Here is a 51,212-nt window from a genome sequence, read left to right as displayed (position 1 = left end):
ATCCAAGAGGCTTGGTGGTGGAGCACTTAAAAGGACAGAGCAGAGACTTCCCTACACATACGAAATAGGTTGGACAGCTATTTGTGGGCTTGATGGTTTATCGGGGGAACCAGACCCCAATATTTCAACGTAGGTTCTTTCTATTTTCCCTAAGTGCTGGCCGGTCTGAGAAATAAAGAGAAAGAGTACAAAAAGAGGAATTTTACAGCTGGGCCTCCGGGGGTAACGTCACATATCAGTAGGTCCTTTATGTCCCCTGAGCTGCAAAACCAGCAAGTTTTTATTAGGGATTTTAAAAGGGGAGGGGGTGTGAGAACAAGGAGTAGGTCACAAAGGTCAGATGCTTCAAAGATCACAAGGTAAATGCAAAATTAGAATTATTGATGAGGGTCTATCTCCCACTGTGCACATACTGTCTTGATAAACATCTTAACAGAAAACAGGGTTCGAGAGCAGAGAACCAGTCTAACCAAAATTTACCAGGCTGGAATTTCCCAATCCTAGTAAGCCTGAGGGTACTACAGGAGACCAGGGAATATTTCAGTCCTTTTCTCAACCGCATAAGACAGACACTCCCAGAGGGGCCATTTATAGACCTCCTCAGGAATGCATTCCTTCCCCAAGGTATTCCTTGCTGGGAAAAGAATTCAGCGATGTCTCTCGTACTTGCACATTCGCTTATATGCTCTCTGCAAGAAGAAAAATATGGCTCTATTCTGCCTGACCCTGCATGCAGTCAGACCTTTTGGTTATCTTCCCTTGTTCCCTGAAAATTGCTGTTATTCTGTTCTTTTTCAAAGTGCACTGATTTCGTACTGTTCAAACACACGTTTTACAATCTATTTGTACAATAGTGGCCCTGAGGTGACGTACATTCTCAGCTTACGAATATAATGGGATTAAGAGATTAAAGTAAAGACAGACATAAGAACTTATAAGAGTATTATTAGGGAAGTGATAAATGTCCATGAAATCTTCACAATTTATGTTCAGAGATTGCAGTAAAGACAGGCATAAGAAATTATAAAAGTATTAATTTTGGGAACTGATAAATGTCCATGAAATCTTCACAATTTATGTTCTTCTGCCACGGCTCCAGCTGGTGCCTCCGTTCAGGGTACCCGACTTCCTGCAACAATGGTTAACAAATATGAATGTGTAGCAGAATTTAGTTTAAATCTTGATTTATTTTAACATAATCAGAGAGGGGGTTAGAGTTCCCATCCACTTCTAATTATCAGAGGCTCCAGATATTACTGAAATAACCTGACATTTGTGAACGGCCAGATTGGCTCAGGTCAGTTCACAGAAGGAAAGGACACAGATGAGGATGTATCAAGGATATGGTGGGGGAAGCATGAGAAATTTTCAAAATTTCAAGCCACTATGACTTATTCCCACTATGTATGATTAAAGAAGTAAGACACTCAGATTCAGGGAGGATTTCCCACATTTTTCATGTTGCTCGTCTAAATCCCGAATTCCACACTGTCTAGAGATTATGAAATGCTTAATTTCTACCCATTCCCCATCCTACATGCCCACTCTGCCATCACCATCCCAACACCTTAAAAGAATAAAGTATCTGCTAGTCCTCCTGGAATGATTGAGGGTTTGGGCTCAAAGAAAAGCTGAATACCATGTCAGATTTACGGTGAGCCAGATCATTAATCAATCAACTGAGATGACCATTAGTCACCAAAAGTGATGAACATAGATAGTAGGCATGGTACTGGTTGAGAATCTGGAGAGAAATAAATATAAAAATGCTTTACCCTCATTCTGGTACCTCCTTATCATTATTTTGACCTAGCAGTTTTAATTTGCAGTACAAGATGAAAATATTAGGTTATCTTTGAAATTTGAGCTTCTGCTTCCTCCAGAGAGAAACTCATGTATTAAAGAAATGTTGTGATTGGTTTGGGCTTGGGGCCTTTCCATGTGAGACAGACCACATCATGCTCCTTTTAATAAAACAAAAGGACAATAATAGCAGCAGCAGCAACAAAGCCTAGAGTTCACTTCTGAGGTCATCTACTGAGCAGAGTGTTAAGGGCATGGCTTTCTTTAGGCCTAACTGTGAGGTTGGTGGAGGGTTTGCAGGACTGTGAAGCACAGCGAGAAACAAAGCTGGAATCCCTTTCCAATCTGGTCTTTGGAGATAATACAACTGGGCTGGTGACAGGATAGCTTCCTATCTAGTCTGAACATTGAATAGTAATATTTTCATACACATTAAACTCTAAGATAGGTTCATATTCATTATCCCATTGTATTATGCTGCTAATCGGTAAGTGGTAAAGTCATGTGGAAGGAGATAGTCAGCTATTATTTGCATTTGACAAGTTAGTAAACTAAGATCAAGGGCTTAAATGATTTCTTAATAAAATTACCCAGCTAGCTTGATGGGCAATCCAAGCCTGCAGCTAGGATGCTTGGCTTCCAGACCTGTTTTCTATCCACTGGAGCAGTGGTTCTCAAGGTGTCTGTGAGGTGGGGGTTGTGGGGGAGTCAGTAGCAGTAGCAGCATGGCCTGGAAACGTATTAGATTCTGGCACATTCTTATATCTTGTTAGATCCTGGCACATTTAAGAATGCACATTCTTAGATCCCACCCTAGATCTACTGACCCAGAAACTCTGGGTGTGGGGCCCTGTAATCTGTTTTAATCAGTCCTCCCTGGGATACAGGTGCACCTCAAGTTTGAGAGTTATTGCCCTCAGGGGTGCTGTTTTCACTTGCTACAAATTGTTCTCATACCTTTGCATTAAATAAACTCTTGTTAATCTCTCATTTTGTTTCCAGTGCATTTTAACTTTACAAAATTGTCATAAATTCTCTACTTAAGAAACCTTATAACTTAAAGGACCACTCGGAATCTTTAAAATCTTTTCGTTTATTAAACTTCCTGAGCTGACTCATTGCTGATTGGGTATAGAAACTTTAGCTTTTTTTTTTTTTTTTTTTTTTTTTCCACTTGATTTATCTTGGAACTTCCTTGCCCCAGCTAGATTTTATCTCCTTAGGAACTATGGAAAGAAAGCATATCTAAAAATACTTCTTTAAAGTTCTCTGATACCTTCAGTTTGTTAAAATGATAATGTTGTACATAAATAGCTATAAAATATACTATTAAACTTAAAAGATCTGGGGAAGAACTTTTGAACACCCCCACCCTTCAACAGACACATGCACACCCACGCTTACATAAAATACCAGATACAAAGAAGGTGCTAACTCAATATTTATTAAATTTATTAAAGATTCTCTTAGAATCTCAGAGGAAAGCAAATTCTCTGAAGCCTGGCTGCCCAGAAGTACCTTTATTTGAAATCTTTAACAAGATCTTAAAAGAGTAATGACACTACTGTGTCTAATGAAAAAATGAGTATTTGATTCTAACATATTCAACATATGAATTTCATCATATATATTCAATCTGCAATATAAACGAGAGTTTCTATATCTTATTAATTGATTTATTGTTTTATTCATTCAACCATTGTTGAGTGCCCACAATGTGCCAGCCATGCATCTAGGCACTGAGACGAGCATGGTCAATGAGAACATGTGCCTGCCCTCATGGAGCTTACAGTCTACAGGAAAGACAATGAAACAAGTGATTTACAATGAAGTGTGATGAGTGTTGTCACAGGACACACTAGATGCATTAGGAGCACATAGCAAAGTAACAGAATTATGTGGGGCAGAAAGATGACAAGAGTCACACATGGGGCTGGAGGCCTTAGTCCTTGGAGGTCCTATCCAAAGCAAGGCTGACAAAAAAGCTGCCCCAAACTGCACTGACCATGGGAAGGTAAGGCCTGCATGGAGGAGGTGCTGCTGTGGTCTGGCCAATGCCAACAGGCAGGTCACTTCCTTGGCCTTTGGGAAAGGATGGCGATGATGGAGAAGGTCAAGAAGATCATGCCAGCCGTGCCTCCGATCACCATGCCCAGGACGCTGCCGTGCACCTGCATGGCCTGACAGCGCTCCCCCGTGTAGAAGAAAGCGTGTCCAGAGATGCACCTGAGGGAAAAGGACATGAAGGGAGTGTGGGAACTACCCAGGCCTCAGGTGCCTCCTAGCAACACTCATCTCCACAGCAATAAAAACAGCAAACGCTCACTGAGCAGGTCCACATGGTGCCTGGTCCCATTTCAAGTGCTGTATATGAACCAACTAATTTAACTCTGCAACAACCCTTTGAGGTGGAGGCTATTACTTGGCCATTCTCATCATCTTCATCTTACAGGAAGGTTAAATAATTTGCTCAAGGTCACATTGTTAGTAAGCGTTTCACACTTGAAATCTAATCTCAAGAGGTATGCCTCCAGATCCAGGATTCTCAGCCACCAAGGATTCAGGAGGAAGGTCTGAGACACTTAAAGGAATACATTGCCTGACACTGGCTAAGAATACAAGCTACAAAGGAAATTCCCCAGATACAGTCCGACTTAGAGCATCAGTGGTAGCTTGAAAACTTCTAAATAATATCAAATAAAGTGTTGCTATAAGGTAAGTGTACTGTCACTATCTCACAAGGTTGCCCTGAAGTTCACATGAGATAATGAGGACACTGTACTTATCAAGGTATTTGACACAGAGTAAGCACATAATGGCCAGCCCTTAGTTTTGTTTCTTAACGTTGTCTGGTATAAAGATCAACTAACCTCATAACCAAGGCATATAACTGGTAGTGTCTCATCCATACCTTCATAACAATTCCAGCCTTTGTTTCAAACATTCCCACTAGAAGGTCTACTCAGCAGAATTCTAAAGGGCAGAGTGAAACAATCAGAAGTCAGCATTTTCTGGCTGGGCACGGTGGCACACGCCTGTAATACCAGCACTTTGGGAGGCCGGGTGGATCACCTGAGGTCAGGAGTTTGAGACCAGCCTGGCCAAGATGGCGAAACCAGCCTGGCCAAGATGGTCTCGTCTCTACTAAAAATACCAAAAAAAAAAAAAAAAAAAAAAAAAAATAGCCAGACATGGTGGTGGGCACCTGTAATCCCAGCTACTCGGGAGGCTGAGGCAGGAGAATTGCTTGAACCCGGGAGGTGGAAGTTGCAGTGAGCTGAAATCGCGCCATTGCACTCCAGCCTGGGTGACAAGAGCAAAACTCTGTCTCAAAAAAAAAAAAAAAAAAAAGAAAAAAAAAAGAAGAAGTCGGCGTTTTCTTTTACTAATCCTGAATGATTTTACCTTTCAAGGCCTCATCTCTATCCTGAGAATTGACTTCTTAGAAATCAGTGAGTAATAGCAAGTTTATTTCATTTTTTTCTGACCCAGTCACCTCTAAACACAACTTAGTGATATCCCCTAGTGTTACCTTTGAAAAACTTATTCTGCCAACTCTCAGCTGCAGGTTTCTAGGAGAGGAATAGTTTGGCTGAGTAGAGGCTGACATACAAGTGGCAACCCTGGCATCCCTTAGCCTGGGAAGGATGAAGCCTGTTGGGGGCATATAATGGAATCTGGCATCTAAGGGCCTGTCAGGCAAAGATATGCAGACCCATGGCTTTGGAGCCCAGAAACAGATGGGCCTTTCCCAATAAAAGGAACCAGAGGGCTTCTTGGAAGAGCGATTGATTCTATGGGTGGGGCAGGAAAAATAAAAGATAAGCCTAGAGCATGCTATGGTGCCAGAAAGTAACATTGTGTTCATAAAATCTGATGTTGAAAGAGCACAGGAGCCAACCTGGAAGAGCTCCCAAAGGCCAAAGCTGGGACAATAGAAGCAACAAAATAAATCATGAAATTATTGCAACAGAGCCCACTGAATAAAATAAATGTCTATGATTCCTTCGTGATGTAAATAAACAGATGCATAAACGAATTAACGGGGTGAAGGGGTCATTCTTCTTTACAGAAGAATTCTAATTCATGAATGTGAAGGACATAGGAAATCAACATTAGAAGATCTCAGTGGTGAGTATTGCAGCAGGATGTGTCAATAGATGCTGAAATTAGCATGTGAGGATTTGAGGAAAAGCAGGATGTCTCCATGGTCTTGGAATATCTCTCCCAATATACGTATTAATTACAGAGGGAGAAATAGTAACTCTTCAGTGGAGAGGCCTGGTGGACATGCTGTTGGCCAGATAATGAAGGTTGACATCACCAGCAATGACATGTATAGGAATCATGTATCTGTTCACATGATGCAGACAAGAGGCATAGGACATCTTTACTAACCTTGCCACAAATGTGAAACTTCAATCTAATCATGACAGAACAAGATGAACCAAAAAAAAAAAAAAAAATTCCCTGACCAGTAATCTTCGAAAGTGTCAAGGTAATGAAAGACAAGAAAGAACTGAAGAATTGTCCCAAAATGGAGGGGATTAGGAGACAGGAGACATAAAAGCTAAATGTAACGTGAGATCCAGAATTGGATCCTGAAATAGAAAAAGAACATTAGTGGGAAAACTGGGAAGAGCTGAATAAGGCCTGTAATTTATTTACTAGCATTGTACCAATGTTCATTTCTTGGCTATGCTAATTGTACTACGGTTTGTGTAATATGCTAACATTAGGGAAAGCTGGGTGAATGGTATAGAGAAAGCCTCTGTAGTATTTTCGCATTGTATCTGTAAGTCTAAAATTATTTCAAAATAAAAGCTACAAAAAGAAAAAATAAGGAGACTAAAAAGAACTCAGAAGAAATGTAAATTTTGGGGGCAGGCAGAATAGCTCCTACATCTGCTACTGTTCAAATGGAACTGTTGTTTCTGTCATCACATACCTCCTTTTGTGAAACAGTTTTTAGGGTTTTATGCAAGCAAACATGATAAAAAGAACTATTAAATATAGCAAACTGTGCTGCCAGACAGACCTAGATGCAAGTCCCAGCTTCAGCATTTTCTATCTGGGTACATTTTAGATAAATTGCTTAATCTTTCTAAGCTTCAACTTCTTGATACACTAAATGGGGATAAGGAGAGCCCTTATGTCACAGGTGGCAGTGAGAATGAATTTAGATCATGCGTGTAAGATGCTCAGGAGACTACATGATGCATAACAAGGGGTCAGAAATATCAGGTGTTCTTACTACTATTATTGAAAATATAATTGTAATAATAGTACAGTGTAAATGACAGACTATAGAACTAACAATCATTAGGAACTAATAATAACATCTGTAGTCAGTAAAGATTTAAGCTGGGTCTTGAGACCCACTCTCACGGAGTAGAAAGTCCCTAGGCTAGAAGCCATCTTGGGTGTTGTTAGAGTTAGAAATTCCAACAACATCCAAGATGCTGTCGACAATACCCCAGAGAAGGAAAAGAGGTGAAAGTCAAGAGACAAGGTGACCTGGGACGCCTCTGTCCTGGCAGCATAAGCCCATGAATCCAGGGCACACCTTTGTCGAGTCAAAGCAAACCGCATTCAGTTGACCATCTGAGGTAGTCTTCGCCCTACTCTGCAAACAGCAGCCTCTACCAGGAGTAAGCATGCACGCGGCCCAGGTCTGCTGGCCTGCCTGTCTCCCCAGCCACAGAGCCTACCTGCAGCTCGCCATCCCCTTCACGTTCACACAGATGCCGTCATTTTGGCAAGGGTTTGGGTCACACGGGTCTCTGAAGTACTGTGGCCAGTTATGGTCCTCCAGGGGGCCTGTGTTCTCCACTGACCGCTTCTGTCGGCTGGGCTGCCCCTGGCTCAGGCTGACGGGCAGGGCTTCCTCTAACACGGCCTTTCCCGAACCTTCTTCGGAGACCTGCTGCTCCTGGCCTTGAAGAATGAGGCCTTGGGGGCTCAGTCTTTTGCCTTTAGTGGGAACTTCAGTCTGGCTGAGGTGGGTGATATCTTCAGGAAATAGAGGGTCATGAGGAATATCCAAGATTAGTAACCGACTAAATTAACTCCCACTTCTGGTGAAAGTTCCCCAGCCGGCTTCTATCTCCCATCACCCCTAGTGACATGGGAAAGTGGCTTTGAATCCAGCTGATTCCCACAGTATTAGCTATTTTTATTTTAAAGTAATCCAGTCACATTTTTATTTATTGAATTTGCAAAACGAAGCATAAAGTTAGCATGGATAGACTGATGGAAGCTAAATTGAAATCAGTGAACTGTTACCTCTGATAAAATTATCAAAAAGATGACACTAAAATTTCAGTTTCTTTCAAGAACAGTTAAAATAAAGATGTGAGTCCTTGACCAATTGAATAAAATGTGGTTCTCCTACAACACATTTTTTTAACCCCATCCCCACCCTCCATGTGTGCTTTAAAATCAGGATAAAATCAGTAGAGTGCCAAGAGCATAGGATTATTTACTCAGGAAGACCAATAAAAGTACCTTCAAAGTCCACAAACATGATGAGGTCATCATTTTTCAGGAAACTCCTCCTTTTCAGCATTTGGTGGGAGATGAAACCACTCCAGCCCATGTCGATGCTTCTAAAACAATTACAGTCCGTATGGTAGGTTCCCACCCTGGACGGCCTGTCCCAGATGCAGGTGTCATTTATCGCTGCAAAGTTGTAGGTAACATAAAATCACATTACCTCTTTAGACTTCACTTTCCAGTTTGTCTTTAATGAGGATACAGGGCTTTGTGAATCAGAAATAAATAAATAAGTAAATAAATATAAAAATAAAAAACGTGTTGGAAAAAAATTAGGCTATTTACTCTTTCCAGGAGAATTGCAATTCAGAATTGAAAGATGGGAGAGGCAGAGAATCACAGCTCTGAGTGATCAGTTGTCTGCTACTCAGTGACTTTCTTAATGAAAAGACAGGGACAGCTACAGCTTCTTTCTTCTAAGGCTTAGGTCTTCTCTTTTGAAAAAAAAATTAGTGCCAGGCGCAGTGGCTCACGCCTGTAATCCTAGCACTTTGGGAGGCCGAGGCGGGTGGATTGCCTGAGCTCAGGAGTTCAAGACCAGCCTGGGCAACACGGTGAAACGCCGTCTCTACTCTGGAGTCTGAGACAGGAGAATTGCTTGAACCTGGGAGGTGGAGTTTGCAGTGAGCCGAGATTGCGCCATTACATTCCAGCCTGGCCGACAGAGCGAGACTCCATCTCAAAAAAAAAAAAAAAAAATAGTTTGCCCATTTCTTTACTGATGTAAGTTTACTTCATGAACATAGTAACATTGAGTACTATTTTCAGAGTAAGTACATTAGCTCTGCACAGAGCCTAGCAAGTTCCAAGTATTTGATAAATGATTAGCAGTATCTGTTTCCTCAATCATAATGAGCTCAATGAGGCAGGGATCACCTGATTCACTTGTATTCTAAGTACCTAGCACTGAGTTCGGCACATGGTAAGCCCTCAATAGATGTCTGATGAGTGAATTTAGGAAAGGGAAGGAGGATGTGACGGCGTTGAAAATCTTGAAACTCCAACACGCCTATGTTATTGGTATTCCCAAGCGGACAGTGTGAGGAGAACGTTACTCTCTCTTGCACCACAGAATCACATCTGTGGGCCTTTCTGGTTCAAGGGGGCAGTTCTTATTTATGCTGAAACCACCCACCTGGAGATGTGTGCAGCTTCGAGGTGGTGAACACCATGCTTGAGGACATCCTGTTCCGGACATCAGGCTCCTGGTCGAGGATGGTAATTATCACCTGTCTGTTTTCTACCGGCCACTCCAGGATAGCATCGTTCTCCCCACTGCACACGTGAAAAGCAAGTCTCAAGTAGCCAGAGCTTTCTCTGCCATTTGGGTATAAAGTTAACCCAAAACCATATCCCTCTGAATTATAGAATCGAGGGCTCTGAAGCTTGTCCCCTTCACTGGTGTTCTCAAGGACTCGGGAGAAATTCCGCACTGTCCAGACCCCCGTGGGGCAGGGGGTTTCCGTCAGAGTGATATCATCCAGGTAAATTCCCCCAGTTGAGTTCTGAGGGTCGCCTTTTGTGCCCTGGAAAAGGTAGCGAAACTTCTGTTCCTCTCTGAGCACCACATGGGCAATTTTCCAATTATGGTCATCATCTCCTGAGGACAGAGAACAAGGCTGATGAGAATTGTGGCCAACACTTAATGAGTACTTACTATGAGTTTGGCACAGTGCCGTGTGCTTTCCATAAATGATCTCATTAAATCCTCACAACAGCCCTATAAAATAGGTACTATTATAAACTGGTTAAGTAACTTTTCCAAAGTTACATACCTAATAAGGAAAATGGTTTTTTAAAATACTATGATTTATTTTAAAATTCACATTCAAATCTTAACCATGAATTTGTTTTCCACTATCAGTATGAGAATCCAGGTTCTGGATTTCCTCCTGGGTTGGCTGGTTCAACTGTAACCACTAATGTTAGCAATGAATACCCAAATGTTAGGCTGAATCGTATAAAACAGCCATTTTCTAAGCCAAAAGTCAAAAAATAGTAACTCCATATGGTCCGACCTGTCACTTGTTGCCAGAGAGATATAAGGAATGCTGAAGAGCAGATAATAACCTGTAGGACTGACTGCATCTTCCCTACCTGAAACTGACTCCCTCTCCAATATATCTAGACTTTTTTCTCTTCCTTATATTATCTGAAAGTCCACCATGCAGGGGAGCGAAGTAAGCCAAAAAGAGTACTATTGTCCAGAAATTCACATTCTAATAAAGATTAGGTCTACTTGCTTCTTCTCTGAGCATGAACTAGAAGTGGCACTTTTGAATTAAGAGCTGACGAAAGATGGTGTGAAGGCTGTTCTAGAACATAGGATCCTGGGTTGAACAGCATAAGATGCCAGACAGGAGCTTGGGGGTACTGGAGAGAGGAAACTGCGAAAGCACAGCAACTCGATTCCGCAAAGAGATGCGCCTACACTGATATGTTTGCACAGGATATTCCCTAGAGCTGGGCTTGAAGAGGGGAGGAAAAATGCTTCCAAGTGGAAGTCATGTTGGCTAAACTGAGTTCCTACAGATGAGTGTCTTTTCCTTCTTCTGTGTCTTTTAACCCGAAATCTGCTTACAGAACTATACTTTCCCCGAAAAGGAGAAGACTTTTAATCTCCCTTTGTTTTCAGGCCATTCTCTCTAAGGACAACTTCAAGGGATGGGTCTAACAATGTTCTGTTTCTCAGGGTGGAGCTGATTATGGCCTGTGTGGTTAGGTTACATGGGAACATAGGAGAGAGGTAGAGAAGGCACACGACCACCTCTGTAACATACAAATCTACGCAGCTGCCATCTCCTGGGGAGAGCACGGCAGTCTAGTGGAAGACACATGGCCTTGAAGGGTAATAGGTGCCAGAAAGTCTAGGAATAGGAACAGAAATATAGGATTTGAACTATTTATCCAGCAGGTTACAGATCATGGGAATTCTGTCAAGAGAACAGGATTCCGTTCTTGCTGATGAGTACTTGCTTTGTTTTTTCTTAATGTAAGATGTCAAAATGAGGTTGAGATGGGGGAATTTGGCACTGGGAAGGAGACCCAAGAGGCTATACCATATAGGCAGAGATTCGTCTATGAAATTATTAAGACGGTTTCGTTTACATGCTTCCACGGGGCCGCCCTAAATCAGTCAGGCAATAATGCTACTAAGATTGTTTGAGACAAATTTAATCCCTGTTAGTTCAGAATTGTCATCTCTAAGGAAGTCCTGGACTCAGTAAAAACGTGTGTGTGTGCATGTGTGTGTACATACACATAGTTGTATGCAAACATTTTTCATGTAAGTTTGTATATAAGCATTATGTATGTAACATATATACAAGTATGCATATGGACACATTTTGTGTGTAAGTGTTTTGGTCAAAATACACATTTTGCAAAACTTAAAAGCTATTCAAATTGGTTGCAACTGTCTTAAGTTGAATATCACATAAACAACGCTAAGTGGTATTCAACTAACCTTTTTGAAAAGTTTCATTAACAAACCAGTATCAGAACAGACTACTTAAAAAACCCATTCATACAGTGTTCCCAGGGAACGTACACAGGCATACTCTGAATTCAATGAAACACAAAGCACAGCAGTGTAAGAAACTAAACTAAACATGGGATGTTTGCTCGATTGATTTTGTGCTTAGAAGTAACACTTTTAGCTTTAGATGAAAGTGAATGATAATAGGTCCCATCAATATTATTGAAACTCTAACTCATTTTCTCATTAAATATTTACAATCCTTGGTAACATAACACATCCTCAACTCTAAATGAGTATCTAGCTGTCATCCTTTCATCGTATAAACTATGATAAATTTCAACCAGAAAAGTGAATCCCTCCAAACTGTGATTTGTAGAGTTCTCAGGCAGCCCACAGAGTGGCTTGGATATAGGCGATTTGGGCACCTGTTCTTACAAGTGACCTCGAAGGAAAGTTTCTCCTTCAAGAGAAGCAGATATATAAAAAATAATTCCTTTCTCTGGACTCTTTTCAATTGATAAATTAAATGCTAAGGTAGGCAGTTGGATGCTAGGATAATTTGGCCATAAATCAAGATCCAGGGTTATAAACAAAGTATTTGCTTTCTTTTGTTGTGGTAGTGGTTCATTCATAACTAGGAAAAGGGAGACAAGCCTTCTTTCTTTTCAACAAAAAGTTTCTCTATCTATAATCGTTTACATGCTGACCTTCTTATATAAATATACAAAGTGACACTTAGGAACATGTTAGTTATTATAGGAAGTTAACATATACCAATGACTTATTTGCCACCAACTTCACAAGTAGGCTTCAAGTTACTTCAGCATATTAAATAATGGTATCATTTGTTTTTCTGAAACAGATGCAAAACACTATGGTCAATTTTTTTTTTTTCTTAGATAGAGTCTTGCTCTGTCACCAGCCTGGAGTGCAGTGGTGCAATCTTGGCTCACTGCAACCTCCGCCTCCCAGGTTCCAGCAATTCTCCTGCCTCAACCTCCCAAGTAGCTGGGACTACATGCGCGCGCGCCACCACACCCGGCTAATTTTTGCATTTTTAGTAGAGACAGGGTTTCACCATGCTGGCCAGGATGATCTCAATCTCCTGACCGTGTGATCCACCCGCCTCGGACTCCCAAAGTGCTGGGATTCCAGGCGTGAGCTGGTCAACTATTTAACTACTCTCTCTCCAGGAGTATCAGTTCCCACAGGTCTTTTACCTTCTTATCTCCGCTCCTGAGCCATCCATTTTCTCAGTCTTGGCCTTTGCTTCCTCTAAATTTCTAGTGAAAACTGGATTTGTATATTCTGATTGGCTTCTTACAAAAGTATATTTCATCCCTATCTAAGCCCAAGATACTGCTTCTAATTTCTCAGTGGTTAAAACATTCATAGAGTAATTAAAACATGCCATACATTATGACAGGCTCTGAGAAGAGGAGGAAGTGGGTGGAGGAAAAGGAGGAGAGAGAGAGAAGAAGGAGGAATAGGAGGAAAGAGGGAAGGAGGAGAAGAAGCAGGATCCCAGATTTTAACCCAATCCATTCCTCGTGTGAATGCCTCTAAGTACCTTGAAAAGTCTGCACCTTCACCAGCTTGCGAACATTGCCTGTGCTGTCATCCCTCCTGACCCAGACAACGAGTCTGTCTGAAGGACTTCCTGTCATTTTATAGAAAAACTGCAGGCACTGCTGCTTCCTCTTCGGGTAAAGAATCCGAGACTCCAGTAGGGCTGCCTCTTCCGCGGACCCCGAGCTGGTGCTGAACTGCATGAAGTAGCCGGCACCTATGAAAAGAGAAGCCAAACATCACACATCTGGCTTCCCACCCCCCAGGGTGCTGTCCACCCAAACACAGTGAAATAGTGAACCACAGCCATTATCCAGGCAACAAAAGCTAGAACTCTTCAGAGGAAAATAAAAAGAAGGACATTTGTCAGTAAATATTCTCTGTCTCAATGGACTTAGTCACCGGCTAAAGCTTGCTCTCCACTGTTGAGTTTGAGTGCCTTTGTTCCAAGATTGTGAGATATATACCTCTGACTTAAAGAAACACAGGCTTCCAGCAATGTTTGATGGAATTTGGTGTCTGTGAGATGAATTCTATTTTTCTCATTGACTTCATTCTTTAAATTAGAGATTCATTCCAAGGAAAAGAGTTGGATTGGTCTGGTCGTTGTATAAGACACTGGAATTCAAAGATTTAGGATTTGGTTTTAAACATTGACAATGATAAGGGTTCAGTTTCCCCTGTTGCTAGCCTAATAACTGGGTGTATTGTCAGTGGCAAAAAAAAATCTTTACTATATTATAAGAAGGGCTATTCAGGACACATTACAGACTAAATGGAAATTTCCCCTGAATGTAAAGGAAGGCATTGGAAGGACTCTGAAGAGAGTGAAAAGTGTCTACATTAGTGCCAGAGATAGGGTTTACCTGACTCAGATATCTCAAAACTCTTTCCCCTAAGAACAATCAAGCAGCCAAACAAATGTACCATTTGGTAAACCACACACTCATCAAAGTCAAGCACAATGAAAAATTCTTGCATATGAAGAGGTTCTTTATACTGTGTTCCAACACTCAAAGCCATATCAAGATGCTTCAATCAAAACATTTCGCAAGATAAAAATGAAGTGAGTGTACAGTATAGTAGTGGGTACTCCAGCGTTGCTCCGTGATGCTCCCAGCTTCATCCTGCCTCACACTGAGGCACTTGCCTCTCATATCAGCAGCAAGCAATGATGGTTTAAATAAGCTTCTCACCAAGCTTAAAATATCAAACGACTTTAATATTAAATCAGGGCAAATTATATTCCCTTGTATCTTCTTCTCAATATTTGAACTTGCCTGAGACCTCTGAATTATAATTATATATTGAATGCCTGGGTTAGAAAAAAAAAAAAAAAGAGCGCACGAGGCTAAAAAGGTTTCTAGGTAATTCTTACTCAGGAATTCTAGCCCAGGTGTATTATGAAGCATGAATTGAGAGTCAAATAATTCAAGCCCAGAACTCAGGAGGTCTGAATTATCCCCAGCTCTGCCAATACCTAGGTGTTTATTTCCATGGGTTTTGAATGGGAGGGATCCTCCCAACGGATCCTTCAAGTTCTTCATGTCTATGCATCCACCTGTAACTATGCAAGAGCTCTAAGCAGAGGGACATGTTCCATTAAATACCTCTTCTGAAAGAAGCATAATAGCTGCTCAAGTTAACCTTATACAGCTTTTCCAGATCTTTCTTCTGGGCTGTGGTCCTTTTCTCTTACTAGAACATTTTTTCAGCAGATTCCTCTCACAATAAAGATCACCTTTGTGTTTAGCTGGCAATTGTACATTAGCCTAGCAGCAAGCCCACAGAATAGGTTGGATTAGAGGCTACAGTGGAAATTTAGAGAGCACTTCAGGTGTGGATCAACCTTTGGACACTTGGGATGATATGTTTGATAATCTGATCTGTGACAGAAACTTTTACCCTTTTCCAAAGATGGAGGAAAAGTGTCAGTGGCTTATCACCTCTGACATTCCCTGTGGTGGCCTGGTATCTGGGTGACAGGCTGTGTTCCTTCTGGGAAGGGAATCTCACCAACTCTCAGACGGTTATGGACTAAGTGACTTCGCAGTAGTCTAGTCTTTAAAAAGCCGTAATAATCTGTAACCTCACCTGCTTCCAAATATGGTTAAAATGATTTCAATGGCAGGCACAGAATACTAGAAGGCTAAAATAGAAAAACAAAATAAATGGAACCTCTGGAGAGAAAGGGAAGATGGAAAAATGGGGAGTGAAGCTGCTGGTCTACAGGTGGGGGCTTTGTATGCATTATATTCTTCCATTGTCACTGTGAAGTAGATATCAATATCTTGATGTTTACAGAGGCTTGCAAAAGCCAAGACTTTTAGAAAAAGCACACACATGACAACAACTTCCTGTGGTCACAATTAGTAAGTGGTGAAGCTCTATTTCAAACCAGGTCTGTCTTTTTCGCTACACCATATATAGGAAGTATCTGAAGCTATGCTATCCAATACAGTGGCTACCAAACCTATGTGGCTATTGAGTGCTTGAATTGTGGCCAGTGCAAACTGAGAGGTACTGTAGGAGTAAAATATGTGTCAAGTTTAAAATACTTAGCCTGCAAAATGTGAAGCATCTCATAATAACTTTTATATTGATTACATGTTGAAATGCTACTATTTGGATATATTGAGTTAAAAATACATTATTAAAATTAATTTCACCTGTTTTCTTTTACTTTTTCATGGAGGTATTAAAAGTCCCAGGTGTTATCCATTGTGCCACAGAGCCAGTTCACGTGGACACTAGAAAATTCTACATTACATATGTGACTCACATTGTATTTCTGTAGGAGGGTGTGGCTCTACAGACATTGCCTTTATTTATGAGGTTTTATCTTATCAATCATATACCAATATCAGTTTTGCTTAAATGCATCTTTCTTTTGCGTGCCCAGAGACTGGATGCTTTTTATTGAGTTAATAATGAAGATATGAGAAATGTTTTTTGTCCTTGTTCAGATTTTCAAGTTTGGTAACTAACATTCTGACTGAGGCAAAACATAGTGGCTGGCATAACCTAATTGAACCTGGTGAACCACATCAACGTGTTTGCTTTCCACTTTCACTGACCTGTGCATTGTCCCAACAAGGTGTGATCCACTTCTCCAGCTTGAGCAGTGTCCTGATGGACCCAGTCAGTGTCATCTCTGGTGCCCTGAATCATTCCGCAGATGTTTGCCTTCTCAAAAGTACAGTGGTCCAAAAGAGTGTGAGTTGTGGCTGCAAATGATATTTTTATCATCTGGTTAAAAATGAAAGATAGTCATTCCGAATAGCTAATGTCTTAAGCCATTAAAACCTCCTTGTTCAGATACAACAGGCTCACAAGCTTGTTATCTTGACTTTTTCTCAAATGCAAATCTTACTGTCATCAAATCTTAGTACTTGCTAATATAGACACAGCCCTACCTACCTCACAGAGTCAAGATAAAAAAAAAATCTATAATCATTCTCTGCTATGTAAATACCAACCATAAACTCCTTTAGATCAAGAACAAGATACCTATAATACTTGGCTTTGCACTTAGTAGGTCTTTTGTACATACGTATTGAATAGAATCAAACATTTTATCTCTAAGGGCTAGTGGGATCATCTTTAGCAAACACCCTGCCCCAGAGGATTAGATTACTCTAGGAATAACTAACGTAGGTAAAGAATTTTACAGGATACAAAATGCTTTCAAGTCCATCACCTAGCTTGACCTTTACGTAATAATGCATCCTCCAAAAGAAGCAAAAGAAGCTAGACAATAACAGCTCCTTACATTTGTCCAGTACTTTGACTTTACAAAACACAACTACATAATTGGTTTTTATAACCATCCTGTAAGGTTGGTGTTACAATTTTGTTTGTTTGTTTTTTGTTTTTAACTACTCAACTCTGCCATTGTAGCACAAAAACAGCCATAGACAATACTTAAACAAATGGGTCAAGAGGTAGACCAACAAAAGTTATGCAGTTTGTTCTTATTCTTTTAGCTAGTACATTAAAGAAGAGTAAAGGAAAATGTAAAGGAAATCTCTAAGGCTGAGGGAATCTCTGCTGAGGCTAGTTTACCAAGTTCTCAGAAACTGAGATACTCACTGCAATTGTACATTCGGTTCAGCCTCTCTAAATCAATGGCACTGAAATCCAGGCGCTGTCCGATAATGGAGTTAAACTCAGGGATCTTGGCTGTGATGGTGGGAACACTTGCATTCTTGTTAAATGAGAAAGGCTGGTAGTGCATCACAGACTCATAATCATAGGGTGTATTGAGGTCTGTGATTAAGCTATCATCATAGGTGTCAAAGTTGTGCTGGTAACCTGTTAGGGAGAGAATCCACAAGTCCTTCTCAGTCATGTTATTTTCCCCATGCTGCTGTTTGACTAGATACCCAGAGACCCTCCAAAAAAGGAAAATAGTTCTATTTAAATAGATCTATTTAAATATATATAATATATAATATAATATATAATATATATAAATAGATCTATTTAAATAGATCTATTATATATATAATTTATATATAATAGATCTATTTAAATATATATTTCAATAGATCTATTTAAATATAAATTATATTTTATAAACAATATAATGTAAAATTACTATGCATCATTATTATTAGTTAATATATTAATATACAATAACATATATAATATTGTAATAACTGTACAATACATATTGTAAATTTAAATAAATATTAGAAATTACTAAATATATGTACATGTTTACACCAAAGATACATTATAAATATATATAAATATATGTGTATCTGTGTGTGTGTATGTGTGTGTAAGACTTTCAGAAAGAGACGGTAAAATAGCAAAGCTGAGGAAGATATTCCAAATGACAGGAAAAATAATTTTTGAATTCAGGAAAATGTTCACAATCGATTATGTTCAAGGCACATCGTTCTAACAGCCAAGTACCTCATCCACTGAGTCTGCCCAGAGCTGTACCTGGCTTACTCTTCACGGGTTAGGAGAAGGAAATCTGAGGGGCAGAGGGAAAGGTAAGCAGCTGAAAGCAAGACAGGGGATCCTGTCGATCAAGGCTCACATCCTTCTGTTTCAGAAATAGCCTCATGGAGAACAAAAATAAAATAGGAAGAAGAAAACTTATTTTCCTCTCAAAAGAGGAAAGGTAAATATTTTTCTGAGATTAGTGAAAGTGAGATAAGATGTGCTGCAATGTTAAAAGCTGAACAAAATAACTGATCAGAGGGCCTTTGAATTGACTAATAACCAACGGGAATTTACTGTTTGGGCTGCATTAATGGAAAGGTTTGCAGATTTTTTTGATTTTCTTCTTGTGTAGTGATAGGAAAACTGAATGCAAATGCGGCTAACTCTTCCAGTCATAACTTCCCATCCTCATATTCTTCTCCTTCTCTAGCTCCTTGTCCAGTCACTTTTTGTTTGTTTACTTGTTTAGTTTTGAGATAGAGTTTTTGCTCTGTTGCCCAGGCTGGTGTGCAATGGCAAGATCTCAGCTCACTGCAACCTCTGCCTCCTGGATTCAAACAATTCTCCTGCCTTAGCCTCCTGAGTAGCTGGGATTACAGGCACGTGGCACCAGGCCTGGCTAATTTTTCAATTTTTAGTAGAGATGAGGTTTCACCACGTTGGCCAGGCTGGTCTCGAACCCCTGACCTCAGGTGATCCGCCTGCATTGGCCTCTCAAAGTGCTGGGATTATAGGCATGAGCCACCGTGCCTGGCCTCATCCAGTTACTTTGAACAGTTAGAGAGAAGAAAATGTAACTGCCTCATACAGAGCTACATGCAGGACTGCAGAAATGTGGTGTGGCCAGGCAATGCTCCAGCAGGTGCCTGAGGGAGTGTGTGAATGCTTCTGGAAAAGCTGAGGAGCAAGACCACGTTTGAGCAATATCTTGCTTTAACTGTAAAATCTGAATACTGATGTTTCATTCTCCCAACTCATGGGGATTATATTGGGGATTACTTGACAGGGATCAAAGCATTTTTGAAGGTGGGACAGGTCTAAAAGAAACAATGGCCCTAACAGGGAAGGGGAAAGTTAATCCCTCCAGAGTACTTGGTCCTAGGATGTCATTTGAGGTAATGAGATTGTAAAGAGCATCAAGAGTCTACAATCTCTTGGTAACTCTCAGTGGCACCTGAAGCAAAGCACTTTCAACTCACTGGATGTGCTTTACTTAATTTTCCATAAAACCATCTGATTAGAGGCTGGGCATGGTGGCTCACACCTGTAATCCCAGCACTTTGGGAGGCTGAGGTGGGTGGATCACTTGAGGCCAGGAGTTTGAGACCAGCCTGGCCCACATGGTGAAACCCCACCTCTACTAAAAAATACAAAAATTAGCTGGGCATGGTGGTGGACGCCTGTAATCCCAGCTGTTCAGGAGGCTGAGGCATGAGAATCACTTGAACCCGGAAGGTGGAGGTTGTAGTGAGCTGAGATTGCACCATTGCACTCCAGCCTGGAAGACAGAGCAAGGCTCTGTCTCAAAACAAAACCAAAATTCCCATCAGGTTAGAATAGATTATGTTAATCTGTATGACTCATGGATTCTTATGAGAATACTTAGCAAACAAATATTTTGAATAATTTTTAAAAATGTATTAAACATGTTTTTGTTGGGCCTAGTATGTACTAAGAGCTGTGCTAGGTTGGTAGTGGCCCCCAACAGTGAACAGGATAGGGACTCACAGCTGAGAGCTGAAAAGGGGCTGTAATCCGGGGCATGTGATCCTGTAAACCAGGGGTCAGTCAGCAAACCTGTTCTAGAGTAGGTAGAAAATATGTTCTCTGTTGTAACTACTCAACTCTGCCATTGCAGCATGAAAACAGCCATATACAATACTTAAACAAATGGTTATGATTGTGTTTCCATAAAGCTTTATTTACAAAAGGAAGTAGATATGGCCCATGGACTATAGTTTGTCAACCCTTGCTAGACCTCAAAAGTTGAGTTTTTTCCCTTGCATAAGGAAAGAAATTTCAAAAACACAATTCTGATTCAAGAAATGGAGATGGACATTGGGAGAGAATTACATTGCCAGTACAGTGTCTTCTTAAGTTAAACAGAAAGCTTGTTATTGACCTAAGTTAAATCAATAAAACTCATAAATTACCCTGATAAAAAATACTGCCTGTGTTGATAATCTGATTGGATTTGATGTCTCTTTTGAGAACAGTTCTCCCGTGGTTGCAGGCAATTTAGATATATGAAATTGTACCTGATGAAAACACAGATAGGAGATGAGCAAATATGTGTTGAGCAACCCGTGCTCAAACCAGAGCTGAGCAAGTCTGCACTTGACCCTGGCAAATGTCCCTCACTCCGATAAAGGGAACCTCATTTGGCCTAAAACCATTTTAAAAGCACTAAGTATTGTCTTCTATAAGACTTGGAAATAGAAATGTTTTCTGCTTTCTTACAAAATTATTCATCAAAGCCAAGTCTATGTACAGGAAGGTAAGAAATTGAGGCTTACAGGCAAATACAGACAAAGTCTAATAGTCCCCTGAGTAGTGCAATCAGAGATTCAGTCCTTTGACCTATTACTCCATTTCCTCCTTCCTTCTACACACACACAGTTATAACACAATTACTACTGACAGATAGGTACATGAAGTCTGAGTTATTATTTCATCTCTGAGTGAATATGCTCCAAAACTTTTCTAGATTGGACTGCGAGGCAAAGAAGAGTGCTATCTGGCCTCTGGTTCAGTGGGTGGTGGTAAGATGGTTGGAATATGTGGTTAGGCTCAAACCTGGTGACCTATTAGACTCTTGTAAGTTACAGTTTTCTTCCTTACTACACCAATCCACATTCATAGAATTACCAGAATATAAGAGACCGGGAAGGCACAGGATGAGAAACCTCACAGGTGATTTTGATTAGCCTGCTCTACCCTGATCTCATGTGAAAATCATTGACCATCTTACTCCAAAATGAACTATTACAGTCCTGGCAGAAAAATTTTGAGGATTCATATTTAATTTTAAAGCTTGGTCAGTTCTTCCAAGCCCCCAAAAGTAAAATTATTATAGATGCACTGCAATATATGAATCCGCATATAAAATCGGGATCTAAATAAAACAGATACCTACACAAGGCTATTATTTGTTTTATAAAAGCCATGCCGGAAACAGTTAAGGCATTTTAAATAGATTAAAGTTTCATTAATCTCTTACTGGCAAAAACAATGTTTTTGCATTCTCTACACTAATTCCTTCTTAAAAACTAAGTATCTTCAGAAACACAGCATTGACTTTTTTTTTTCTAGCACATCAGGAAGCTGCTCAACAAATGTTTTAGTGTACTCAAAAGCACTCTACTTCATTGTCTCAAACAATTAAGGAAAGTAAAGGCCGGACACGGTGGCTCATGCCTGTAATCCCAGCACTTTGGGAGGCCAAGGCAGGCCCATCACCTGAGGTCAGGAGTTCGAGACCAGCCTAAGGAACATGATGAAATCCCATCTGTACTTAAAAAATACAGAATTAGCCAGGCGTGGTGACGCACACCTATAATCCCATCTGCCTCCCTGAAGCAGGAGAATCGCTTGAACCCAGGAGGCAGAGGTTGCAGTGAGCTGAGATCGCACCATTGCACTCCAGCCTGGGCAACAAGAGCAAAACTCTGTCTCAAAACAAAACAAAACAACCTAAAGAACAATGAAATTGTTAGAATAATATAACTGAATAATACGTAAGACAAAATTGTTATCTTTTGCGTAGTATGAGGTGGAGGCAGAAGAAGCAAGGTGCTTAGAAACGAGGAAGAAAAAAACATTCACCTTTGATTAATCAGAATCCAGATAACTAGCCAGAATTAACATAATTGGGGTGTTATTTCAGATAAAAGCATTTATTTTTTGTTTTTGTTTTTAAACATTTTTTATTGATTTGGTAAAGCAACTGAAAAAAATACTTCTTGAGTATGCCCTATAGTCATGGAATAATCAATTAAACCTCAAACAGCCTTCTAGAGGCACAGGAGATTTCACATCCAGAGAAATGACTTTAATATCTGGATTCACTTTCCTCATTAAGACAGGAAAGTAGAGTTTTAGATAAGAGTTTTAATGAAAACACTGATATAAAGCAAAACTTCTGGTTAACTTTCAGTTGACCCCCACAGTGAGTTAACACCATTCCTTGAGACCTTTATCTGCGATGAATTACGGTCAGATCAGCACAGCCCACATAAAGAGCCAACAAATCATAACCTCTTCAGAGTCTTTTTCCCACTAGAGAGGCTGAAGCTCCTGTCCACACAGATTTGGCTTGGTCATCCCAGGATTGGTCTCAGCCAGTGATAAATGTGATAGCAATCTCTACCCAATCACACCTGAAAGAATCTGGTCCCACCAGATGTTCACATAATCGTCCCGGTCCGTCCTTGACTGCTCGTGGTAAAATCCCAAAGCATGCAGGATCTCGTGTTCTATGATGGCCTTATAGGCACATCCTTGGCCAATGGAAAGGTTCTGTCCCACGTGTTGGTCACCAACCTCAGACCAGCACCTTTAAAGAGGAGAAGAGGAAAAATTTCTTCTAGAGAATTTTTAAGTGGCTGTCATTCACAGTACTCCAAAACACAAATTAGGAGGAAATTAGGCTTGATTTTAAAAAGAAATTACCAACAGTATTCTCATATGCTAATGGTCCAAAGATGGGGACTGCTTAAAGAAGGAGCATTCCCTAGAGGGAATACTATGCAGGCTTTAAAAGTGAAGATATAATACATTATAAAAGTGGCACATACTCAGAAGAAATCAATCCTATTATAACAATTCGTCAAGGTAGAAAGCAATAAAAATTGGCATTCCTCCTCACCTCCACAAACCCACAGGGCACTCCAAAGAATAACACTGTTGCCTTTATCTAAAAAATTGTTGTCTGAGGGAAAGCTGGAGTTGATTTAAATTTTTTTCTTTTCTTTTCTTTTCTTTCTTTTTTCTTTTTTTTTTTTGAGATGGGGGTCTAACTTTATCACTCAGGTTGCTGTGCAGTGCCACAATGAGAGCTCACAGCAGCCTCAGCCTCCTTTACTCAGGTGATCTTCCCACCTCAGCCTCCTGAGAGGCTGGGACTTGGAACCACAGGCACGTGCCACCACACCCAGATAATGTTTTTATTTTTTTGTAGAGACGAGGTTTTGCCATGTTGCCCAGCCTGGTCTCAAACTCCTAGGCTGAAACGATTTGCCCTCCTTGACCTCCCAAAATGCGAGGATTACAGGTGTGAGCCATTGCACCCAGCCCTTTTATACTTTAATAAATTTTCAAATTTCCTATAATGAACAAGCATATATTTTCTGACCATAAAAAAACCTCATTAAAAAGCAAATTAATAAAATCCATGTCTTTGGAAATAGCAGATCTATAGTGTTATGACAGCACAGAGAAGGCTGCCCAACTTATTTCTGAGGGGTATCAGGCAAGGAGGACCTTTAGCTTCCCTCTGAAATCAGTGGGTTCGGGAACCTCTGTCAGATTCCCTAAATTCCTTGTAGTAGAATGTCTTCCTCTTTCCTCCTCCGCCCAATTATTTTTTCTGTTCTCATAAACCCAATTTTTCACCTCTATTAGCAAACCCAAAGCTTTCCACAAATTGTCTCCTACTGGCTTTAGATTGTCAAATGAAGATCTCTATATTTTAACCAAAGCTGAGCAGAAAAGAGAAATTTCCTGATAGTCATAAATGCAATCAATGGGTTGCAAGTTTCATGGTGACAGTCACAGTGTCTTACCTGCCACTGTTCTCCCCAAGATTGCTGACATAGTATATGATCCTCTCCTCCCCTTCTTCTTCCTCCTTCTCCTCCCTCACCCTTTCCCTCTCTCCCTCTTCCTGCCCCCAATTTGTCCTCCCTTCTTCTCTCTAACATTCATCTCAAAGGCTAACAGATTTGATTTTTACTCAAAGATGAATCTTAGTTATTTATTTTCTAATAACTTTATTAAGGTATAATTTACATACTATAAAATTCTTTAATTTTAAGTATACAATTCAATGACTTTTAGTAAATTTACAGTGTTATGCAAATGTAACCATGATCAACTTGCCTCTCTGATAGTGGCATTTTATTACCAAATCAGAGTTTACTCTGCAAAATATTCACAACTCAGAGAAAGCATTTATTATTTATCTTTCTTTTTAAATTCCTCCCCCAACAGAAAGACATAAGTTGCAAAAATACCATACATTCCACCTTACTGAGAACTTTTGACCTTGTCTTTCTGAAAGAGTCCCAGTTAGCCTCCAACTTCAGGAGACCATTGCCCTGAAGGGCTTAGGGGCACTTTGGGCCAGTCCCTTCCCAAAATATCTGTAACAGAGACATCTCCTGGCCATAGGTGATAAGGTTTCCCAGATTCAGCGCTTTTACAAACAACGTCTCTCAAAGCTGACCTACCCCTTAATCAAGTAGTTGGGACTCACTTGAAAACAAAAAAGAAGGCCGGGCGCGGTGGCTCACGTCTGTAATCCCAGCACTTTGGGAGGCCGAGGTGGGTGGATCACGAGGTCAAGAGATCGAGACCATCCTGGCTAACACGGTGAAACCCTGTCTCTACTAAAAATACAAAAAATTAACCGGGCGTGTTGGCGGGCACCTGTAGTCCCAGCTACTCGGGAGGCTGAGGCAGGAGAATGGCGTGAACCCGGGAGGTGGAGCTTGCAGTGAGCTGAGATCGCGCCACTGCACTCCAGCCTGGAAGACAGTGAGACTCCGTCTAAAAAAAAAAAAAAAAAGAAAAAAAAAAAAGAAAACAAAAAAGAAGCCAGGAGAACTTCACTGTGAAAGTGAGAATTTTGGAAAGTAATTATGTGGATTTTGTTTTATTTTTAAGGAGTTTCTTTGTGAAAAAAAAAATGATGCAAAAGTGGTAGCTGAAGAATGGAAATAAATTTGTTAATAAAGTTAATTGTTTCTCTGACATTTTCAATGAAAAATCAAGGGTTTTAGCACTTTCTTGAAGGTCAGAGATTGCCAAAGGACAAAATGCAGTAGTCAAAAGCAGAGAGGCTCTAAAATGTGTGGTCTTTGCAAGGCCTGAGATATACTTTAAATGTTTCCCCTTTACAGAAAAATAAACTATCCAACTACTATTGGTTATCTCCATTTATATGACCTGCAAAAACCTCAAGCAATAAAACACGTGCAGTAAGATGAGTTTACTCTCCTACCTCATCCCCAAAGTTATTCTTTCAGCAATATTCCCAGCCTCAGCGAATGAAGTTACCACCTGCCAGTCATCCAAATCTGAAATCTCAGATACTTTTGACTCCTCTCCCTTCCTAACCCCTCCGACTAACCAATTTGATAAGGTTAGATTCTGATAAATCTACTTTTTCACAGATTTCTGAAATCCATTCCCTCTTCTTTATATCACCTGCCTCTTCCTTGGTGTAGGTACCTTCCGTTTTTCCGCTAGAAAATTGGAGCATCTGTTAATTGATCTCTTGCCACCAGTCTTGCTCTATTTCAATTCTTTATCCACTGTTGATCAAGTAATCTTTTTACAATGGAAAACTGAGCATAGAATGAATCTTGCACCAAACAATAGGTTCCCTCACACATGGCTCTCCATCACCAGGCTCCTGCTCACCTTCCTGGCTCCTGCTCATTATGGGATTATGGCTGCCTCTGCTGAGTCATACAGGTTGCCAAGGAAGTGGGGAAAAGCCTCCAGTCACAGGCCTCACCCTGCTCCCATGCAGCCCTCAGTCCTAAAGCCTGGGCTTATTCCCACCGTGCCCCTTCAACAGCACTGAGTCCATGAAAAACTCCTGACATGAAAAGCTCCAGGCACACTGAACTTAGGGGGTTCTCCAAGTAACCAGGTTCAGGTTCTTGTTTGCTCTCTTCTCTCCCTCTCCCTCTTCTTCCCTTTGATCCTCTCCTCCCCTTCTTCTTCCTCCTTCTCCTCCCTCACCCTTTCCCTCTCTCCCTCTTCCTGCCCCCAATTTGTCCTCCCTTATTCTCTCCAACACTCATCTCAAATCTCCCTGATGCTTCATCCCACACTTTCTCAGTGGCCCCACTCCTGCTCTGCTGCAACTCAGGACACTCGTTGTCATGTATTAAGACAATATACTCATTTCTCCACCACCCCCACCCGCTAACTGTAAGCCTGCTGAGGGCTAAGACCTTATTGCATATTTTGTTGCACCTACAGTCTAGCACACTTCCTGGAATGTAGTAGGTGTGCAATTTTTTAAAAAATAGAAGAATGAGGCCAGGCGCAGTGGCTCATGCCTGTAATGGTGGCTCACACCTGTAAACCCAGCACTTTTGGAGGCCGAGGTGGGCCGATTACCTGAGGTCAGGAGTTCAAGACCAGCCTGGCCAAAATGGTGAAACCCCATCTCTACTAAAAATACAAAAATTAGCTGAGTATGGTGGCACATGCCTGTAATCCCAGCTACTCAAGAGGCTGAGGCAGGAGAATTGCTTGAGCCCAGAGATGGGGGTTCCATTGAGCTGAGATCATGCCACTGTACTCCAGCCTGGCCGACAGAGAGAGACTCTGGCTCAAAATAAATAAATAAATAAATAAATAAATAAATAAATAAATAAATAAATAAGCAAGCTCCAAAAATAACTACTCAGGTAAGTTAGGTATTTAATTTGTATCTAAGTAGTTGTCAGTATTTTTCTTTTATTTAACGGCTATTTTTTGCATTTTTTTCCTAAGAGGCTAAATCATGTGCTAACTACCATTTTCATCATACTATCCAACCATCATTATCAAAACTCCATGGTCAGGCCTCGGGATTAAGGTGGGGGATAAGAGGCAGGACTAGCTTGCAGCTGCCTGGACAGAGCAGTGTAGGGAGACTCACATCATGAATTTTTGCTCCAAGAACTACTGCAGGAACATACCAGGAAAGCCAAGACAATCCATAGACCCTTTGAAGCAACTGGATCACAACTGCAGGTTGCATGAGATGCTGAAAACCTGTGAGTCTGCTTGCTTTCTCAACAAGGAGGCTTGTGGTCTGGGACAAGTTCTCAACCCTGGTCACCAGCCACCTGGAAATGGACTCAGTGCTGTTGAAGGGGCACGGTGGGGATAAGCCCAGCCTTTAGGACTGCGGGCTGCATGGGAGCAGGGTGAGGCCTGTGGCTGCAGGCTTTTCCCCACTTCCTTGGGAACCTGCATAACTCAGCAGAGGCAGCCATAATCCCTCCTGGAATATAACTCCACTGGACTGGAAACCACACCCCCATTCCCCACAACAGCCACAACAAGCCCTGCCCAAGGAGTGGCTGAGCTCAGACATGCCTATCCCTGCTCCAACCTGGTGATCTTTCTCTACCTGCCCTGGTAGCCAAAGACAAAGGTCATAATCTCTTGGGAGCTCTATGGCCTTGCCCACCAGCTGAGAAATCTGAATACTTAACCAGGTATCCCTAGGGCAGGTTTGCATCCTTCCTATAAGACTGTAGCTGATGCACTCTTGAAAGTGCCACCTCCTGGCTGGACGATTGCCAACAGAAAACCAGCACACTAAACAAAAACACAACCAAGGACCTTCACAGAGTCCATTTCATTCCCGTGCTACCTCCACTGGAGCAGGTGCTGGTGTCCATAGCTGCAAGACCTGAAGACAAATCACATCACCAGACTCTTTGTAGATACTCCTCAGTACCAGCCCAGAGCCCAGTAGTTCTGCTGGGTGGCTAGACCCAGAAGAGCAAAAACAATCACTACAGTTCAGCTCTCAAGAAGTCCCATTCCTAGGGGAAGGGGGAGAACACCACATCAAGGGAGCACCCTGTGGGACAAAAAAATCTGAAAAACAGCCCTTGAATTCCAGATCTTCCCTCTGACACAGTCTACCCAAATGAGAAGGAACCAGAAAACAATTCTGGTGATATGTCAAAACGAGGTTCTTTAACACTGTCAAAAGATCATGTCAGTTCACCAGCAATGGAGCCAAATGAAGACAAAATCTCTGAATTGCCAGAAAAAGAATTTTGAAGGTCAATTATTAAGCCAATCAAGGAGGCACCAGAGAAAGGTAAAGTCCAACTTAAAGAAATCAACAACATGATGAGACTATGAAAGGAAAATTCTTCAGTGAAACAGATAGCATAAATAAAAAACAATCACGACTTCTGGAAATCAAGGACATACTTAGAGAAATGCAAAATGCACTGGCAAGTCTCAGCAATAGAATCGAACAAGCAGAAGAAAGAAACTTAGTGCTCAAAGACAAGGCTTTTGAATTAACCCCATCCATCAAAGACAAAAAAAAAATTTTAAATGAACAAAGCTTCAAAGAAGTTTGGGACTATGAAACATCCAAACCAAAGAATAATTGGTGTTCTAGAAGAAGGAGAAATCCAAGTATTTGGAAAACGTATTTGAGGGAATAATCAAGGAAAACTTCCCCAGCCTTGCTAGAGATCTAGACATCCAAATATAAAAAGCTCAAAGAACACCTGGGAAATGCATCTCAAAAAGATCATCGCCTAGGCACATAGTCATCAGGTTATCTCAAATCAAGACAAAGGAAAGAATCTTAAGAGCTGTGAGGCAAAAGCATCAGGTAACTCATAAAGGAAAACCTATCAGATTAACAGCAGATTTCTCAGCAGAAACCCGACAAGCTAGAAGGCATTGGGGTCCTATTTTTAACCTCCTTAAACAAAGCAATTATTAGTCAAGAATTTAGTATCCAGTGAAGCTAAGCTTAATAAATGAAGGAAAGATAGTCTTTTTCAAACAAACAAATGCTGAGAGATTTGCCACTACCAAGCCAATACTATAAGAACTGCTAAAAGGAGTTCTAAATCTTGAAACAAATCTTCAAAATATACCAAAATAGAACTCCTTAAAGCATAAATCTTACAGAACCTATATAACAGTAACACAGTGAAAAAAAACCAAGATATTCAAGCAACAAACTGCACAATGTATAGAATAGTACCTCACATCCCAATAATAACATTGAATGTAAATGCCCTAAATGCTCCACTTAAAAAGATACAGAATGGCAGAATGAGTAAGAATTCACCAACCAAGTTTCTGCTGTCTTCAGAATTGTGTATTTGTATGCTTTCAGACTTTTGATGTAGGCAGTTAATGCTGTGAAACTTTCCTCTTAGCACCACTTTTGATTTTTGCTGTATCCCAGAGGTTTTGATAGGTTGTGTCACTATTATCATTCAGTTCAAATAATTTTTATATCTCCGTCTTGATTTCATGGTTGACCCAATGATTACTCAGGAGCAGGTTATTTAATTTCCACATATTTGCATGGTTTTGAGGCCTCACCTAACACATAAGGACTCACATAAACTTAAGGTAAAGGAGTGGAAAGATATTCTAAAAATATATTTACCTAATGCTGGAGAACCCCAATTTATAAAACAGTTACTACTAGACCTAAGAAATGAGGTAGATGGCAACACAATAACAGTGGAGGACTTTAATACTCCACTGACGGCACTAGACAGATCATCAAGACAGAAAGTCAACAAAGAAACAATGGACTTTAACTATACCCTAAAACAAATGGACTTAACAGATATTTACAGAACATTCTACCCAACAATCGCAGAATATACATTATAGTTATCAGCACATGGAACATTCTCCAAGTTAGACCATATGATAGATCACAAGTCTAACTAAATATAAGAAAACCAAAATTATATCAAGTACACTCTCAGACCACAGTCAAATAGAATTGGAAATCACTCCAAAAAGAACCCTCAAAACCATGCAAATACATGGAAATTAAATAACCTGCTCCTGAATGATCACTGGGTCAACAATGAAATCAAGATGGAAATTTAAAAAAATTTTTGGACTGAATGATAATAGTGACACAACCTATCAAAACCTCTGGGATACAGCAAAAGCAGTGCTAAGAGGAAAGTTCATAGAATTAAATGACACCAAAAAGTCTGAAAGAGCACAAATAGACAATCTAAGGTTACACCACACAGAATTGGAGAAACAAGAACAATTCAAACCCAAACCCAGCATAAGAAAAGAAACAACGAAGATCGGAGCAGAACTAAATGAAACGGAATAAAAAAATACAAAAGATAAATGAAACAAAAATCTGGTTCTTTGAAAAAATAAATAAAATTGATAGATTATTAGTGAGATTAACCAAGAAAAGAAGAGAGAAGATCCCAATAAGCTCAATTAGAAACGAAACGGGAGCTATTACAACTGATACCACAGAAATATGAAAGATTATTCAAGGCTACTTTGAACACGTTTATGTGCATAAACTAGAAAACCTAGAAGAGATGGATAAATTCCTGGAAATATACAACCCTCATAGATTAAACCAGGAATATATAGAATCTCTTAACAGACAAATAACAAGTAGTGAGATTGAAATGGCAATTCAAAAATTGCCAACAAAAAAAAGTCCAGGACCAGACGGATTCAGCACTGAATTATACAAGACATTCAAAGAAGAATTGGTACCAATACTATTGACAGTATTCCAAAAGATAGAGAAAGATGGAATCCTCCCTAAATCATTCTATGAAGCCAGTATCTCCTTAATACCCAAACCAGGGAAGGACATAACAAACAAAGAAAACTACAGACCAATATCCCTGATGAACATACATGCAAAAATCCTCAATAATGTACTGGTGAACTGAATCCAACAGCATATCAAAAAGACAATTCAACATGACCAAGTGGGTTTCATACCAGGGATGCAGAGATGGTTTCACATACAAAAGTCAATAAATGTGATACACCACATAAAGAGAATTAAAAACAAAATTCACATGATCATCTCAATAGATGCAGAAAAAGCATTTGACAAAGTCCACCATCCCTGTATGATTAAAACCCTCAGCAAAATTGGCACAGAAAGGACATCCTTAAGGTAATAAAAGCCATCTACAACAAATCCACAGTCAACTTTATAGTGAATGACAAAAAGTTGAAAGCATTTCCCCTGAGAACTGGAACAAGACAAAGATGCCCTCTGTCACTACTTCTATTCAACATATTACTGGAAGTCCTAGCCAAAGCAATCGGACAAGAGAAAGAAAGAAAGGGCATCCAAAACAGTAAACAGGAAGTGAAATTATCACTGCTTGCTGATGATATGATTGTATACCTAAAAAAACCCTAAAGACTCATCCAAAAAGCTCTAAGAACTGGTAAATAAATTCAGCAAAATTTCAGGATACAAAATTAATTTACACAAATCAGTAGCTCTGCTAAACACCAACAGTGACCAAGCTAAGAATCAAATCAAGAACTCAACCCCTTTCACAATAGCTGCAAAATATAAAATAAAATAAAATACTTAGGAATATATCTAACCAAAGACTGAAAGACCTCTACAAGGAAAACTACAAAACACTGCTGAAAGAAATCATAGATAACACACACAAATGGAAAGCTATCCCATGCTCATGGATGAGTAGAATCAATATTGTGAAAGTGACCACAATTGCCAAAAACAATCTACAAATTCAATACAATTCCCATCAAAATACCACCATCATTCTTCACAGACCTGGAAAAACCATCCTAAAATTCATATGGAACCAAAAAAGAACCCACATAGCCAACACAAGACTAAGCAAAAAGAACAAATCTGGAGTCATCATGTTACCCAACTTCAAACTATACTATAAGGCCATAGTCACCAAAACAGGAAAGTACTGGCATAAAAATAGACACATAGACCAATGGAACAGAATAGAGAACCCAGAAATAAACTCAAATACTTACAGCCAACTGATCTTCAACAAAACAAACAAAAACATAAAATGGGGAAATGACATCCTATTCAACAAACGGTGCTGGGATAATTGGCAAGCCACATGTAGAAGAATGAAACTAGAGCCTCTTCTCTCACCCTATACAGAAACCAACTCAAGATGGATCAAAGACTTAAATCTAAGACCTGAACCCCTAAAGATTCTAGAAGGTAAAATCAGAAAAACTCTTCTAAACATTGGCTTAGGCAAAGACTTCATGACCGAGAAGCTAAAAGCAAATGCAACAAAAACAGAGATAAATCAGTGGGACTTAATTAAACTCAAAAGCTTCTGCATGGGAAAAGAAATAATCAGCAGAGTTAACAGACAACCCACAGAGTGGGAGAAAATCTTCACAACGTATACATCCAACAAAGGACTAATATCTGGAATCTATAAATAACCCAAACAAAATTAGCAAGAAAAAAAACAAACAATCCCATCAAAAAGTGGGCTAAGAATGTGAATAGGCAATTCTCAAAAGAAGATACAGAAATGGCCAACAGACATATGAAAAAATGTTCAACATTACTAATTATCAGGGAAACACAAATCAAAACTATAATGTGATATGACCTTACTCCTGCAGAAATGGCCATAATTAAAAAATTTTTTAAAATTATATATATTGGTGTGGATGCAGTGAAAAGGGAACACTTTTACACTGTGGGTGGGAAGGTAAACTAGTACAGTGACTATGGAAAACAGTGTGAAGGTTCCTTAAAGAACTAAAAGTAGAACTACCATTTGATCCAGCAATCCCACTGCTAGGTATCTACCCAGAGGAAAAGAAGTCATTATACGAAAAAGATACTTGCACATAGATGTTTATAGCAGCACAATTTGCAATTGAAAAAATATGGAGCCAGCCCAAATGCCCATCAATCAACAAGTTGATAAAGAAAAAAATATATATATATAATACACACACACACACACACACACACACGTGTTACTACTCAGCCATAAAAAGGAATGAAATAGTGGCAATCACGGCAACCTGGATGGAGTTGGAGGCCATTATTCTAAGTGAAGTAACTCAGGAATGGAAAAAACAAACATTGTATCATTGTATGTTCTCACTCATATGTGGGAGCTAAGTTATGAGGATGTGAAGACAAAAGAATGATACATTGGACTTTGGGGACTCAGGGGGAAAGAATACTTTTTATGAACCAAAGTATGCATGATTTTCACTCTGCAAAATTTCATACCAACCCATCAAACTGTTGAAATATGATATATGAGCTCTCTCCTTCATAGGGCTTGAAATCCACACAGGACTTGAGGCGGAACATCTCGAAGGCATACAGAATGGCTCCTTTAGCATTCAGCTCTGCAGAAATCAGTAAAAATATCAATAAGCATTATTTGGACCTTAGATAATATCTATAACTTATAGTTTAGAGAAAACCATGCTACCACATTAAATCCACAGAGGTGCATGATAGGGTTTTTGGTAATAAATAGATTTCCTGGTAACTAAAACTGCGAAATTGGTTGTGGACATCTGTAAAATTAGTTGTGGGCATAAACATTAAGTGCATACCTTAAAGGCACAATGCAAATATGTCTACAAAATAAGAATATACACATGTGTATATGGCTAAATAAAATAATAAAATAACTTCCACACTTTCTCCCTTTGCCTTTCCGCCACTGAAGCAGAGATTTAGAGTGCATTGCCTCAGGAGAGTCACATGACAGAACAGAAAACAGAAGTGGCTTGCGAGTAGCTCTGGCTTTAGTTGACATAGATAAAGTACCTCAGAGTGAGGCAGTGAGCATAGTGTTCCTTACCCCAATCTGAAAAGACATTCTCTCTTTCTGGAGGAGGAAAGCAGAGCTTAGAGAGGTTTGTGGGTTCTGAAAGCATAAGAAGCACATACAGTATTTTACCCTGCTTCCCAGCCAGATGCCTGGGAGATGGCAACACTAGACAGCTAGTACTGCACACAGCCTTAGAAAAGATTTCTGTATCCCAAGCTCAGCACCCAAGCAGCAGAAGCCTAGTGGACTTGAAGGGGCAGGAAAAATAGATGCTGACTAGTAACCTATGGAGACCAATGACCAAAGATTAAACGCCTTTCCTTTCACCTAGCATGCGTGCACTTTGGCATTGTAAGATAAAGATGGGGTAGAGAAGAAAGATATTCCAGAGAAACTGAGATTATGTTTTACTTTGTGTGCATTTTACCCTCCCATCAACTCACTGAAGTCGTTAGAATCTAAGTTAAAAATTAAGCCAAGTTACATAAAATTAAATTATATTTCTTGCACATTTGATTTAGTGCTTTCTCTCAAAGAGTTTATAACTATTGGCCAGGAAATTACATCATATTTTCTGGCCTTTATTTCATTTAATAAACTATCAAGTTGGAGATTCCACAGCCTAAATGTCATATAATGTCATATCAAGATCATTAAAGAAATAATCCTGGGAATAGCCAATAAACTAATTGTGGAAACTACACAGATAACAATAACAAGAACATTCATTACATCTGCTGGGAGATTTTCATGCACTTTTACCTATTCTTACTTAGTTACATCTGCAATATGAAGAGATGTACCCAAGATAGCTGTGGTGTCACAAAAATGTGAGAAAAAAAAGTGATTATACTGAAAGCAAGCTTCCTAGAAGGCTATATGGCTTTTGTTATTCTCAATCCAAATGGTGGGATTTCTGAGAGTGATTAATTTTAAAATTATACCTTTTCTTCCTTCTCCATACCTAAATAAGTTGTAAAGAGGGAGCTAAGCAACTCTGTAATAACTTTGTAAAAACTGCCTCAACATTATTAGGATAAACGGAAATAAAGCCCATTTGAAGTCTTCCTCTTCTCCGTGAAGGCAATCCTGAGTGCCCCTCCTCTGTATGCAGGAGCCACATTTGACTGATTTATTTCCTTTCTTTCTTCCTTTCTTTCTTTCTTCCTTCCTTCCTTCCTCCCTTTCTCTTTCTTTCTTTCTTTCTTTCTTTCTTTCTTTCTTTCTTTCTTTCTTTCTTTCTTTCTTTCTTTCTTTCTTTCTTTCTTTCTTTCTTTCTTTTCTTTCTTTCTTTCTTTCTTCCAGACGGAGGTCTCACTTTGTTGCTCAGGCTCAACTTGAACTCCTGGGCTCAAGTGATCTTCCTGCCTCGGCTTCCCAAAGTGCTGAGATTATAGGTAGCCAAGGCTTGAGTTGTCTTTATGTAGGTGGTTTGCTACACTTAAGATGCTGTTAGCTCCTTGAGAGAAAGGGATATACTTTTTGTCATTGTAACTCTTGTTCTTAGCCAACTGCCCTGACATAGTAAGTTGTACATAGTTCTGTGTCAAACAAGTTAGTTTTGAAAACCACTAGCATTCCTTTAACCTTGGATCAAATAATATAAGAAGAGTTAACTTTGTTTGTTCTTTTTTTTTCTTTTAAGAAGAGTTAACTTTAGATACCAATGGCTGTACGTATTAGAAGATAAGCATAAGAAGGCTACCTAGATTCAGTTTAGGGATTCCTTTGAGAAAATTTCTGGTGCTCATAAATTGTCAAGGAGCATGAATCTAATTAATCTTCCCACAGATAACAGTTGTAAACTTGAAAAAAATAAGAAAATAAACTCTTTAAATATGCTGGAAAATGGCTAAAACAGGCAGAAACTAGAGGATTTTTTCTTAAAAGAGGGAAAATTTCATTGGGTAAGATTCACATTTATACAGCTTTTTGCATGAGGGCATGCTCTAATTTCTTCAATGCAAGAAAGAGAACTCAAGTATAAATCTACAGTTGTATTTTCTTAACATACCACAAGGACAAGTTTGGGGCTGAGTTTTAACCCGAGTGGCTGAAAATCAAGGGAGGAAGTCCTAGAAAGGAAAGTCATGGTAGATGAGGAGGAGATTCATCCCAAAGTCTGTGTATAAGTGCCCCTTCAATCCTTGTCTGACTCATGAACTTTGCATAAATGGGAGAAGGCTCCAAGCCCTTCAGTAGGAAGTAGCCATTGGAAGGCTGAGCAACCTGAACAGATACATCAGTTGCTGCCCACTGCAGTGGAGGAAGAATTTGGAGTTTGAGTCATGCAAAGTTACAGGGGTTAGGGAAACTTGGGCATTCCATTGAAATCCCAGAAGGACCATGACTTAACAGTAAAGACTACTAACAGCACTAAGAGATTTGCCTTGAACTAAGGGCAAGACCACAAAATCCTCCACAAATTCCAGATGATCATGCAGTAATTTAACTGCTCTAACAAAAATTAACACAATTCAGAGGCGAATGAGAATATGCATAATCACTACAATGTAATACAATGTCTAATATATAATAAAAAACTATGAGACCTGTGAAGGAACAGGAAACTGTTATCGATAGATAATAGTAAAAGCAATAACTAGAAAGAGAAACAGACCCCAAGGTGACTAAAATGTTAGAATTAACAGACAAACACTTTAAATCTCTATTGTATACTTGTTAAAGAATTTAATGGAAAAAAGATAAACATACAAATAATCTCAGCAGACAAATGGGAATTATATAAAAGAATTCAGTGAAAATTCTATCAGTATTATATCAAAAATAAAAAATTCACTGGATAATTTTAAAAGCTGACTGGAGATAGTAAAAGAGACAGAGAGAAAAATGTTCAGAAAAATGAATAGCGCTTTAGTGACCAATGGGAAAAAAACTACCCAGTCTAAGATATGTGCAGTTAGAGTCTTTGATGGACAGGAGAAACACAGAAAAATATTTGAGCAAATAATGGCCTAATATTTTTCAGATTTGGTTATTTAAAAATCACCTTAAAGATAGAAGAAATGTGGTGAGCACAAACAGAATAAATAAAAAGAATATCAACATGAGCATACCATAATCAAACTGTTATAAAAACAAAAATAAAGAGAACATATTGAAAACAACTAGAGAAAAAAGACTTTACATACAGGAGAACAATAATATGAAAGTATGAAAGATGGATGATTTATTATCAGACACTGGAGACAAGAAACAGTGTATCTGGAGCAAAATATTTGCAAAATATATATCTGATAAAAGACATACCCAAAATATATAAAGAACACTAAGAACTCAGGATTAAATAGCAACTCAATTTTTAAAATGGGTTAACACAGCAGATATTTTATAAGGGAAGATATACAAATGACCAATAAGTAACTTTAAAGGAGGTCAACATTACTAGTCATCATGGAAATATAAATCAATAAATTAATAAAATAGCACCACATGCCCAACAGAATGGCTAAAACTTTAAAAATTGACAACACCAAGTGTTAGCAAAGACATGGAGTAAACGAAACTCAAGTACATTGTTTGTGGTTGTGTAAAATGGTACCAGCACATTGAAAGAGGTCTAACACTAAACCTACACCTATACTATAACCCAGCAATTTTATTCTTATTTACACCAGAGATATGAGAATATACTTTATAAAAGAATATGTGCAAGACTACTTATAGTAGCTTTATTCATAACAGCCAAAACATAGCATCAATCCAAGAGAATAATTAAACAAGCTGTGATATACTAAATTCAATGAAATGACAGTAACAAAAAAAGAACAAATTGCTGATAAACACAGTAACACTGATGCATCCCAAGAAAGTTTTACTGAGTAAAACAAAGCCTTACTCAAAAGAGTATATAACATATGATTCCATTTATATGAAATTCTAGAAAAGGTTAAATTCACCTATGAAGAAAAAAGAAAAAATAGAATAGCGCCTTCTTTTTCCGGAAAAGTGAGAATAGCTTGGAAGGGCCATAAGAGAACTTTCTGGAAGGACAACAGTGTTCCATCTCTTCATAGGAAGTTAGGTTTCAGAGGCATATACATTATAAACATGTTCCATCTCTTGATAGGAACTTGGATTACATAGGTGCATAGATCTTTAAGAACTCATTGAATTGTACATCTGAGACCCATGCATTTTACCCTATATATATTTTATGTAAAAGGGAACTATATACAAATATTGAACTGTAGTTAATTACATGCATACTTAGGTGACTGGGGTAAAGTGGACTAGTGCCTGAAAGCAACTTTGAAATGCATCAAAAATACAATGGATTGATAGATTCATAGAGGGATATTGGGATGGATAGATGAAATAAAGCAAATAAAACTGTTAATTGTAATTTAGGTTGTGAGTATGTGAATGTTCACTGCATAATGCTTTTAACTTTTTGATTATTTAAAAGTTTTTATAATCAAATGTTGGAAAACAAAAAGACAATGTATTACAACTTAAAAATGTTAAAATAATAATTTTTAACACTACTATAAACCCAAATTCTATTTCCAGTTAAAATATCCTCAAAGTTTAGGCAAAATAAAGATCATTTTCAGGTAAAAGAAAAACCAGAATTTGTCATCAACAAATCTGCTTTATAAGAAGGGCTAAAGGAAGTTCTTCAGACTGAAGAGAAATGATACTAGAGAAGAAGTCAAATTTCCAGGAGGAATGAGGAGCACCAGAAATTTCAAGTGTAAAAGTAAATATGAAGACTGTCTTGTTTTTCATCAATTACTTTAAAAGATAACTGTTTAAATCAAAAATTCTAACACTATAGTGTGAGACTTATGAAGCATATAGATGGAAAATATAAACCAATAAAGTGCAAAGGGCAGAGGTATAAATGGAATTATACTATTGTAAAATGCTTGCATAATATTAAGGCTAAGGACAATATTTTTAAAAATTTTAACATACTTTTATCCCATCCATGGATGAAAATATTCACAAGATAAATTATGAAGTATCTATTAATAAACTAAACTTTAATAAGCATACACCATATCAAAATTTGAAGAAGGCAGTAAAGCAGTGCTTCAGATAAAATTTATAGCTTTAGTAGCCATGCTGTAGAATATATTACATTAGAAAAAATGAAGATTTAAAATGTGATATGAATTTTCATCTTAAGAATATAGAAAAAGAAGAGCAAACTAAACCTGAAATAAGTAGGAGAAAGGAAATAATAAAGATAACAGAAAGTAACTAAATAGAAAGCAGAGAAGCAAGAGAAAATTAACAAATCAAAAGTCAATTCTGTAAAAATATTAACAAAATCAGTGAGCCCCTAGCAGGACATGTCAAGAAAAAAAGAGTGAAAACACAAATTGCCAATATCAAAAATGAAATAGGACTATCACTAAAGATTCTACAGTCATTATAAAGATAATGAGATATTATGCCACTATTTTGACAACTTAGTTGAAATAGTTGTTGAATTTTGTCAAATGCTTTTTCTGCATCTATTAAGATAATCTTAATTTTTTATAACTGAAAAATACAATTTAATAAAAGCATAATAGAAAATAAGAATAATTCTAAAATTATTAAATAAATTGAATTAATTATAAAAATACTATCCCACAAATAAAATTCCATTACTTGGTTATTTTATTTTATTGGTGAATTTTACCAACAAATAAATTTATTATTTATTTTATTGGTGAACTTTACCAACATTTAAGAAAGAAAAAGTTCATACACAAACTTATTCAAAAGATAAAAGAAGAGGAAAAATTTTCAAGATGGTTTTGAGAGCTACATAACTTTATTACTAAAGCCTAATAAAGATATTACAAAAAAGTAAATTAGAAACCCATACTATTTATGAATATAAATACAAAAATCTATAACAAAATATTAGGAATCCAGCAAAATAAGAAAAGGATAATACATCATAATCAAGTAGGGCTCATCTGAGAAATGCAAAGTTGGTTTAGCATTCAAATTTGATGTTATTTACCATATTACACAATAAGGAATAAAAATTATACTTATCTAAATTGTTGCAGGAAAAGCATTTGATACACTGTAACAACTATTCATGATGAAAACCTGCCATCTGACAAAGGGCATCTGTGGAAAACTTATAGTGTCCCACATGAATGAAGTATTGAATACTACCACTAAAACAAGCCAATGAGGCAAAGCTGTCCACTCTTACCACTTCTATTCAACATGGTAATGAAGGTCCTAGCCAGAACAATAAGACAAGAAAAAACAATACATGGTGTAAAAATTGGAAAGGAACCAGTAACACCGTCTATATTAATAGGCAAGAAGAATTTTTACTAAAAGTCTTAAAAAAGTCTACAAATCAACAATTAAAATTAATGAGTAAATTTAGCAAGGTAAGAGGATACAAAATCAATATATAAAAATCCATTGTATTTTTATATATTAGCAGAAAACATTATGTAGTAAAATTTTTAAAATTTCATTTTAATAGCATCAAAAATATAAAATGCTTAGAAATGAATTTACCAAAGACACACAAGAATTCTAAACTGAAATTTATAAAGCATGGATTAGATAAATTAAAGAAGACTGAAATAAATGGATTGATGTACCATGTTTATGGATTATAGGACTCAATATCTTTAAGATATTAGTTTTCTACAAATTTATGTACAGAATCAACACATTCCTATCAAAATCCCAGCAGGCTTTTTAGAGAAATTGATTATAAAATATACATGAAAATGCAAAAGATCTGGAGTAGGCTAAACTGTCTTGAAATTGGAGAGCAAAGCTGCAACACTCAATTCAAGGTTAACTATGGAGCTAGAGTAATCAACACAGTGATTTTTGACATGATGATAGACAAGTAGAATAAGATAAGAAAACAGAGATACCAGATCAAGAAATAAGGAGTCTTGGCAAACTTGGAAAACAAGACTCTTGCAAAGAGTGCTTAATGAGGAAAGCAAAGTTTTATAGCAAATGTTGCTGGAACAACTGGGCTAATAAATACCAATCAATCAGTCTCAATCTCTTCATCCTGTTGTACACAAAATTAGTTTGCAATCGATTATAGACAAAAATTGAAACCACACAACTTCAAAAAATATTGGAATATATCTTTGTGACTTGGTTTAAGCACATATTTCTTAGAATACAAAAACACAAACCATAAGTTAAAAAATTGATAAATCACACTATCAGCGTTTAAAGCTTTTGCATTTCAAAATTCACTGCTTGAAAAACAAAAACAAATAGGTAAGTAACAGACTAACAGAAAATATTTATAATACGTATATCTGACAAAGGGCTTTAGCCACAATACATAAAATCCTACAAATAATAAAAAGACAAACAATATAATTTTTAAAACTCATGAAGGAGTTGGACAAACCTTCGTAAAAGAAGATACAAAAATAGCCAGTAGCATACTAAAATGTGCTAAATATCACTAATCATTAGGGAAATGCAAATTAAAATCATAGGGAGATACCATTTTACAACTACCAAAATGGCTATAATTACAACAGATTAATGCTATCAATGATAGCGAGGACGTGGAGCAAATGAAACACTCATATATTTTCAGGAGGAGTGTACAATGCCACAGCCACTTTGGAAAACTGGCGCTTTCTTACATAGTTATCCATATGACCAAGCAATTATATTCCTAGGCATTTACCAAAGATAAAAAATGTATTCACATAAACTTGTATAAGAATTATCACAACAGTTGTCTTCATACTAGCCCCAACAGAAAAATGGACAATAATTTATAGTATATTAATACAAAGAAATATTACTGAGTAGTTTAAAAAAAGAATTTACTGTTGTTCCACAACAATATGGAAAGACTTAAAAAACATGAGTCAAAGAAGCCAGACACGTAGTATTTATAAAATAAATACTATGGTATATGAGCTCATTTATCTGTAAATCAGTTGTAAATCAGGTAAACTAATCCATAGCGGAAAATCAGAATGGTGGTTGTCTCTTAAGGAGTGGGGATGGGAACTGCCTAGAAAGGAACTTTACGGAATGATGGAAGTGTGCATTATATAGGTATACGTGTTTGTCAAAAGCCTTATATACTGATTTGTGCATTTCACTCCATGTAAGTTTAACTTGAATAAAACGATTCTACACAAATATTGAACTCTAGTTAGAAAGTTTGCTTTCACAGTGGTCTGGGTCTGGGCCTGGGCATCTGAACTTTAACACTAAAGGTGACCTTCATGTGGTATTGCTTGAGAAATACTGCTGTATCCTTACTACCTTTATCTTATGTCAGTTCACTTGTCTCAAATCACTCTCAAATATAATTTCTTACCTACCTTGCAACTAGAGAGACCTTACTACTTAAGCTGCGGTCTACGTGGGGACCAATAGCATCAGCATCACTAGAGGACCGTTGGAAATGCAACATCTCACACACCAACCCTGACCTACTCTGTAGGTTAACAAGATCCTCATCTGAGTCCTATGCACATTAAAGTCTGAGAAGCACTGCCTTACACCTCACAGAGGCATGGTGAAGGTTACATAAAATATCAGATGAAGGCACAGAGCCTGGCACGTAATAGGGTGGTGCAGATGTGACAACCAGGATAAAAAAAATTGTAATGGGAAAGAACCCCTTTTAAAGTTGGTGTTTCTTAAATCATGTTCCGTTAAGTATTGGTGTTCCATGAATTTGCAAGGCAAACACTGGAAAAAACAAGTCAATTTTCCAACTAATAGCTGAGAACAATAGCATTTGTTTATAGCTAGCTGTTCTCCATAAAAAGGGATTCGAGGCAGCACTGATAAAGAGGATGGAAAATACTGAAACATAATCTACATCTCCTGAGAGTAGGAGCAGCCTAGCAGCCCAACAAGATTAAACAACCTTGTCGGCCGGGTGCGGTGGCTCACGCTTGTAATCCCAGCACTTTGGGAGGCCGAGGCGGGCGGATCACGAGGTCAGGAGATCGAGACCACGGTGAAACCCCGTCTTTACTAAAAATACAAAAAAATTAGCCGGGCGTGGTGGCGGGCGCCTGTAGTCCCAGCTACTCGGAGAGGCTGAGGCAGGAGAATGGCGTGAACCCGGGAGGCGGAGCTTGCAGTGAGCCGAGATCGCGCCGCTGCACTCCAGCCTGGGTGACAGAGCAAGACTCCGTCTCAAAAAAAAAAAAAAACAAAAAAAAAACAACCTTGTCCTGGCCTCCCTTCTTCACTCTAATCTTGTCCATCTGTCTATGCAGGAGGGGCCTTGCAGGCATTGAGTCATCATGGCTGCTCAGCTGTCAGTCAACTGCTTGAGGGTCAGCCGGTGCCTACATGAGGCTTCTAATATTTATTTATTTCTACCGGTTGTTAGTTCTGTACACAACCTTAGCTAAAAGGCAGAGAAGTGATTCTACTAGTCATTATTTCTAACAACGAGTAATATGTAACATATTCAGATCTTTTCCTTAAGAGAGAGAAAAGAGTAGACATTAATAACACCAAGAAAAGCCTGGGCAATGGCGGGCGCCCCTCCCCCAGCCTGGCTGCCGCCTTGCAACTTGATCTCAGACTGCTGTGCTAGCAATCAGCGAGACTCCGTGGGCATAGGACCCTCTGAGCCAGGTGCGGGACACAATCTCCTAGTGTGCCGTTTTCCAGGCCCGTTGGAAAAGCGCAGTATTAGGGTGGGACTGACCCGATATTCCAGGTGCCGTCTGTTACCCCTTTCTTTGACTAGGAAAGGGAACTCCCTGACCCCTTGCACTTCCCGAGTGAGGCAATGCCTCGCCCTGCTTCGGCTCGCGCACAGTGCGCTTCACCGACGGTCCTGCACCCACTGTTTGGCACTCCCTAGTGAGATGAAACCGGTACCTCAAACAGAAATGCAGAAATCACCCGTCTTAACCAAACACCGCATGTTCTCACTCATAGGTGGGAATTGAACAATGAGAACTCATGGACACAGGAAGCGGAACATCACACTCCGGAGACTGTTGTGGGGTTGGGGGAGGGGGGAGGGACAGCATTTGGAGATATACCTAATGCCAAATGATGAGTTAATGGGTGCAGGAAATCAACATGGCACATGGATACATATGTAACAAACCTGCACATTGTGCACATGTACCCTAAAACCTAAAGTATAATAATAATAAAAAAAAGAAGTGCACCCTAAAAAAAAAATTAAAAAATAAAAATAACACCAAGAAAAAAGGATTGTGAACATGTGAAATATGGACTTTTCTATTTTTCAAAGTGTGGCATGTTTCTCTTGTAAGAAAAAGGGAAGAAATCAATATGCTGAAAATAGTATCCACACACTACATTTAGATTCACCTAAACAAAGTGCAAACTTTTCCTTGCTCTGATGCAAATTATATTTCATTGGGTTTTGTTCTTTTATGTTCTCCTGGTTATACTAATACTTTAATGTGTGTTGCATTTTAAAATTTATTTTTGGATTCTGTGTATCTCAGACTGGTTAAGCAGCAATGGTTTTGATGTAATGTTATGTCTTTCTCCCCATTAGATAAAGATTCATCAGGATTTGAAAACGCTGTTAGATCCTGGTGGTTACTCCCAGTGTGAAGCCCATGAACAGGCTGAGAGGAGAGAGAGAGTTAAACCAAAACCTCCTAATTAAGAACAATTAATATTACCCAAATTATCGGCCAAGATGTAAGGAATGGGGAACGTCCACCTGGTGTCTGGGTCTCTCAGGCCATTTCTGGATTTCTGTGAAAACAAAGGTAAAGGTGAGTGGGAAGCCTAGTCTTCAAGGTCACCTCGACCTCCTCCTTCGCTAAACTCTCACACAGCAAACAGTCTATCACACAACTCAAACAGTTTAGTGGCAATTTGTCTTCTGATTATGAAAGCAATAGAAATCCTTGAGAGATAATTTGAAAAAATCAGAGAAATTATTAAGAACAAAATAAAGGGGGCCTGCAATCCCAGGAAAATTGGATAGACAAGCAATTTAATTATTTTAGACTCTTTTGGGCTATTTGCCTATTTTCCCTCTGTTTTTGTCCTTACGAACTACAGTGGAACTCCTCACTGGAACAGATTATAGATGAGATTTCTCCTATCTCCTTCACAGTGCCCATCCCAGGGCTGGCCACAGAGCAGAGACTCACACCCAATGGTACTGCCTGGCCTGAGGAACTTACTGCGTCATTAACAGGTACTCACCCGCAAGAGGATGTCCCCTTGAAAGAGGTCCAAGCCTGCAGCTGGAAGTGGAATTTTTTTAAAAAAAGAATATTTGAGTGAACATTATTAAAAGGCATCTTTCATAATAAAATTAATCTTTGCCATTATAAATCTTTGAATATTAATCTTTATGTGGCAAAACTTTTTGAAACAATGCAAAAATTCCAGTTAAGCAAATGTGAATGGCCGATGAGTATCACATGTTGTCATAGCCTCTGTTTTCAATTTGGAACAAGAAATCTTGTCTAAGAATCTTAGAAGTAAGAGATAAGTGAGAAGGGATTTTATTGATCACTGACTATAAAAAAGGGATTTGATGCAGCACTGATAAGGAGGATGAAAACTATTTAGAAAATGGCTGGGCATAGTGGCTCATGCCTGTAATCCCAGCACTTTGGGAGGCCAAGGTGGATGAATCACCTGGGGTCAGGAGTTCAAGATCAGCCTGGCCAACATGGTAAAACCCCATCTCTACTAAAAGTACAAAAATTAGCTGGGCATGGTGGTGTGCACCTGTAGTCCCAGCTACTCGGGAGGCTGAGGCAGGAGAATTGCTTGAACCCAGGATGCAGAGGTTACAGTGAGCCAAGATAGTGCCACTGCACTCCAGCCTGGGTGACAGAGCCAGACTCCATCTCACAAGAAAAGAAAGAGGAAGAAAGAAAGAAGGAGGGAAGGAAGGAAGGAAGGAAGGAAGGAAGGAAGGAAGGAAGGAAGGGAAAGAAAGAAAGAGAAAGAAGAAAGAAAGAAAAAGAAAGAAAGAGAAAGAAAGAAAGAAAGAAAGAAAGAAAGAAAAGACTTGAGAGAAATGGAGAAAGAAATAGAGTCCAGAGACATGAAGTGATGTACTATGTAATCCAGTGGCCAAGTGAGCATCAAAACTCCTGCCTTTCCATTCAGGGCTCTTTCTGCCACTGTACCATTCTGCCTCTTGTCCCAAGGTAAATGAGTGTGTTTTGCTCTTTCCCATGAAAAAACGATGATACCCTCTAAAACCAAGCTCAAGGTGCTGCCCGCATCATGAGGAAGACCAGGGGAATATGGATAGATCCACTCTAAACCATATCTCCAAACATCTGTTCTCAGGTGTTTAGCAGAATATACTCTCCCACTGCTGGTATTGCTTAATCCTTGCCTCATCCTGTTTCAGTAAGCAAGATTCTTAAAAGAGAAGATCTTTGTAGGAAAATTTCTCAAGCATTAAAAGAGCATCACTTATCATAACTCTCATGTGACATGAAACATTTTCTGTAAAATGCAACAACTTCAGACAGAATCACTGGATTGTACTTCATTCTGAGGACAGCCCTGATTTACAGGCTGAGAAGCCAAGGCAGAGACTAATTACCACAGTCTCATGAGCCAACAGAGGCCCCATTTGGCAAAGCCTGTGGCTCATTCAGGAACCAGCTCCATTTATGCATAGGACACCAAGGAGGTGTTAGGTATTAGCAGGCATCATAATTTCACTTGCCAGTGACTAACTAGGGCTATCCCTGTATCATTCCCTTCCTCATGCACACATTTCCTAGATTGCTTAACCTCTTTATCCCTGACCTATTCCTGTGGCAGCAGAACAATTAACCACAAACAGTAATGACATCACTGTCCCACTGTCAGTAGGACCCAGATTTGAATAATCTTTTAAACAGAGGGACTTTGTTCTGGTCCATCTATTCTTACATTGTGGTTTGTCCTTAGCAAAAATCTGTATTTCCTGACACCTAGCCTGGATTATAATGGGATCGAGGGAGCTCTTCCAGAGTGAAGTGAACAAGCCCACTTTGGCCCCAGTGGTCGGTCAGAATGGATAGGGTCATGGGGGGCAGGGAGAATCTCCCAAAGAAGTGCACATCCAGGAAAGCAAGCCTCAATCTATTCATTACCCAATTTGTTAATGTAGTGTACACTTATTAAATGCCTAATGTGTCTTAAGCATTTTTCTAGATGCTGGGATATAGCAGAGAATAAAACAAGTCCTTAAGGAGATGACACTCTTGATTGGGGGAAGAGAGAGACATACAAATAAACAAATAACTGTAAAGTATGACAAATGGTGAAAAGTACAATAAAAAAGAAACAAATGAAAGGTAAAGTGGGAAAGAGTGCTGACGTGAGATAGGTTTGCTATTTTGTTAAAGTGTGGTCAGGGAGGGCCTCCCACAGGAGGTGGCATTTTAGCAGAAATATGATAGAGCGAGAGAATGAAGGAAGAGTAGTGGAGGTAGAGGAAACACCAGATAGAAAGGTCCTGTGGCAGGAAAGCCTTGATGTCTTGGGGCAGTGGTCCTAAACTTGAGCATCAGAGTCCCCTGGAAGGCTTGGTCAACACCCGCTGATGAGCCCCCACCCTTGGATTTCTGGTTCATTAAGTCTGGGGTGAGGCCTGAGACTTAATGTTCATTCCTAACAAGTTTCCTGATGATGCCGATGCTGCTGGCTTGGGGACAACACATCGAAAATCACTTCCTTAGAGGAGTAGCTGTGCAGTCAGGGTGGCTGGAAAGCTCAAGTAGGAAGGGGAAGAGTAGTCACAGATGACGTTGGAGAGGCAGCTGGGGCAGATTGACTCACACTCTAATGTGCATAGAAACCACCTGGGTCTATGTGAAGATGCTAATTCTGTAGGTCTGGGGTGGATCCTCAAATGCTGCATTTCTAAGAGAAAGCTCTTGTGTGACACAGATCACTTTGGCCTGTGGACCACACTTTGGGAATCAAGGCTCTAGGGCCTTTACTTTGTGTTGAAGGAGAAGTCATTAGATGGTTGGAGGAGAGAAATGACATGATCTAAAGGATATTAAAAGGAGAGCTCTATGTTGTGCAGAATAGTCTGTAGGGAGCAAAGGCAGAAAGGGAAGTACAGTTATGAGGCCCCTCAAAGGACCAGGCCAGACATGAGGTGGCTGACCAAGGTGGGGGCAGTAAAAGTGCTGAAAAGTCTCAACTGTGGTATGATTTGAAAGTAGATCTAGGCTGGGCATGGTGGCTCATGCCTGTAATCTCAGCACTTTGGGAGGCTAAGGTGGGCGGATCACGAGGTCTTGAGTTCAAGACCAGCCTAGCCAACATAGAGAAACCCTATCTCTACTAAAAATAGAAAAACTAGCCTGGCGTGGTGGTGGGCACCTGTAATCCCAGCTACTCGAGAGGCTGAGGCAGGAGACTCGCTTGAACCTGGGAGGTGGAGGTTGCAGTGAGCCGAGATGGCACCACTGCACTCGAGCCTGGGTGACATAGCAAGACTCCATCTCAGGAACAAAGAAAATAAAAGAAAAGAGAAAAAAGAAAAGTAGATCAAGTAGATCGAATAACATTTGCTGACAGATTGTGTGTCAGATATGAGAGAAAGGCAAGAGTTAGGGGCAACTCTGACATTCTGAGCCAAAAATCTAGAAGGAGTGAGTCACATTTACTGAAATGAAAAGGACTGAGAGGAGCCGGTCTTGGGGTGGAGGACAAGAAACGTTAACTCAGCCTTGTGAGACAAAAAGAAGATGGTGAAAAGGTGGCAATTTTCTCTATATGATTTTCCCAATTTATGGTGTTAGAATCTGGCCATATGGCTAACCCAATCAATCCTGGTGGTTTGGTTGAAATGGCCTAAAAAGAAGATTTACATGGCAATGAGATTTCTCCACTGGGATCAAGGATCAGAGGTGGTGGTGGGCCTAAAGAGTACAAAATGGCAAAGAGGTAAAGAATTAATTTTTATTAGATAAGTAATGATGAGATTAGAAAAACTCTAATTCTAATCCTAGCTCTGTTGTAAAATACAGCAGATTCTCTGAACTGTTTACACAATGGCTAACTCTAAAGAGAGATATTTTAGTGCCTGGCTCTGAAGTCTTGGGACCCATTTATGCATTCACCCATTTACCTTCCTAAACTATTTCTGCTCTGCCTATGCAGCCATTCTCCAGCTATTCCAATTAAATATCAACTAACTGGCTTCTCTGTGAGTGAGACAAAGCCAGAAAAATTGACCCTTAGTTATTGGTATGTTAGTTTTGTAGCCTTCAGATAGCACTGTGCTATTACAATATGGGCTGCAAGATCTGGAAGTGAGCCCCATCACTGCTACCTATGATCTTGAGCAAGTCACTCTAACCATGAGAAGCCACCTGTCCCTTCCCAAAAAAACGAAAACAGCACTTACTCCATGACAAGACTGAGCAAATAAATATGCAATTGGATATAAAAGCTTTTGTAAACTGAAGATACTTATGATCATGAATAGCTCTGCTTCCACAAATCCTGACCTAAGACACCGGGAATGCAGAGGCTTCTCTCTCATTTCAGAAGCAGGACAATAGAGAGAAAACAGAGATGATGACTCAGCTTCTCTCTCCTCTCAGTAATGGATGAGACTGATGAATTTCTTCAAGAAATATATTTGTAAATGAGATGTCTAAGTGGAAATTGCTTTACACTCACCTCTAAGTCTCAACCAAAGAGTCGTTAGTGAATATGATGGGCCAGTGGAGGGGTTGGGTTTTGTTTCCCCACTAAATATAACCAGAGGCTTATTCTTTTTTTTTTTTGAGATGGAGTCTCACTCTTTCACCCAGGCTGGAGTGCAGTGGCATGATCTCGGCTCACTGCAGGCTCTGCCCCCCGGAGTTCACGCCGTTCTCCTGCCTCAGCCTCCATCGTAGCTGGGACTACAGGCACCCGCCACCTCGCCCGGCTAATTTTTTGTATTTTTAGTGGAGATGGGGTTTCACCGTGTTAGCCAGGATGGTCTCGATCTCCTGACCTCGTGATCCACCCGCCTCAGCCTCCCAAAGTGCTGGGATTACAGGCGTGAGCCACCACACCAGGCCTATTCTTATATTTTTCTTTAACAATCAGAATAATTATCTATTTGCTTTCCTTTTCTTCCAAATACAAATTGGAAAAATAAAATTTTTATAAAGAGAAACTTGTTATGTATTTCTAGATCCATTGAGGACTTCCTAGCTCTCCTAGAAAGTCTGATCTGACTATCTTCTCTTTCCACATTTTTATCTTTCAGAAAATGCAATTTCTCACAAAGCACCAATAAATACTTCTCCCCCAAAGAATCACAATACAGTATTATGAAGGAAAGTGTTCTTCAGTAATCCCACCACTGGGTTTTAAGTAATTTCAAGACTTTAATAACACAAAAATTGAACTCACCTAAATTGATTTCTGAAATATCCTTCTGTTCACCAAAATCTGCATCATGTACTGTTAAAAGTGAGAAGAAAAATTATTATTAGTCTTGCCAAATGAAAAAAGTTCAAAAACACTCTCTGTGCATTTGAACTAATTCTTACCATTTTCTTTAGGAAGATACTTAATCTGAAAAAAATAAATATACAGAAAATGGATAATGTATACTAGAATTAATATTTCTAAATATCCAAAAAGCAGGACTCTACTTACCGGTACAGCTGCTATGTGGGCAAAAAACAAGCTAAAAAAGAGAATGCAAGTGGATCTAGTCCAAGCCATTGCTGCAAGTGAGCTGATTTTAGCAGACACCTTGTCATAAACACCTTATCATAAACATAAAGTTTAGACTTTACCCTGACGGTCGTATTAGAAACTTTGACCCTTCCATATGTACCGTAGTGCTAATAAAGGTAGTCAAAGATAACACCATTGACTCTTTTGAGGACAAATGCTAAGTTTACCTTAAATGCTTAAGCTCCAAAGACTGGGGAAAAGTTTGAAAAATTAATACCGAAATGAGCATATAAGAACTAATAACATTCCTATAGGGCAGCCATAGCCATTCATATCATAAAACAGGATAGAACATCCCCTTAACAATAAAAATAAAAATAATTCATAAAATTATTATTTAATTCTAATAAAATATAAATTCAAATTTTATGGAAATGTTATAAAGCAATTATTGAAGGACATAAAAATACCTGACTCTATAAATGTACATATATATGAAATATTAATAGATTATTTTAATATTAATCTATAAATTCATTGTCATTCTTGTAAAAAACCTAACGGGGTTTTCAGTGGAACTTGCCAAGCTGACAAATGGTTCAATTAACATTAAAGAGTAAACCTCGAAGAACAGATAAGAAAATTCTGAA

The 51,212-nt window shown here is 39.1% G+C and overlaps 1 protein-coding gene across 2 annotated transcripts; it reads right to left on the bottom strand.

Annotated features, from left to right (window-relative positions):
• Positions 1 to 3,231: 3,231 nt before the first annotated feature.
• On the bottom strand, positions 3,232 to 50,617 carry MEP1A (meprin A subunit alpha). 2 transcript variants are annotated; one of them, XM_032140313.2, is made up of 14 exons: positions 50,539 to 50,617; positions 50,430 to 50,454; positions 50,290 to 50,340; positions 45,106 to 45,146; positions 44,571 to 44,646; positions 33,385 to 33,502; positions 22,747 to 22,922; positions 17,501 to 17,722; positions 16,486 to 16,635; positions 13,410 to 13,625; positions 9,494 to 9,958; positions 8,311 to 8,484; positions 7,515 to 7,815; positions 3,232 to 4,029 (listed from the first exon to the last, which is right to left on the bottom strand). In XM_032140313.2, the coding sequence occupies exons 1-14, from the start codon at positions 50,605 to 50,607 to the stop codon at positions 3,873 to 3,875; spliced, it is 2,241 nt and encodes a 746-aa protein (XP_031996204.1). In that variant the 5' UTR covers positions 50,608 to 50,617; the 3' UTR covers positions 3,232 to 3,872. The 2 variants fall into 2 exon arrangements, with proteins under 2 accessions (XP_031996204.1, XP_031996203.1); XM_032140312.2 differs by having other exon boundaries at positions 3,581 to 4,029; positions 50,430 to 50,607.
• Positions 50,618 to 51,212: the final 595 nt, after the last annotated feature.

Source organism: Hylobates moloch, unplaced genomic scaffold, assembly GCF_009828535.3.
Source record: "Hylobates moloch isolate HMO894 unplaced genomic scaffold, HMol_V3 SCAFFOLD_20, whole genome shotgun sequence".
Taxonomy (NCBI): domain Eukaryota; kingdom Metazoa; phylum Chordata; class Mammalia; order Primates; family Hylobatidae; genus Hylobates; species Hylobates moloch.
Note: the sequence above shows the minus strand (reverse complement) of the source record. Positions and strands in the feature narration are given on the sequence as shown.

Bases quoted from the DNA above. Each gene is read 5' to 3' on its own strand.
- MEP1A (XM_032140312.2), bottom strand. From the start codon at position 50,607: ATGGCTTGGACTAGATCCACTTGCATTCTCTTTTTTAGCTTGTTTTTT. The intron at 45,147-50,289 runs GTGAGTTCAATT...TTCCACTTCCAG, and splicing joins TATTTCAGAAATCAATTTAG to CTGCAGGCTTGGACCTCTTT. The intron at 4,030-7,514 runs GTAGGCTCTGTG...CTTTTCCCTCAG, and splicing joins AAGGGGATGGCGAGCTGCAG to GTGCATCTCTGGACACGCTT.